The following is a 57,500-nucleotide window of genomic DNA, read 5'->3' as shown; positions in this document are numbered from 1 at the left end:
TCCACCTACCTGCAGGTTGAGGTTGGGTTTGGCAGCACCTACACACACAGACCAGGTTAGTATCTCCACCTACCTGCAGGAGGAGGTTGGGTTTGACAGCACCTACACACACAGACCAGGTTAGTATCTCCACCTACCTGCAGGTTAAGGTTGGGTTTGACAGCACCTACACACACAGACCAGGTTAGTATCTCCACCTACCTGCAGGTTGAGGTTGGGTTTGACAGCACCTACACACACAGACCAGGTTAGTATCTCCACCTACCTGCAGGTTGAGGTTGGGTTTGACAGCACCTACACACACAGACCAGGTTAGTATCTCCACCTACCTGCAGGTTGAGGTTGGGTTTGACAGCACCTACACACACAGACCAGGTTAGTATCTCCACCTACCTGCAGGTTGAGGTTGGGTTTGACAGCACCTACACACACAGACCAGGTTAGTATCTCCACCTACCTGCAGGTTGAGGTTGGGTTTGGCAGCACCTACACACACAGACCAGGTTAGTATCTCCACCTACCTGCAGGTTGAGGTTGGGTTTGACAGCACCTACACACACAGACCAGGTTAGTATCTCCACCTACCTGCAGGTTGAGGTTGGGTTTGACAGCACCTACACACACAGACCAGGTTAGTATCTCCACCTACCTGCAGGTTGAGGTTGGGTTTGACAGCACCTACACACACAGACCAGGTTAGTATCTCCACCTACCTGCAGGTTGAGGTTGGGTTTGGTGTTGGAGTCAAATATCCGTCTGATGCTCTCAGCCGCTCGGACAGGAACCGTGCTCTTCTCCGTGACGATCTTGTAACCGTTGGAAACCTCTACGATGCGGCGAGCGCAGGCCTCAATGTACTTTAGGTCGGCTGCACGCCCCTTCCCCATCCCATAGGTCTTTGTGGGGGTGTTCACCTGGGGAGGGGGGGGGGGGGGGGGTTAGACTGATGGAAGACAGGAACGCAGACACACACTACAGATAGACACTGACTGACGGACGGACAGAGAGAGACAGACAGACAGACAGACAGACAGAGAGAGAGAGACAAAAGACGTGTGACTCACTGATATGAAGACGAGGTCAGCATCTCTGATGGCGGAATCTATATCTGTAGAGAAGAAGAGATTCTTCCCTCGGCATGACTCCACTACCTCCTTCAACCCTGGCTAGAGAGAGGAGAGGGGGGGTGGGAAGAGAGAGAGAGAGAGAGAGACAGAGAGAGACAGCGAGAGAGACAGAGACAGAGAGAGAGAGGAGAGGGGGGGTGGGAAGAGAGAGCGAGAGAGAGAGCGAGAGAGACAGACAGACAGACAGACAGACAGACAGACAGAGAGAGAGAAACAGAGAGAGAGAGAGAGACAGAGAGAGAAACAGAGAGAGAGACAGAGAGAGAGAGAGAGAGACAGAGAGAGAGAGAGAGAGAGAGAGAGAGACAGAGAGAGAGAGAGAGAGAGACAGGTAAGTCTAAGAGTCATTACAACTGGGAGTCTTCTTGGGTAAGTCTCTAAGAGTCATTACAGCTGGGAGACTTCTTGGGTTAGTCTCAGAGTGATTTCAGCTGGGAGTCTTCTTGGGTAAGTCTCTTAGAGTGATTACAGCTGGGAGTCTCCTTGGGTAAGTCTCTAAGAGTCATTACAGCTGGGAGTCTTCTTGGGTAAGTCATTACGGCTGGGAGACTTCTTGGGTAAGTCTCTAAGAGTCATTACAGCTGGGAGTCTTCTTGGGTAAGTCTCTAAGAGCTTTAAACACCTGGATTGTATAACATTTCTCCATTAGTATGTTCAGAACTCTTCAAGCTCTACCACGATTGCCAGACAACAATGTTCAAGTCTTGGACGTCTATGTGTATGTTTGTGTGTCTGTGTGTGTATATTTGTGGTATGTGTGTGTGTGTTTCGGTGTGCGGCATTATGTCTGTGTGTGTACGTGTGGTGTGTGTATGTCTATGTGTGTGTGTGTGTACGTGTGGTGTGTGTCTGTGTGTACGTGTGGTGTGTGTATGTCTATGTGTGTGTGTGTGTACGTGTGGTGTGTGTCTGTGTGTACGTGTGGTGTGTGTCTGTGTTGGTGTGTCTGTGTGTACGTGTGGTGTGTGTCTGTGTGTACGTGTGGTGTGTGTCTGTGTTGGTGTGTCTGTGTGTACGTGTGGTGTGTGTCTGTGTGTACGTGTGGTGTGTGTATGTCTATGTGTGTGCGTGTGTACGTGTGGTGTGTGTCTGTGTGTACGTGTGGTGTGTGTATGTCTATGTGTGTGTGTGTGTACGTGTGGTGTGTGTTGGTGTGTCTGTGTGTACGTGCGGTGTGTGTCTGTGTGTACGTGCGGTGTGTGTGTGTGTGTGTGTGATACGGTACCTCGTATATGGGCAGTGTGGTGTGTGTCTGTGTGTACGTGCGGTGTGTGTCTGTGTGTACGTGCGGTGTGTGTGTGTGATACGGTACCTCGTATATGGGCAGTGTGGTGTGTGTCTGTGTGTACGTGCGGTGTGTGTGTGTGTGTGTGTGATACGGTACCTCGTATATGGGCAGCGTGTCGGAGTTCCAGGCGTTGATCCGTGATTCGTTGACGTCGACCACTGTCACGTGGATCTCTGGACACATGTGGGCGATGACACTGCAGGTTGGTCCTCCCACATAGCCTGCTCCTATACAGCAAATTCTGTTGATCTGAAACATCTAGAGAGACAGACAGAGAGACAGAGAGAGAGACACAGAGAGAGAGACACAGAGAGAGAGACACAGAGAGAGAGACACAGAGAGAGAGGACACACAGAGAGAGAGAGAGAGAGAGAGGACACACAGCGAGAGACACACACAGAGAGAGAGAGAGAGAGAGAGAGGACACACAGCGAGAGAGACACACACAGAGAGAGACACAGAGAGAGAGACACGCAGAGAGAGAGAGACACAGAGAGAGAGAGAGAGAGAGAGAGAGAGAGGACACACAGCGAGAGACACACACAGAGAGAGAGACACAGAGAGAGAGACACACAGAGAGAGAGAGAGAGGACACACAGCGAGAGACACACACAGAGAGAGAGAGAGAGAGAGAGAGAGAGGACACACAGCGAGAGAGACACACACAGAGAGAGACACAGAGAGAGAGACACGCAGAGAGAGAGAGAGAGACAGACAGAGAGACAGAGAGAGAGACAGAGAGACAGACAGAGAGACAGAGAGACAGAGAGAGAGACACACAGAGAGAGAGACACAGAGAGAGAGAGAGAGAGAGAGAGAGGACACACAGCGAGAGACACACACAGAGAGAGAGACACAGAGAGAGAGACACACAGAGAGAGAGAGAGAGGACACACAGCGAGAGACACACACAGAGAGAGAGAGAGAGAGAGAGAGAGAGAGAGAGGACACACAGCGAGAGAGACACACACAGAGAGAGACACAGAGAGAGAGACACGCAGAGAGAGAGAGACACAGAGAGAGAGAGAGGAGACACAGAGAGAGACAGACACACACAGAGCGAGAGAGAGAGAGAGAGAGAGAGAGAGAGAGACAAACAGAGGGAGAGAGAGAGAGGACACACAGCGAGAGACACACACAGAGAGAGAGAGAGAGAGAGAGAGAGGACACACAGCGAGAGAGACACACACAGAGAGAGACACAGAGAGAGAGACACGCAGAGAGAGAGAGAGAGACAGACAGAGAGACAGAGAGAGAGACAGAGAGACAGACAGAGAGACAGAGAGACAGAGAGAGACACGAGAGAGAGAGAGAGAGAGAGAGGACACACAGCGAGAGACACACACAGAGAGAGAGACACAGAGAGAGACAGACACACAGAGAGAGAGAGAGAGGACACACAGCGAGAGACACACACAGAGAGAGAGAGAGAGAGAGAGAGAGAGAGAGGACACACACAGCGAGAGAGACACACACAGAGAGAGACACAGAGAGAGAGACACGCAGAGAGAGAGAGACACAGAGAGAGAGAGAGGAGACACAGAGAGAGACAGACACACACAGAGCGAGAGAGAGAGAGAGAGAGAGAGAGAGAGAGAGAGAGACAAACAGAGGGAGAGAGAGAGAGACACAGACACCAGTCAAAATGTTATTTTTATTGATATCAAGTGCTTGTCAGGAACATGGCCTTCAAAACTAAACAGTATTAGTGGCATCCAGGGTTGGGTAGGTTACTGTCTAAATGTAATCCAACCAGGGTTGGTTACTGTCTAAATGTAATCCAACCAGGGTAGGTTACTGTCTAAATGTAATCCAACCAGGGTTGGTTAGGTTACTGTCTAAATGTAATCCAACCAGGGTTGGTTACTGTCTAAATGTAATCCAACCAGGGTTGGTTAGGTTACTGTCTAAATGTAATCCAACCAGGGTTGGTTACTGTCTAAATGTAATCCAACCAGGGTTGGTTACTGTCTAAATGTAATCCAACCAGGGTAGGTTACTGTCTAAATGTAATCCAACCAGGGTTGGTTACTGTCTAAATGTAATCCAACCAGGGTAGGTTACTGTCTAAATGTAATCCAACCAGTGTAGGTTACTGTCTAAATGTAATCCAACCAGGGTTGGTTACTGTCTAAATGTAATCCAACCAGGGTTGGTTACTGTCTAAATGTAATCCAACCAGGGTAGGTTACTGTCTAAATGTAATCCAACCAGGGTTGGTTACTGTCTAAATGTAATCCAACCAGGGTTGGGTAGGTTACTGTCTAAATGTAATCCAACCAGGGTTGGTTACTGTCTAAATGTAATCCAACCAGGGTAGGTTACTGTCTAAATGTAATCCAACCAGGGTTGGTTACTGTCTAAATGTAATCCAACCAGGGTAGGTTACTGTCTAAATGTAATCCAACCAGGGTAGGTTACTGTCTAAATGTAATCCAACCAGGGTAGGTTACTGTCTAAATGTAATCCAACCAGGGTTGGTTACTGTCTAAATGTAATCCAACCAGGGTTGGTTACTGTCTAAAGGTTATCCAACCAGGGTTGGTTAGGTTACTGTCTAAATGTAATCCAACCAGGGTAGGTTACTGTCTAAATGTAATCCAATCAGGGTTGGTTAGGTTACTGTCTAAATGTAAACCATCCAGGGTTGGTTACTGTCTAAATGTAATCCAACCAGGGTTGGTTACTGTCTAAATGTAATCCAACCAGGGTTGGTTACTGTCTAAATGTAATCCAACCAGGGTTGGTTACTGTCTAAATGTAATCCAACCAGGGTTGGTTACTGTCTAAATGTAATCCAACCAGGGTTGGTTACTGTCTAAATGTAATCCAACCAGGGTAGGTTACTGTCTAAATGTAATCCAACCAGGGTTGGTTACTGTCTAAATGTAATCCAACCAGGGTAGGTTACTGTCTAAATGTAATCCAACCAGGGTAGGTTACTGTCTAAATGTAATCCAACCAGGGTAGGTTACTGTCTAAATGTAATCCAACCAGGGTAGGTTACTGTCTAAATGTAATCCAACCAGGGTAGGTTACTGTCTAAATGTAATCCAACCAGGGTTGGTTACTGTCTAAATGTAATCCAACCAGGGTTGGTTAGGTTACTGTCTAAATGTAATCCAACTAGGGTTGGTTACTGTCTAAATGTAATCCAACCAAGGTTGGTTAGGTTACTGTCTAAATGTAATCCAACTAGGGTTGGTTACTGTCTAAATGTAATCCAACCAGGGTAGGTTACTGTCTAAATGTAATCCAACCAGGGTTGGTTACTGTCTAAATGTAATCCAACCAGGGTTGGTTACTGTCTAAATGTAATCCAACCAGGGTAGGTTACTGTCTAAATGTAATCCAACCAGGGTTGGTTACTGTCTAAATGTAATTCAACCAGGGTTGGTTACTGTCTAAATGTAATCCAACCAGGGTAGGTTACTGTCTAAATGTAATCCAACCAGGGTTGGGCAGGTTACTGTCTAAATGTAATCCATCCAGGGTTGGTTAGGTTACTGTCTAAATGTAATCCATCCAGGGTTGGTTAGGTTACTGTCTAAATGTAATCCAACCAGGGTTGGTTAGGTTACTGTCTAAATGTAATCCAACCAGGGTTGGTTACTGTCTAAATGTAATCCATCCAGGGTTGGTTACTGTCTAAATGTAATCCAACCAGGGTTGGTTACTGTCTAAATGTAATCCAACCAGGGTTGGTTACTGTCTAAATGTAATCCAACCAGGGTAGGTTACTGTCTAAATGTAATCCAACCAGGGTTGGTTACTGTCTAAATGTAATCCAACCAGGGTTGGTTAGGTTACTGTCTAAATGTAATCCAACCAGGGTTGGTTAGGTTACTGTCTAAATGTAATCCAACCAGGGTAGGTTACTGTCTAAATGTAATCCAACCAGGGTAGGTTACTGTCTAAATGTAATCCAACCAGGGCAGGTTACTGTCTAAATGTAATCCAACCAGGGCAGGTTGCTGTCTAAATGTAATCCATCCAGGGTTGGTTAGGTTACTGTCTAAATGTAATCCAACCAGGGTTGGTTAGGTTACTGTCTAAATGTAATCCAACCAGGGTTGGTTAGGTTACTGTCTAAATGTAATCCAATCAGGGTTGGTTAGGTTACTGTCTAAATGTAATCCAACCAGGGTAGGTTACTGTCTAAATGTAATCCAACCAGGGTTGGTTAGGTTACTGTCTAAATGTAATCCAACCAGGGTTGGTTAGGTTACTGTCTAAATGTAATCCAACCAGGGTTGGTTAGGTTACTGTCTAAATGTAATCCAACCAGGGTAGGTTACTGTCTAAATGTAATCCAACCAGGGTTGGTTACTGTCTAAATGTAATCCAACCAGGGTTGGTTAGGTTACTGTCTAAATGTAATCCAACCAGGGTTGGTTAGATTACTGTCTAAATGTAATCCAACCAGGGTTGGTTAGGTTACTGTCTAAATGTAATCCAACCAGGGTTGGTTAGGTTACTGTCTAAATGTAATCCAACCAGGGTTGGTTAGGTTACTGTCTAAATGTAATCCAACCAGGGTTGGTTACTGTCTAAATGTAATCCAACCAGGGTTGGTTAGGTTACTGTCTAAATGTAATCCAACCAGGGTTGTTTAGGTTACTGTCTAAATGTAATCCAACCAGGGTTGGTTAGGTTACTGTCTAAATGTAATCCAACCAGGGTTGGTTAGGTTACTGTCTAAATGTAATCCAACCAGGGTTGGTTAGGTTACTGTCTAAATGTAATCCAACCAGTGTTGGGCAGGTTACTGTCTAAATGTAATCCAACCAGGGTTGGTTAGGTTACTGTCTAAATGTAATCCAACCAGGGTTGGTTAGGTTACTGTCTAAATGTAATCCAACCAGGGTTGGTTAGGTTACTGTCTAAATGTAATCCAACCAGGGTAGGTTACTGTCTAAATGTAATCCAACCAGGGTAGGTTACTGTCTAAATGTAATCCAACCAGGGTTGGTTACTGTCTAAATGTAATCCAACCAGGGTTGGTTAGGTTACTGTCTAAATGTAATCCAACTAGGGTTGGTTACTGTCTAAATGTAATCCAACCAAGGTTGGTTAGGTTACTGTCTAAATGTAATCCAACTAGGGTTGGTTACTGTCTAAATGTAATCCAACCAGGGTAGGTTACTGTCTAAATGTAATCCAACCAGGGTTGGTTACTGTCTAAATGTAATCCAACCAGGGTTGGTTACTGTCTAAATGTAATCCAACCAGGGTAGGTTACTGTCTAAATGTAATCCAACCAGGGTTGGTTACTGTCTAAATGTAATTCAACCAGGGTTGGTTACTGTCTAAATGTAATCCAACCAGGGTAGGTTACTCTCTAAATGTAATCCAACCAGGGTTGGGCAGGTTACTGTCTAAATGTAATCCATCCAGGGTTGGTTAGGTTACTGTCTAAATGTAATCCATCCAGGGTTGGTTAGGTTACTGTCTAAATGTAATCCAACCAGGGTTGGTTAGGTTACTGTCTAAATGTAATCCAACCAGGGTTGGTTACTGTCTAAATGTAATCCATCCAGGGTTGGTTACTGTCTAAATGTAATCCAACCAGGGTTGGTTACTGTCTAAATGTAATCCAACCAGGGTTGGTTACTGTCTAAATGTAATCCAACCAGGGTAGGTTACTGTCTAAATGTAATCCAACCAGGGTTGGTTACTGTCTAAATGTAATCCAACCAGGGTTGGTTAGGTTACTGTCTAAATGTAATCCAACCAGGGTTGGTTAGGTTACTGTCTAAATGTAATCCAACCAGGGTAGGTTACTGTCTAAATGTAATCCAACCAGGGTAGGTTACTGTCTAAATGTAATCCAACCAGGGCAGGTTACTGTCTAAATGTAATCCAACCAGGGCAGGTTGCTGTCTAAATGTAATCCATCCAGGGTTGGTTAGGTTACTGTCTAAATGTAATCCAACCAGGGTTGGTTAGGTTACTGTCTAAATGTAATCCAACCAGGGTTGGTTAGGTTACTGTCTAAATGTAATCCAATCAGGGTTGGTTAGGTTACTGTCTAAATGTAATCCAACCAGGGTAGGTTACTGTCTAAATGTAATCCAACCAGGGTTGGTTAGGTTACTGTCTAAATGTAATCCAACCAGGGTTGGTTAGGTTACTGTCTAAATGTAATCCAACCAGGGTTGGTTAGGTTACTGTCTAAATGTAATCCAACCAGGGTAGGTTACTGTCTAAATGTAATCCAACCAGGGTTGGTTACTGTCTAAATGTAATCCAACCAGGGTTGGTTAGGTTACTGTCTAAATGTAATCCAACCAGGGTTGTTTAGATTACTGTCTAAATGTAATCCAACCAGGGTTGGTTAGGTTACTGTCTAAATGTAATCCAACCAGGGTTGGTTAGGTTACTGTCTAAATGTAATCCAACCAGGGTTGGTTAGGTTACTGTCTAAATGTAATCCAACCAGGGTTGGTTACTGTCTAAATGTAATCCAACCAGGGTTGGTTAGGTTACTGTCTAAATGTAATCCAACCAGGGTTGTTTAGGTTACTGTCTAAATGTAATCCAACCAGGGTTGGTTAGGTTACTGTCTAAATGTAATCCAACCAGGGTTGGTTAGGTTACTGTCTAAATGTAATCCAACCAGGGTTGGTTAGGTTACTGTCTAAATGTAATCCAACCAGTGTTGGGCAGGTTACTGTCTAAATGTAATCCAACCAGGGTTGGTTAGGTTACTGTCTAAATGTAATCCAACCAGGGTTGGTTAGGTTACTGTCTAAATGTAATCCAACCAGGGTTGGTTAGGTTACTGTCTAAATGTAATCCAACCAGGGTAGGTTACTGTCTAAATGTAATCCAACCAGGGTAGGTTACTGTCTAAATGTAATCCAACCAGGGTTGGTTACTGTCTAAATGTAATCCAACCAGGGTTGGTTAGGTTACTGTCTAAATGTAATCCAACCAGGGTTGGTTAGGTTACTGTCTAAATGTAATCCAACCAGGGTTGGTTAGGTTACTGTCTAAATGTAATCCAACCAGGGTTGGTTACTGTCTAAATGTAATCTATTACAGTTACTAGTTACCAGGCCAAAATAGTAATCAGTAATGTAATCTAGTTACTTTTAGATTACTTTCCCCCTTAAGAGGCATTAGAAAACGACAAAAATGTATGTTACCAATTAAACGACATCTATTGCAGGATAAATCAATGTTGAAGTTTACATAGCTGGTCATATATGGATGTTAAATGTTACTTTATGGGTTGGTTATGTAGGCTTCTTCTAAACCATCGCTTTCTGTTACATATAACAATACGATTAAATTATATCTTTGTTTTTTTTAATACAAAGTCTAATCAGAATTCCAGTCATTGTATAGCTTAATTACCTTAATCTTCAAGAATAGGACTTGGAAATATGAAAGTATAGATTAACCAAATTGTTTTACCTGAGCAGGACCCTAAAACAACTGACTTTAGTTTTGTGAAAACTAAGGACGTATTAGCCAACCCTACTCTGTTGTTTACGATGTTGTTGTCATGGAGACTGATTGGGCATTGAGCAGCTGTTGCAAGAGCTCGCTGTCCACTGGTTTCAAAAACAATGATTGGTAGGGCAGATTAAAAATGTATTTAAATTCAATCATTATTGGGTTCAAATACACGTTTAGATTTGTGAACAGCCGTCCACAACATCCACAATCCGTAAAGAGTAAATAGCTAAATGAGAGAGCAGCAGCGTGATTCACATCAATGCGCTATGTAGATATCAATAATAAGTGATATCCGTATCGTCGTAGACGACACCACTACTGTCGTCTTTACCTCCAAGCGTTTAGTCAAGTTGGATCATGTTTGGATGCCGACAGCAGTCGCACCATTGTGGAAGACAAAGCTTGGACTGTAGCCTAGAAAAACCTTCTCCTGCTCTTTTCCCACGATCCATGAAAACTCATTTGGTGTGTCATCATTAGTGGTCTCTGATTGGTGGTCATCATTTGGTGTGTCATCATTTGTGGTCTCTGATTGGTGTGTCATCATAGTGGTCTCTGATCGGTGGTAATCATTTGGTGTGTCATCATTTGTGGTCTCTGATTGGTGTGTCATCATAGTGGTCTCTGATTGGTGGTAATCATTTGGTGTGTCATCATTAGTGGTATCTGATTGGTGGTCAGACTCACTCAGGTGGAACAAATTTAAACATTGTGCCTTTTTTTTCCCAATGCTGATTTGACGGGTCATTGAGAAAACAGAGAAGTGTCCACAAACATTTTTTCCCCCACAAACCTCCTTTCTGAATTTAAAACTAATCCTTGAAAGTAATCATCTAGTTTTTCAAAGAGTATTTGTAATCTGACTACAATATGTTTTCTGGTAAAGTAGCGGATTTACACATGTAACCCGTTACTCCCCAACCCTGCTGGGCAACTGGCAAGGAAAAACTCCCTGGAGGGAAGAAACCTTAATAAAACAAACTAGAAAAGACGAGACAAATGGAACTTCAGAGAATATGACCCTCACTTGAGTAAGGAACTAGAAGCCAAATAGCTCATTTTAAAAACAGTGGTATAATGTTAGCCTATTTGGAGAAAAGTTTTGTGTCTGTGCAACGGAGCACGTTGTTGGAAAAGAAAACGAGATTATTACGTAACTGTGTGTAAAAGTACTGTAGTGAAACAGGCAGGGAGCGGGACTCGAACCCTCAACCTTCTAAACCCGAAGTCCAGCGTGATATCGACCGTGCCCCCGAAAGTATGCTCAAGTGGCAGAGTCGATATCCGCGTTTATAAACCCAGGGTCGTTACACTGCTAAACTCTGCACAACAACTTCCACGATGAAGTCAGACATCGAGGCATTAATCCAGAATGTCGGAAACCAGTTTAATACAGGATTTTTTTATTTATTCCGTTCTGATTTAGGGTGCGTTCGCAAAATTCACTCCTGCTATCTACTCCGATTTCAGGGCTTCTTGATTGTGGCAGAGCACAGAAACACTGGATGAATTTACGAACCAATCAACACCCGTTAAATATGGCCGGTGTCAGTAAACAGTCGGGCAAAAAAACGTAATTAAATCGTTTTCCAGCAGCACAATTACAGTCCAGCAACACTCTGGATAACATGAAAACATCCTAACCAGCTCTGCGTGGTTGAGTAAAAATGTGTCAGATTGGAGGTGTTCTCTCATTTGTATCTTTTGAAGTAGCTAGCAAATTAACATTAGTCAAGCACCGAAGTTAGGGTGAGAAAACTGAATTTTCGAACGCACCCTTGGTTGGATTATTCTACTCGACTAAAGTGAATCAGAGAGAGAGAGAGATAGAGATATCAATCTCAACAAATATGAGCATCCAAAGGTTTCAGTAACAGTTATAACGTTATTATAATTTATTAATAATTACATAGCTAATGAGTAGTAAAACACTTACCACTGCGGAGACAACTACCCGATCTCACGGATAAAATTCAATTCGCAAAAAAAACTCACTTCCGTTATCGGTATAATCAGATGTCTTCCTTGTTACTGACGCGATGTCAATTTTATCACTGAAATATTGTTGCTTTGAAGATCTTTGGGGTTGTGGAAGGGGTCGCTTGTCGATAGTTGCTGTACTTAAAACCGTTAGTTACAAATGAGAGCTCAGTAATGTTGCATTTTATGCTGGGTTTCCACTAGATGCCACAGTCACAAAGTCAAATTGGCTCTATTGTATAAATTCATACAAAAATGAGATGTTTGCTCATCATTTAGGGTTAGGTATAAGGTTAGCAGTGTGGTTAAGGTTTAAAATAAAATTTTAATTAAGAGAAATTTACAAAATAGGCGGCGTTTTTTAAAACTTTGTGTCTGTGGTAACTAGTGGCGACCCTTGTACAAATTGGGCGAAGTAAAGTCTTCCGGGGTTCTGCGTCGCGTACAGCCAACCAGCGAGTGAGACGTCATTAATGGTTAGATCGGCATTGGGGCAGGGTTCAGAAAGATTAACAATCCAGCGTTGTCATGGTGAGCTCAGCTGGAATGAATTTGTTTCTGTCCCAGATAGCCTCCTATATAGGGCTCTGGTCCAAACTAGTGCACTATGTAGGAATCAGGGTGCCATTTGGGATCATCACAGTATCACTGAAATGTGCTTTTAAATGACTTTGACAAATAGGACATGAATGATTAGGTTGGATTTGAGAAGAGGCCAGAGAGTTGTTAACCTTGTTCACACAATACCTTTATCTATTGACACCCTGGGAGTCAGACAGACAGACTGGGAGTCAGACAGACACACAGACAGACTGGGAGTCAGACCGACAGACTGGGAGTCAGACAGGAAGTCAGACAGACAGACTGGGAGACAGACAGACAGACAGACAGACTGGGAGTCAAACAGACAGACAGGAAGTCAGACAGACAGACTGGGAGACAGACAGACAGGAAGTCAGACAGTCAGACAGGAAATCAGACAGACAGACAGGAAGTCAGACAGACAGACAGGAAGTCAGACAGTCAGACAGGAAGTCAGACAGACAGGAAGTCAGACAGACAGACAGGAAGTCAAACAGACAGACAGGAAGTCAGACAGACAGACAGACTGGGAGACAGACAGACAGGAAGTCAGACAGACAGACTGGGAGAAAGACAGACAGGAAGTCAGACAGTCAGACAGGAAGTCAGACAGTCAGACAGGAAGTCAGACAGTCAGACAGGAAGTCAGACAGACAGACAGGAAGTCAGACAACGGACCAGGAAGCTGTGGTATTACAGTTTATTTGTTGTTTTGGAAGGTAAAGTGCATAGTTGAAGCCCTTTCTCTCTGTTAGACCTGTTCCCTATATAGTGGTACTACTATAGACCCTATTCCCTATATAGTACTACTTTAGACCAGAGCCCTATTCCCTATATAGTGGTACTACTTTAGACCAGAGCCCTATTCCCTATATAGTGGTACTACTATAGACCAGAGCCCTATTCCCTATATAGTACACTACTATAGACCAGAGCCCTATTCCCTATATAGTACACTACTATAGACCAGAGACCTGTTCCCTATATAGTACACTACTATAGACCAGAGCCCTATTCCCTATATAGTACACTACTATAGACCAGAGCCCTATTCCCTATATAGTACACTACTATAGACCAGAGCCCTATTCCCTATATAGTGGTACTACTATAGACCAGAGCCCTATTCCCTATATAGTGCACTACTAGTGACTAGAGCCCTATGTAGTGCACTAATTCTGACTAGAGCCCTATGTAGTGCACTAATTATGACTAGAGCCCTATGTAGTGCACTAATTCTGACTAGAGCCCTATGTAGTGCACTAATTCTAACTAGACTAATTCTGACTAGAGCCCTATGTAGTGCACTAATTCTGACTAGAGCCCTATGTAGTGCACTAATTCTGACTAGAGCCCTATGTAATGCACTAATTCTGACTAGAGCCCTATGTAGTGCACTAATTCTGACTAGAGCCCTATGTAGTGCACTAGAAAGGCCATCTGAGACCCAGCCGGTGATGCCCAGAGGAAAGAGGACAGTGTACAAGGCCGATCCAGTCTCTACATTCCCCTCTGAGTTAGATTAGTTACAAAGCCGATCCAGTCCCTACATTCCCCTCTGAGTTAGATTAGTAAAACACACAAAGTGGAATTTTTAAATGTGGTTCTGTACATCAGCAGTTTCTCTCTTATGTTAGCTACTTATAGACGTGGGTACACAGACCCGTGATCAACTGTGGCCCCGCCTGATGATGTCAGATCTTTGTTGTGGATCACCCCCCCCCCCCCCCCCCCCCCAACCCTGACCTATATAGTGCACTACCCCATAGGGCTCTGGTCTAAAGTAGTGCGCTACCCCATAGAGCTCTGGTCTAAAGTAGTGCACTACCCCATAGGGCTCTGGTCTAAAGTAGTGCACTACCCCATAGGGCTCTGGTCTAAAGTAGTGCGCTACCCCATAGAGCTCTGGTCTAAAGTAGTGCACTACCCCATAGGGCTCTGGTCTAAAGTAGTGCACTAAACAGGAAATGCATTGTGATGTACAGGGGTCGGAGGTCGCAGTAAGCTGTTGGGTTCCGGGGTACCAACGTAGAACGGGCAGAACGTCTGGTGGAGATGTTGGGTTGTCCAGTAGAACGTCTGGTGGAGATGTTGGGTTGTCCAGTCTGGTGGAGATGTTGGGTTGTCCAGTAGAACGTCTGGTTCTCTCCGGTTCTGTTCCGTCTGGTTCTGCTGCTAGTCCACTGGTGGAGCTGGGGGATCCTGGTCACGACTCTGTTAAACAGGAGGAACAACGGTCAATAAACAAATACATACAACAATATCAAAACCATCCCTTCATCCACCCTCTTCTCCTCCATCCACCCTTCTCTTCTCCATCCACCCTCCTCTTCTCCATCCACCCTCCTCCTCTCCATCCACCCTCTTCTCCTCCATCCACCCTTCTCTTCTCCATCCACCCTCGTCTTCTCCATCCACCCTCGTCTTCTCCATCCACCCTCTTCTTCTTCATCCACCCTCCTCCTCTCCATCCACCCTCCTCTTCTCCATCCACCATCCTCTTCTTCATCCACCCTCCTCCTCTCCATCCACCCTCCTCCTCTCCATCCACCCCCCCTTCATCCACCCTCGTCTCCTCCATCCACCCCCCCTTCATCCACCCTCGTCTCCTCCATCCACCCCCCCTTCATTCACCTTCGTCTTCTCCATCCACCCCCTCGTCTTCTCCATCCACCCTCTTCTTCTTCATCCACCCTCCTCCTCTCCATCCACCCTCCTCTTCTCCATCCACCCTCCTCTTCTTCATCCACCCTCCTCCTCTCCATCCACCCTCCTCTTCTCCATCCACCCTCCTCCTCTCCATTCACCCTCCTCTCCTCCATCCACCCTCCTCTGCTCCATCCACCCTCCTCCTCTCCATCCACCCTCCTCGTCTACATCCACCCTCCTCCTCTCCATCCACCCTCCTCTTCTCCATCCACCCTCCTCTTCTCCATCCACCCTCCTCTTCTTCATCCACCCTCCTCCTCTTCATCCACCCTCCTCCTCTCCATCCACCCTCCTCTCCTCCATCCACCCTCCTCCTCTGCATCCACCCTCCTCTTCTCCATCCACCCTCCTCCTCTCCATCCACCCTCCTCCTCTCCATCCACCCTCCTCTTCTCCATCCACCCTCCTCTCCTCCATCCCCCCTCTTCTCCATCCACCCTCCTCTTCTCCATCCACCCTCCTCTTCTCCATCCACCCTCCTCTTCTCCTCCATCCACCCTCCTCTTCTTCATCCACCCTCCTCCTCTCCATCCACCCTCCTCCTCTCCATCCACCCTCCTCTTCTCCACCCACCCACCCCCCTCTCCTCCATCCACCCCCCTCTATCCCTCCTCCTCCCTCTATACGTACGTTGTGAGGTCCAATAGGTTCCATCTATCCCTCCTCCCTCCATACCTACACTGTGAGGTCCAGTAGGTTCCCTCTATCCCTCCTCCCTCCATACCTACACTGTGAGGTCCAGTAGGTTCCCTCCATACCTACACTGTGAGGTCCAATAGGTTCCCTCTATCCCTCCTCCTCCCTCCATACCTACACTGTGAGGTCCAGTAGGTTCCCTCCATACCTACACTGTGAGGTCCAGTAGGTTCCCTCTATCCCTCCTCCCTCCATACCTACACTGTGAGGTCCAGTAGGTTCCCTCCATACCTACACTGTGAGGTCCAATAGGTTCCCTCTATCCCTCCTCCTCCCTCCATACCTACACTGTGAGGTCCAGTAGGTTCCCTCCATACCTACACTGTGAGGTCCAGTAGGTTCCCTCTATCCCTCCTCCTCCCTCCATATCTACACTGTGAGGTCCAGTAGGTTCCCTCCTCCTCCCTCCATACCTACACTGTGAGGTCCAATAGGTTCCCTCCTCCTCCCTCCATACCTACACTGTGAGGTCCAGTAGGTTCCCTCTATCCCTCCTCCTCCCTCCATACCTACACTGTGGGGTCCAATAGGTTCCCTCTATCCCTCCTCCTCCCTCCATACCTACACTGTGAGGTCCAGTAGGTTCCCTCCTCCTCCCTCCATACCTACACTGTGAGGTCCAGTAGGTTCCCTCCTACTCCCTCCATACCTACACTGTGAAGTCCAATAGGTGTGAGGTCCAGTAGGTTCCCTCCTCCCTCCATACCTACACTGTGAGGTCCAGTAGGTTCCCTCCTCCCTCCATACCTACACTGTGAGGTCCAGTAGGTTTGCCGGCAGGCGGTGCTGGGGATCCTCTGAGGCTGTTGGGTCTGAGGAGGAAGAGGAGCAGAACCAGAACCATCCAGCCCATCAGAACCACGGGGACAGTCAGGTCTCCACCTCCTACTGAGCCACTGGGTCCTGGTACTGGAGGGACACAGGGAAAGACAGTCCCGTTAATAACCACTTGGCTGGATGGTGTATCAACCAACACACACACTGAAAAACAAAGTGTGTATCTCCAATGGAAGTGTTGTTTAGATCAGCACGAGGCTTAAATGTGGGTCAGGGTGTGGTGATATGAAGAATACATACAGTCCTGAGGACACTCTGTCTCTGTACAGTAGGACTGAGACTGACGTAGCTGGTGGACACAGGAGAGAGAGAGAGGGGGGGGGGGGGGGGGGGGGGAGAGAGAGAGTTTACAGATCGTGTTGGTTCTGTCCTTATTAGACCAGACAAGCAGACAGAGACAGGCAGGCAGACAGAGAGGCAGACAGGCAGAGAGTAGGACAGACAGACAGAGAGACAGACAGGCTGACAGACAGGAAGAGAGACAGACAGAGAGAGGCAGACAGGCAGGCGGGCAGAGAGACAGACAGAGAGAGGCAGACAGGCAGAGAGACAGACAGACAGGCGGGCAGAGAGACAGACAGAGAGAGGCAGACAGGCAGAGAGACAGGCAGACAGGTGGGCAGAGAGACAGACAGGCTGACAGACAGGCAGAGAGACAGACAGAGAGAGGCAGACAGGCGGAGAGACAGACAGGCAGGCAGGCAGGCAGACAGACAGACAGGCAGAGAGACAGACAGACAGGCGGGCAGAGAGACAGGCAGAGAGACAGATCTTGTGGTTTTCAATGAATCATTCAATTCCTATGAGATAATGGAAGTCGTCTGGCAGCTCTCGCCCTCTTCAACGAACACAAAACTAGACCTCCGGGATGCTTGGCCTTCTAGACAGAGTTTCAAATAAAAAGCCATATCTCAGACTGGCCAATAAAAATAAAAGATTAAGATGGGAAAAGAACACGGACACTGGACAGAGGAACTCTGCCTAGAAGGACAGCATCCCGGAGTCGCCTCATCACTGTTGACGTTGAGACTGGACAGAGGAACTCTGCCTAGAAGGTCAGCATCCCGGAGTCTCCTCTTCACTGTTGACGTTGAGACTGGACAGAGGAACTCTGCCTAGAAGGCCAGCATCCCGGAGTCTCCTCTTCACTGTTGACGTTGAGACTGGACAGAGGAACTCTGCCTAGAAGGCCAGCATCCCGGAGTCTCCTCTTCACTGTTGACGTTGAGACTGGACAGAGGAACTCTGCCTTGAAGGCCAGCATCCGGAGTCACCTCTTCACTGTTGACGTTGAGACTGGACAGAGGAACTCTGCCTAGAAGGCCAGCATCCCGGAGTCGCCTCTTCACTGTTGACGTTTTGACTGGACAGAGGAACTCTGCCTAGAAGGCCAGCATCCCGGAGTCTCCTCTTCACTGTTGACGTTGAGACTGGACAGAGGAACTCTGCCTAGAAGGCCAGCATCCCGGAGTCGCCTCTTCACTGTTGACGTTGAGACTGGACAGAGGAACTCTGCCTAGAAGGCCAGCATCCCGGAGTCTCCTCTTCACTGTTGACGTTGAGACTGGACAGAGGAACTCTGCCTAGAAGGCCAGCATCCCGGAGTCGCCTCTTCACTGTTGACGTTGAGACTGGACAGAGGAACTCTGCCTAGAAGGCCAGCATCCCGGAGTCGCCTCTTCACTGTTGACGTTGAGACTGGACAGAGAAACTCTGCCTAGAAGGCCAGCATCCCGGAGTCGCCTCTTCACTGTTGACGTTGAGACTGGACAGAGGAACTCTGCCTAGAAGGCCAGCATCCCGGAGTCGCCTCTTCACTGTTGACGTTGAGACTGGACAGAGGACCTCTGCCTAGAAGGCCATTATACTGGAGTGGCCTCTTCACTGTTGACGTTGAGACTGGACAGAGGAACTCTGCCTAGAAGGCCAATATCCCGGAGTCGCCTCTTCACTGTTGACATTGAGACTGGATAGAGGAACTCTGCCTAGAAGGCCAGCATCCCAGAGTCACCTCTTCACTGTTGACGTTGAGAATGGACATAGGAACTCTGCCTTGAAGGCCAGCATCCCGGAATCACCTCTTCACTGTTGACGTTGAGACTGGACAGAGGCACTCTGCCTAGAAGGCCAGCATCCCGGAGTCGCCTCTTCACTGTTGACGTTGAGACTGGACAGAGGAACTCTGCCTAGAAGGCCAGCATCCCGGAGTCGCCTCTTCACTGTTGACGTTGAGACTGGACAGAGGAACTCTGCCTAGAAGGCCAGCATCCCGGAGTCGCCTCTTCACTGTTGACGTTGAGACTGGTGTTTTGTGGGTACTATTTAATGAAGCTGCCAGTTGAGGACTTGTGAGGCGTCTGTTTCTCAAACTAGACACTCTAATGTACTTGTCCTCTTGCTCAGTTGTGCACCGGGGCCTCCCACTCCTCTTTCTATTCTGGTTAGAGCCAGTTTGCGCTGTTCTCTGAAGGGAGTAGTACACAGCGTTGTACGAGATCTCCAGTTTCCTGACAAGTTCTCACGTGGTATAGCCTTAATTTCTCAGTACAAGAATAAACTGACGAGTTTCAGAAGAAAGGTCTTTGTTTCTGGCCATTTTAAGTCTGTAATCGAACCCACAAATGCTGATACTCCAGATACTCAACTGGTCTAAATAAGGCCAGTTTTATTGCTTCTTCAAATCAGTACAACAGTTTTCAGCTGTGCTAACATAATTGCAAAAGGGTTTTCTAATGATCCATTAGACTTTTAAAATGATAAATTTGGATTAGCTAACACAACGTACCATTGGAACACAGGAGTGATGGTTGCTGATAATGGGCCTCTGTACACCTATGTAGATATTCCATTAGAAATCAGCCGTTTCCAGCTACAATAGTCATTTACAACATTAACAATGTCTACACTGTATTTCAGATCAATTTGATGTCATTTAAAAATTGACAAAAAAAATGTTGCTTTTCTTTCAAAAACAAGGATATTTCTAAGTGACCCAAACACTTCTGAACGTTAGTGTACATGTTCATTTATAACTCAACATAAATCTGTATCTATATATACTTAGAAATCTCTGTATGTTCATTAAAATAAGATATTGGACAACTCCCAGGAAGTTAAGGACTAAGCTGTGGTTCAGGTCCCGCTCTGTCTGTAGGCAAATGACGAAACTCTCATGGTTGTGCTGGACCAATGACAGCTGGCCACATAGACACACCTGTACACAGGGACCAATGAGATGGCCTGGTTGACTGGAGTGCATTCTAAAACAGATTTATACTCCCACCTCCCAGCATTCCATTGTTGCAACATTCTAATCACTACCTTGAAGCACAGAAAGAGAGAGAGACACCATCTATGTGTGTGTGTGTGTGTGTGTGTGTGTGTGTGTGTGTGTGTGTGTGTGTGTGTGTGTGTCTATCTGTGCGCGTAACCGCGTGTGTGTCTGTCTGTCAGTCCTCAAGACAAACACAGAGAGACAGACAGCAGGAACCAGGATATGCTGCTGGCTCAGAGCCTCCACAGTCCCACACACTTTTCCCTTCCCTCCTTCTCTCCTTGTGTCTCTCGCCTTTCTCTCTCTCTCTCTCCCTCTGTCTCTCTCTCTCTCCCTCTGTCTCTCTGTCTCTCTCTGTCTCTCTCTCTCTCTCTCTCTCTCTCAATTCAATTCAATTCAATTCAAGGGCTTTATTGGCATGGGAAACATGTGTTAACATTGCCAAAGCAAGTGAGGTAGACAACATACAAAGTGAATATATAAAGTGAAAAACAACAAAAATTAACAGTAAACATTACACATACAGAGGTTTCAAAACAGTAAAGACATTACAAATGTCATATTATATATATATACAGTGTTTTAACAATGTACAAATGGTTAAAGGACACAAGATAAAATAAATAAGCATAAATATCTCTCTCTCTTCAATTTAAGGGCATTATTGACATGGGAAACATGTGTTCACATTGCCAAAGTAAGTGAGGTAGATAATAAACAAAAGTGAAATAAACAATAAAAATGAACAGTAAACATTACACATACAGAGGTTTCAAAACAGTAAAGACAAATGTCATATTATGTCTGTATACATTAACGATGTACAAATCTCTCTCAAATTTAAAAAAAGACTGGGTTGGTCGAGGCATGAGCAAACTATATCTAATGTACTGAGGGAAGGGAACAAGTGCCCCCCCCCCCCCCCCCCCCATCAGGGTCATGCTGCATCCTGCCGTCAGTTTTAGTCAGATTGAATGATGACGTGGATTGGGGTAAATGAAGACACAGTTTCACAGGAATCTCTCTCCATCACACACAGACACACACACACACACACACACACACACACAGACAGACACACACACACACACTCTTACCAGGTTGATGAGTCGTCTCATGGCGTGCTCCTGGGTGCAGATGCACTCACAGGGGTCAAAGCCTCCCTCCGCCATTACGATCACCTGACAAAACACACACACCTGGGATGAGACCACACACACACCTGGGATGAGACCACACACACACACACCTGGGATGAGACCACACACACACACACCTGGGATGAGACCACACACACACACCTGGGATGAGACCACACACACACAAACACCTGGGATGAGAGGAGACATCGTTGACATCCCAGATGCCCCCCCCCCCAGAGAGGAGATCATATTGACATCCCAGATGCCCCCCCTACTTTTGACCAGGCCCAGTGGCCACCAGATGCCCCCCCCCCTCCTACATTTGACCAGGCCCACTGGCTACCAGATGCCCCCCCCCCTCCTACTTTTGACCAGGCCCACTGGCTACCAGATGCCCCCCCCCTACTTTTGACCAGGCCCAGTGGCCACCAGATGCCCCCCCCTCCTACTTTTGACCAGGCCCACTGGCTACCAGATGCCCCCCCCCTCCTACTTTTGACCAGGCCCACTGGCTACCAGATGCCCCCCCCCCCTCCTACTTTTGACCAGGCCCACTGGCTACCTGTGCCATAAAATGCCCGGACCTCTTGGCAGGTGCAGTAGCTCAGAGAGGCTACAGATGGGGCGGCAGGGTAGCCTAGTGGTTAGAGCGTCGGACTAGTAACCGGAAGGTTGCAAGTTCAAACCCCCGAGCTGACAAGGAACAAATCTGTCGTTCTGCCCCTGAACAGGCAGTTAACCCCACTGTTCCTAGAATTTGTTCTTAACTGACTTGCCTAGTTAGATAAAGGTAAAAAATAAACGTTTCCTTGGCCGTTGTGTAACTTATTTACACAGTCGCTGACTGTGGTTCTCATTTCATTTAGGCCAAACAACAAGCAATGAGGAAATGGTTTCACAGGTAAAACAAAACAGATCCTGGAACCTTTTACTGGTGCTGAATGATCAGTACATAGTTACCTACCTAGCTAGTTACCACCCTAGAAACAAAACAGAGACCAATCTAATGAGTAGTGGCCATGTAGGGGAGGGGCCATGTAGGGGAGGGGCCATGTAGGGGGAGGGGCCATGTAGGGGAGGGGCGAGGTAGAAAGGTTAAATTACAGAATGTCTCTGATGGGGAAACAAAACGCAAAATGCCTGTTAGCAAAATGTTAGATGCTTAGCCTGTTAGCAAATGTTTGATGCTTAGCCTGTTAGCAAAATGTTAGACGCTTAGCCTGTTAGCAAAATGTTAGATGCTTAGCCTGTTAGCAAAATGTTAGATGCTTAGCCTGTTGGCAAAATGTTAGATGCTTAGCCTGTTAGCTAATGTTTGATGCTTAGCCTGTTAGCAAAATGTTAGACGCTTAGCCTGTTAGCAAAATGTTAGATGCTTAGCCTGTTAGCAAAATGTTAGATGCTAGGCCTGTTAGCAAATGTTTGATGCTTAGCCTGTTAGCAAAATGTTAGATGCTTAGCCTGTTAGCAAATGTTAGATGCTAGGCCTGTTAGCAAAATGTTAGATGCTTAGCCTGTTAGCAAATGTTAGATGCTTAGCCTGTTAGCAAAATGTTAGATGCTTAGCCTGTTAGCAAAATGTTAGATGCTTAGCCTGTTAGCAAAATGTTAGATGCTTAGCCTGTTAGCAAAATGTTAGACGCTTAGCCTGTTAGCAAATGTTAGATGCTTAGCCTGTTAGCAAAATGTTAGATACGTAGCCTGTTAGCAAATGTTAGATGCTTAGCCTGTTAGCAAATGTTAGATGCTTAGCAAATGTTAGATGCTAAGCCTGTTAGCAAAATGTTAGATGCTTAGCAAATGTTTGATGCTAAGCCTGTTAGCAAATGTTAGATGCTAAGCCTGTTAGCAAATGTTAGATGCTAAGCCTGTTAGCAAATGTTAGATGCTAAGCCTGTTAGCAAATGTTAGATGCTAAGCCTGTTAGCAAATGTTAGATGCTTAGCAAATGTTAGATACTTAGCAAATGGTAGATGCTTAGCCTGTTAGCAAATGTTAGATGCTTAGCAAATGTTAGATACTTAGCAAATGTTAGATACTTAGCCTGTTAGCAAATGTTAGATGCTTAGCAAATGTTAGATGCTAAGCCTGTTAGCAAATGTTAGATGCTTAGCCTGTTAGCAAAATGTTAGATGCTTAGCCTGTTAGCAAATGTTAGATGCTAGGCCTGTTAGCAAATGTTAGATGCTTAGCCTGTTAGCAAAATGTTAGATGCTTAGCCTGTTAGCAAAATGTTAGATGCTTAGCCTGTTAGCAAAATGTTAGATGCTTAGCCTGTTAGCTAACGTCACTGTAGCCCTTGATCATGATTTTCAGTTCCATTACATACGAGTCATTGGACGAAAGCATCTTCTGTGGGGGCGGGGTTTGTTAAGAGACCCGCCTCTCGGTCTGAACATTAACTGGCATCGCTTGCTCTTCGGTTTTGAAAGCATAAGGACCTTATCTTTCATATCGGCTAGAAATAATAAAAATATATATTTTAAAAGGCTACATTATAGGGTTAGAGTTCCCACACGACCGTATTTCCATGTCACAGCGCTTGTTATTAAGAGAAAACAGACGGAAGACAGAGTGGACGACCTGATGAATTATCTGAGTCTCTGAACACCTGTGGACGACCTGATGAATTATCTGAGTCTCTGAACACCTGTGTGTCAACAGAAGACAGAGTGGACGACCTGATGAATTATCTGAGTCTCTGAACACCTGTGGACGACCTGATGAATTATCTGAGTCTCTGAACACCTGTGGACGACCTGATGAATTATCTGAGTCTCTGAACACCTGTGGACGACCTGATGAATTATCTGAGTCTCTGAACACCTGTGGACGACCTGATGAATTATCTGAGTCTCTGAACACCTGTGGACGACCTGATGAATTACCTGAGTCTCTGAACACCTGTGTGTCAACTGAAGACAGAGTGGACGACCTGATGAATTATCTGAGTCTCTGAACACCTGTGGACGACCTGATGAATTATCTGAGTCTCTGAACACCTCTGAACGACCTGATGAATTATCTGAGTCTCTGAACACCTGTGTGTCAACTGAAGACAGAGTGGACGACCTGATGAATTATCTGAGTCTCTGAACACCTGTGGACGACCTGATGAATTATCTGAGTCTCTGAACACCTGTGTGTCAACAGAAGACAGAGTGGACGACCTGATGAATTATCTGAGTCTCTGAACACCTGTGGACGACCTGATGAATTATCTGAGTCTCTGAACACCTGTGGACGACCTGATGAATTATCTGAGTCTCTGAACACCTGTGGACGACCTGATGAATTATCTGAGTCTCTGAACACCTGTGGACGACCTGATGAATTATCTGAGTCTCTGAACACCTGTGTGTCAACTGAAGACAGAGTGGACGACCTGATGAATTATCTGAGTCTCTGAACACCTGTGGACGACCTGATTAATTATCTGAGTCTCTGAACACCTGTGTGTCAACAGAAGACAGAGTGGACGACCTGATGAATTATCTGAGTCTCTGAACACCTGTGTGTCAACTGAAGACAGAGTGGACGACCTGATGAATTATCTGAGTCTCTGAACACCTGTGGACGACCTGATGAATTATCTGAGTCTCTGAACACCTGTGTGTCAACAGAAGACAGAGTGGACGACCTGATGAATTATCTGAGTCTCTGAACACCTGTGTGTCAACTGAAGACAAACGGCCACAAACATTTAATTTAAAAAAATACTGTTTTTTTTTAAAATGTTGCATTTGTGAAATTATTTTGATGTGAAAGTAAAAAAAAGTTCTAGAACCGTAGAGCAATAGAGAAACGATGAATGTCTAGATGGGAGCTGGTTTAGGCTTCCAGAGCCACATCACCCTTTTAACAGAACATTGAAGCAGCCTCTTCAGTTCAATATTGTTATTTTTTTTTTAAACTTTATCTAACTAGGCAAGTCAGTTAAGAACAAATTCTTATTTTCAATGGCGGCCTAGGAACAGTGGGTTAACTGCCTTGTTCAGAACGACAGATTTGTACCTTGTCAGCTCGGGGGTTTGAACTTGCTTCTTCAGTTACTAGTCCAACTCTCTAACCACTAGGCTACCCTGCCGCCCCAGCTGTAACTAGTTAGCAGCTAGGCTGACAAAGTCCTCCTGTCTTATATTATGGAACTATAATAAAAACGAAAACAAACTTTGTCATTAACGAGTGAAAAAAACGTGGCCTAAGATAACCGCATATACCGGCAACATTATTTGATAAGTGGTTAGATGGGGCGTTATGTATTTCAAAACGTTTGTTTCCTTTAATGTAGCTGGAAGCTAAGCGACGATAGCAACTGGTTCACGCAGCACTAACAGTTAGTAAAAGGCTAACATTAGTAGGCTATAGTTGGCTAGCAAGATGGCAAACTTATTTTGTACCTATACATTCACAAAAGTAATTTGCTTTGTAAGTTGGCTGATAAATGTAATTGAAACCAGAAGTCATGACTGCGGATAATTTGAAGTGAAGTAATTTTTTTGTCGGGAGTTTTACATGACATTTACAGGGAAGAGGCTGACTTGTCGGGTCCTCCATATTAAGTCACACCGCAATTTTCCTTTTCCGGCATGACTTCGGTTCTCTGATCCGTTTTATGTAAAAACTCGAAAAATATAGGTGCAACTTCTGTTGGTGCCGTCTAGCCTGGACCCAGATCTGTTGGTGCCGTCTAGCCTGGACCCAGATCTGTTGGTGCCGTCTAGCCTGGACCCAGATATCCCAGATCTGTTGGTGCCGTCTAGCCTGGACCCAGATCTGTTGGTGCCGTCTAGCCTGGACCCAGATCTGTTGGTGCCGTCTAGCCTGGACCCAGATCTGTTGGTGCCGTCTAGCCTGGACCCAGATCTGTTGGTGCCGTCTAGCCTGGACCCAGATCTGTCGGTGCCGTCTAGCCTGGACCCAGATCTGTCGGTGCCGTCTAGCCTGGACCCAGATCTGTTGGCGCCGTCTAGCCTGGACCCAGATCTGTTGGTGCCATCTAGCCTGGACCCAGATCTGTTGGCGCCGTCTAGCCTGGACCCAGATCTGTTGGTGCCGTCTAGCCTGGACCCAGATCTGTTGGCGCCGTCTAGCCTGGACCCAGATCTGTTGGTGCCGTCTAGCCTGGACCCAGATATGTTGGTGCCGTCTAGCCTGGACCCAGATCTGTTGGTGCCGTCTAGCCTGGACCCAGATCTGTTGGTGCCGTCTAGCCTGGACCCAGATCTGTTGGCGCCGTCTAGCCTGGACCCAGATCTGTTGGTGCCGTCTAGCCTGGACCCAGATCTGTTGGCGCCGTCTAGCCTGGACCCAGATCTGTTGGTGCCGTCTAGCCTGGACCCAGATCTGTTGGCGCCGTCTAGCCTGGACCCAGATCTGTTGGTGCCGTCTAGCCTGGACCCAGATCTGTTGGTGCCGTCTAGCCTGGACCCAGATCTGTTGGTGCCGTCTAGCCAAATGGAGGTGCAACTTCGCATTGGAGCTGTTTGATGCATGTTATATTCAAAACTTCATTCGTTACGTGTGGATGCGTTTACGCTCCCTACCCTGTAGATTCAGTACTTTTACCCAGCGCTGCCAGTGCATTTGCGTTTTGCTGTGTTATTGAAGGGACAGAGAGACGACACTTACCTGAACACACTGATCCAGACGCAGCTTTTAGAGTCCAGGGAATGTATGTTTCTTGTTGTTATCGTTCCCGACTGTAGACACGTTATCAGAAAGCCACAGCTGGCCAAACTGTTTTCATCTGTACAGTAGAAGATTTCCAGGGGCTCATTCATTATGCCAATTCTGTTGCAACGCGTTCCATAAACGGAGGCAAACGAAACGGGAGGGGACCTACCCGATACTGTCCAATAGAAACGGTGGTTTTAGTTGCAAAACGGGGAACTAATGATAACACCCAAGCTTTTGATACAGTACGCGACAGCCACGTCACGGACATCACGCGAGATCTGCAAGTAGACAGGGAACTCGTGTTTTTGCTCGTCACTAGTTACCACAGCCATAAAGTCAAAAATAGCGCCTATTTCTACAATTTATTTTTTCAATTGTATTTTAAATCTTAACCACACTGGCTATATTGTAAAGATGTATGGCAATAAATTATACCAAAATGCTATTTAAGGTTATGCATAAGGTTAGCAATTACGACTTTGTGACTGTGGTAACGTGGAAACTTTCGTTTTTTTTTTCTCCAACTCAGCGTTTCAACTGTCTCAGACATCCGATTGGTTTAGATATCCAGCGGGATATCATTTCAGCCAATCAAAGTCAAGAGCGAGTTAAGATGCGATGACGTACGGAAAGTAAACAAACCATACATGGTCAATCAATCACTCCGGTGACAGATAGAGTATATTATGAAGAACAACCTAATACATGTTAGGTGTACAACTAAATCAATATCTGCTGATTAACTCAGTAACTCTTGTGTCATCTCTTTCCCCAAAATGCCCCCAGAAAAGTCTGTTCATGTGACCTTCATGTTCAAGTGAATGATTAAAAAAAATAATAACTCTGTATTTTCTCTGAATAGAGTCCGTCCGTGTTGACGGAAAATGGACAGAGATGTCTGGAAAAAATGTGTCACACAGGCCTGTCCCTGTTCAGCAGATCATAACAACAGAGAAGATGCTGGAGATGTCAACTCCACGGTGATTTTACCCTCGACCAATAGGCAATCTATTATACAGGACACTGGTAGCAAAGACACACAGACAGAGAGTGAGAATCAGTGACAATGTACTGTGTTGTGTGTCAGAGAGAGAATTTCCTAAACTGTGTGCAGCTACAATGTATCAGTTGTGGTTTGACACATATAACCTTCCTAGTCATATTAAAGTTACATATGAATAGTGGTATTTACAGTTACATATGATGAGAAAGTGATGTATTCACACCATCCCATCATATCACATGACTCTAAACAGAGGAATACAGCAGTGCTTGACAACAACAACAACAACAACAACAACAACAATGTTCCTCTTTCTAGCTATTTCCACAAAACCAACCTTTCACAGACATACACATTTTCTAGTAACGTTAGTTCTGTGGCAAAAAAAAACAAAACTGTGTTCATATTTCCAGACTCAGTTACTGACAAGACTGTGCTGCACGCATTTTCAAGAAAGGAGTGCTGTGTTTTGGAAGAGGGGAAAGAAAGAAGGAGAGTGAACGAAACTGAGGAGAGAGAGAGAGAGAGAGAGGGGTAGATAGATAGAGAAAGAGAGAGGTAGAGAGAAAGAGAGAGAGGTAGAGATAGACAGTGATAGAGAGAAAGGGAGAGATAGAGAGGTAGAGAGATAGAGAGAGAGGTAGAGATATAGAGGTAGAGAGATAGAGAGAGAGGTAGAGATATAGAGGTAGAGAGAAAGAGAGAGAGGTAGAGATAGACAGTGATAGAGAGAAAGGGAGAGATAGAGAGGTAGAGAGATAGAGAGAGAGGTAGAGATATAGAGGTAGAGAGATAGAGAGAGAGGTAGAGATTATAGAGGTAGAGAGAAAGAGAGAGAGATAGACAGTGATAGAGAGAAAGGGAGGGATAGAGAGGTAGAGAGAAAGAGAGAGAGATAGACAGTGATAGAGAGAAAGATATTGAGGTATAGAGAAAGAGAGAGGAGGAGGATTGGAGAGTCTAACAGAAGATATCCACACAGCAACGGGAGTGGACCGAGGCCCGACCAGGTGAAACATCCCGCTACTGGACGGAGGGCGACGGCAGAGCCATGGCGAATATAGCGGTCCAGAGGATCAAACGGGAGTTCAAAGAAGTTCTCAAAAGCGAAGAGGTTTGATAAAAAAAATATCCTTATGACTATTTACGGTTACTTATGGCAAATCGTTTTAAAAAAAATTATAAACCAGGATAAATTAAAACTGTAGTTGTTTATTTTTTGCAAGTTGTCATGCAAAGGAAAATGTCAGCTTGCGTGTTATCCAATCTGCGTTTCTGCTGCAGCGGAAAACAAGCGAGGCCCTATCGAGGGCAACTTTATCGGTGATTGTGCGACAACATGCCCGGTGCGAAGTGAAAGGGTGTCGGCGACACAGATCAGGAAATATCGCGGATGTTAGCCCAAGGGGACAGGCCTGGGACAGATAACAAGACAAAACCCCATACAAACAAAAAACAAAAGCCTCTAACGCCAAAATGTCGAGTGTCAGCCCAAATAGTTGTCAAGATGCTAAAAAATAGTTTGTTTTTTTCCTCCCTGTGTTGACGTTTTTGTAGCTGACATTAGCTAACTACCTGAAGGGAGAAACTTGTGTTGCTAGGTAGCTAATACAGGGTAGCTAGCTTGTTAGCTAGCCTGCTAGTTTGACAGCTGCCTTGGTGCACCCCTCTCACTATGTAATAAGCCAGTGGCTTTGCTATGAAAACATTATTTATTTAGGAAGTTTTGGACCCTGTAGCTAGATAGCTAGACTGTTGTCAGTTCTTCAATATAGCACATCATGAGAGACTGTTTAGTTGTTTAGCTTGCTAAATGAAAATGTGGATCTCCCATGTCCTATTTCAATAAGAACAAGGGAAGTATTGGGGCAGACAGTGGGCTACTGCTATAACTGTGTTGATGGGGTCTGATGGACAGACTGTCAATGGAGAAGGGTCCTACGAAACCACAATCTCTCTAAATCCCTCTTCATCCCTCTCCCTCACTCTCCCCCCTCTACCTTTCTCTTCACCCCTCTCCCTTTCTCTTCACCCCTCTACCTTTCTCTTCACCCCTCTCCCTTTCTCTTCACCCCTCTACCTTTCTCTTCACCCCTCTACCTTTCTCTTCACCCCTCTTCCTTTCTCTTCACCCCTCTCCCTTTCTCTTCACCCCTCTCCCTTTCTCTTCACCCCTCTCCCTTTCTCTTCACCCCTCTCCCTTTCTCTTCATCCCTCTCCCTCACTCTCCCCCCTCTTCATTTCCTTTCATCCCTCTCCCTTTCTCTTCATCCCTGCCCTCCTCCCTTCATCCCTCCCCTCCTCGCTTCATCCCTCTTCATCCCTCTCCCTTTCTCTTCATCCCTCCCCTCCTCCCTTCATCCCTCTCCCTTTCTCTTCATCCCTCTCCCTTTCTCTTCTCCCTCTTCATTTCTCTCCATCCCTCTCTCTTCATCCCTCCCCTCCTCGCTTCATCCCTCCCTCTTCATCCCTCTCTCTTCATCCCTCCCCTCCTCCCTTCCTCCCTCTCCCTCCCTCTCTCCTCATCTTTCCCTCTCTCCTCATCCCTCTCTCTCCCTCATCCCTCTTCCCTCCCTCTCTCTCTCTCCATCCCTCTTCCCTCCCTCTCTCTCCATCCCTCTTCCCTCCCTCTCTCTCCCTCCATCCCTCTCTCCATCCCTCTTCCCTCCCTCTCTCTCTCCATCCCTCTTCCCTCCCTCTCTCTCCATCCCTCTCTCCTCATCCCTCTCCCTCCATCTCTCTCTCTCTGACAGACGAGTAAAAACCAGATCAAGGTGGATCTGGTAGATGAAAACTTCACAGAGTTGCGAGGAGAGATCGCAGGACCACCAGACACGCCGTACGAAGGTGACACACACACACACACACACCTGCTCACTCACACACACACACACCTGCTCACTCACACACACACACACATCTGCTCACACAAACATCTGCTCACACACACACACACACACACACCTGCTCACTCACACACACCTGGTCACACACACACCTGCTCACACACACACCTGCTCACTCACACACCTGCTCACTCACACACATACCAATACAGATCATATATGCACTGTTTTTTCTCCTTTCTAAGGTGGCAGATTTCAACTGGAAATCAAAATCCCAGAAACGTATCCCTTTAACCCTCCCAAGGTAGGAAACACATCCCTTTAATAACCCTCCCAAGGTAAGAAACACATCCCTTTAATAACCCTCCCAAGGTAAGAACACATCCCTTTAACCCTCCCAAGGTAAGAAACACATCCCTTTAATAACCCTCCCAAGGTAAGAAACACATCCCTTTAATCCTCCCGAGGTAGGAAACACATCCCTTTAATAACCCTCCCAAGATAAGAAACACATCCCTTTAATAAGAGTCCCAAGGTAGGAAACACATCCCTTTAATAATCCTCCCAAGGTAAGAAACACATCCCTTTAATAACCCTCCCAAGGTAAGAAACACATCCCTTTAATAACCCTCCCAAGGTAAGAAACACATCCCTTTAATCCTCCCAAGATAAGAAACACATCCCTTTAATAACCCTCCCAAGGTAAGAAACACATCCCTTTAATAACCCTCCCAAGGTAAGAAACACATCCCTTTAATCCTCCCAAGATAAGAAACACATCCCTTTAATAACCCTCCCAAGGTAAGAAACACATCCCTTTAATAACCCTCCCAAGGTAAGAAACACATCCCTTTAACCCTCCCGAGGTAGGAAACACATCCCTTTAATAACCCTCCCAAGGTAAGAAACACATCCCTTTAATAACCCTCCCAAGGTAAGAACACATCCCTTTAACCCTCCCAAGGTAAGAAACACATCCCTTTAATAACCCTCCCAAGGTAAGAAACACATCCCTTTAATCCTCCCGAGGTAGGAAACACATCCCTTTAATAACCCTCCCAAGGTAAGAAACACATCCCTTTAACCCTCCCAAGGTAAGAAACACATCCCTTTAATAACCCTCCCAAGGTAAGAAACACATCCCTTTAATAACCCTCCCAAGGTAAGAAACACATCCCTTTAATAATCCTCCCAAGGTAAGAAACACATCCCTTTAATAACCCTCCCAAGGTAAGAAACACATCCCTTTAATAAGAGTCCCAAGGTAGGAAACACATCCCTTTAATAACCCTCCCAAGGTAAGAAACACATCCCTTTAATAATCCTCCCAAGGTAAGAAACACATCCCTTTAATAAGAGTCCCAAGGTAAGAAACACATCCCTTTAATAATCCTCCCAAGGTAAGAAACACATCCCTTTAATAACCCTCCCAAGGTAAGAAACACATCCCTTTAATAAGAGTCCCAAGGTAGGAAACACATCCCTTTAATAATCCTCCCAAGGTAAGAAACACATCCCTTTAACCCTCCCAAGGTAAGAAACACATCCCTTTAATAACCCTCCCAAGGTAAGAAACACATCCCTTTAATCCTCCCAAGATAAGAAACACATCCCTTTAATAACCCTCCCAAGGTAAGAAACACATCCCTTTAATAACCCTCCCAAGATAAGAAACACATCCCTTTAATAACCCTCCCAAGGTAAGAAACACACCCCTTTAATAACCCTCCCAAGGTAAGAAACACATCCCTTTAATAACCCTCCCAAGGTAAGAAACACATCCCTTTAATAACCCTCCCAAGGTAAGAAACACATCCCTTTAATAACCCTCCCAAGGTAAGAAACACATCCCTTTAATAACCCTCCCAAGGTAAGAAACACATCCCTTTAAGAGTCCCAAGGTAAGAAACACATCCCTTTAATAACCCTCCCAAGGTAAGAACACATCCCTTTAATAACCCTCCCAAGGTAAGAAACACATCCCTTTAATAACCCTCCCAAGGTAAGAAACACATCCCTTTAAGAGTCCCAAGGTAGGAAACACATCCCTTTAATAACCCTCCCAAGGTAAGAAACACATCCCTTTAATAACCCTCCCAAGGTAAGAAACACATCCCTTTAAGAGTCACTATGATGGTACACTACTATCTCGTGTTTAACACCTCTCTCTCTCCCCAGGTGAGGTTCATCACTAAGATCTGGCACCCCAACATCAGCTCAGTAACAGGAGCCATCTGTCTGGACATCCTCAAAGACCAGTGGTGAGTCACACATAGTTACGCCCCTCCCCTCTCCCTATAACCCCTCCTCTCTCCCTACAACCCCTCCTCTCTCCCTATAACCCCTCCTCTCTCCCTACAACTCCTCCTCTCTCCCAACATCAGCTCAGTAACAGGAGCCATCTGTCTGGACATCCTCAAAGACCAGTGGTGAGTCACACATAGTTACGCCCCTCCCCTCTCCCTATAACCCCTCCCCTCTCCCTACAACTCCTCCTCTCTCCCAACATCAGCTCAGTAACAGGAGCCATCTGTCTGGACATCCTCAAAGACCAGTGGTGAGTCACACATAGTTATGTTCCTCCCCTCTCCCTATAACCCCTCCCCTCTCCCTACAACCCCTCCCCTCTCCCTATAACCCCTCCCCTCTCCCTATAACCCCTCCTCTCTCCCTACAACCCCTCCCCTCTCCCTATAACCCCTCCTCTCTCCCTACAAACCCTCCTCTCTCCCTACAACCCCTCCCCTCTCCCTATAACCCCTCCCCTCTCCCTATAACCCCTCCTCTCTCCCTACAACCCCTCCTCTCTCCCTACAACCCCTCCTCTCTCCCTACAACTCCTCCTCTCTCCCTATAACCCCTCCCCTCTCCCTATAACCCCTCCCCTCTCCCTATAACCCCTCCCCTCTCCCTATAACCCCTCCTCTCTCCCTACAACCCCTCCCCTCTCCCTATAACCCCTCCTCTCTCCCTACAACCCCTCCTCTCTCCCTACAACCCCTCCCCTCTCCCTATAACCCCTCCCCTCTCCCTATAACCCCTCCTCTCTCCCTATAACCCCTCCTCTCTCCCTACAACCCCTCCTCTCTCCCTACAACTCCTCCTCTCTCCCTATAACTCCTCCTCTCTCCCTATAACCCCTCCTCTCTCCCTATAACCCCTCCTCTCTCCCTATAACCCCTCCTCTCTCCCTATAACCCCTCCTCTCTCCCTACAACCCCTCCTCTCTCCCTACAACCCCTCCCCTCTCCCTACAACCCCTCCCCTCTCCCTACAACCCCTCCCCTCTCCCTACAACCTCTCCTCTCTCCCTATAACCCCTCCCCTCTCCCTATAACCCCTCCTCTCTCCCTATAACCCCTCCTCTCTCCCTACAACCCCTCCTCTCTCCCTACAACCCCTCCTCTCTCCCTACAACCCCTCCCCTCTCCCTACAACCCCTCCTCTCTCCCTACAACCCCTCCTCTCTCCCTATAACCCCTCCTCTCTCCCTACAACCCCTCCTCTCTCCCTACAACCCCTCCCCTCTCCCTATAACCCCTCCTCTCTCCCTATAACCCCTCCTCTCTCCCTACAACCCCTCCTCTCTCCCTACAACCCCTCCTCTCTCCCTACAACTCCTCCTCTCTCCCTACAACTCCTCCTCTCTCCCTACAACCCCTCCTCTCTCCCTACAACCCCTCCTCTCTCCCTACAACTCCTCCTCTCTCCCTACAACCCCTCCTCTCTCCCTACAACCCCTCCTCTCTCCCTACAACTCCTCCTCTCTCCCAACATCAGCTCAGTAACAGGAGCCATCTGTCTGGACATCCTCAAAGACCCGTGGTGAGTCACACATAGTTATGTTCCTCCCCTCTCCCTATAACCCCTCCTCTCTCCCTACAACTCCTCCTCTCTATAACCCCTCCTCTCTCCCTACTGCCGTCCCCCAGGGCAGCACCTCCTCTCTCTAACCCCTCCTCTCTCCGTCCCCCAGGGCAGCACCTCCTCTCTCTAACCCCTCCTCTCTCTAACCCCTCCTCTCTCCCTACAACTCCTCTCTCTAACACCTCCTCTCTCTAACCCCTCCTCTCTCTAACCCCTCCTATCTCCGTCCCCCAGGGCAGCACCTCCTCTCTCTAACCCCTCCTCTCTCTAACCCCTCCTCTCTCTAACCCCTCCTCTCTCCATCCCCCAGGGCAGCACCTCCTCTCTCTAACCCCTCCTCTCTCTAACCCCTCCTCTCTCTAACCCCTCCTCTCTCCGTCTCCCAGGGCAGCACCTCCTCTCTCTAACCCCTCCTCTTCCTGTCTCCCAGGGCAGCAGCGATGACTCTGAGGACAGTACTGTTGTCCCTCCAGGCTCTTCTGGCTGCAGCTGAACCAGACGACCCCCAGGATGCAGTAGTGGCCAATCAGGTACCGGTGTGAATCTGTCTGTCAGTGTTCCTCCTCTCCAACCAGGTACCGGTGTGAATCTGTCTGTCAGTGTTCCTCCTCTCCAATCAGGTACCGGTATGAGTCTGTCAGTGTTCCTCCTCTCCAATCAGGTACCGGTGTGAATCTGTCAGTCAGTGTTCCTCCTCTCCAACCAGGTACCGGTGTGAATCTGTCTGTCAGTGTTCCTCCTCTCCAACCAGGTACCGGTGTGAATCTGTCAGTGTTCCTCCTCTCCAATCAGGTACCGGTGTGAATCTGTCAGTGTTCCTCCTCTCCAATCAGGTACCGGTATGAATCTGTCAGTGTTCCTCCTCTCCAACCAGGTACCGGTATGAATCTGTCAGTGTTCCTCCTCTCCAATCAGGTACCGGTATGAATCTGTCTGTCAGTGTTCCTCCTCTCCAATCAGGTACCGGTGTGAATCTGTCAGTGTTCCTCCTCTCCAATCAGGTACCGGTGTGAATCTGTCTGTCAGTGTTCCTCCTCTCCAATCAGGTACCGGTGTGAATCTGTCAGTGTTCCTCCTCTCCAACCAGGTACCGGTGTGAATCTGTCTGTCAGTGTTCCTCCTCTCCAACCAGGTACCGGTGTGAATCTGTCTGTCAGTGTTCCTCCTCTCCAATCAGGTACCGGTATGAGTCTGTCAGTGTTCCTCCTCTCCAATCAGGTACCGGTGTGAATCTGTCAGTCAGTGTTCCTCCTCTCCAACCAGGTACCGGTGTGAATCTGTCTGTCAGTGTTCCTCCTCTCCAACCAGGTACCGGTGTGAATCTGTCAGTGTTCCTCCTCTCCAATCAGGTACCGGTGTGAATCTGTCAGTGTTCCTCCTCTCCAATCAGGTACCGGTATGAATCTGTCAGTGTTCCTCCTCTCCAACCAGGTACCGGTATGAATCTGTCAGTGTTCCTCCTCTCCAATCAGGTACCGGTATGAATCTGTCTGTCAGTGTTCCTCCTCTCCAATCAGGTACCGGTGTGAATCTGTCAGTGTTCCTCCTCTCCAATCAGGTACCGGTGTGAATCTGTCTGTCAGTGTTCCTCCTCTCCAATCAGGTACCGGTGTGAATCTGTCAGTGTTCCTCCTCTCCAACCAGGTACCGGTGTGAATCTGTCTGTCAGTGTTCCTCCTCTCCAATCAGGTACCGGTATGAATCTGTCTGTCAGTGTTCCTCCTCTCCAATCAGGTACCGGTGTGAATCTGTCAGTCAGTGTTCCTCCTCTCCAATCAGGTACCGGTGTGAATCTGTCAGTGTTCCTCCTCTCCAATCAGATACCGGTGTGAATCTGTCTGTCAGTGTTCCTCCTCTCCAATCAGGCACCGGTGTGAATCTGTCAGTCAGTGTTCCTCCTCTCCAATCAGGTACCGGTGTGAATCTGTCAGTGTTCCTCCTCTCCAATCAGGTACCGGTGTGAATCTGTCTGTCAGTGTTCCTCCTCTCCAACCAGGTACCGGTATGAATCTGTCTGTCAGTGTTCCTCCTCTCCAATCAGGTACCGGTGTGAATCTGTCAGTGTTCCTCCTCTCCAATCAGGTACCGGTATGAATCTGTCTGTCAGTGTTCCTCCTCTCCAATCAGGTACCGGTGTGAATCTGTCAGTGTTCCTCCTCTCCAATCAGGTACCGGTGTGAATCTGTCAGTGTTCCTCCTCTCCAATCAGGTACCGGTGTGAATCTGTCTGTCAGTGTTCCTTCTCTCCAACCAGGTACCGGTGTGAATCTGTCTGTCAGTGTTCCTCCTCTCCAATCAGGTACCGGTATGAATCTGTCTGTCAGTGTTCCTCCTCTCCAATCAGGTACCGGTGTGAATCTGTCAGTCAGTGTTCCTCCTCTCCAATCAGGTACCGGTGTGAATCTGTCTGTCAGTGTTCCTCCTCTCCAATCAGGTACCGGTATGAATCTGTCTGTCAGTGTTCCTCCTCTCCAACCAGGTACCGGTGTGAATCTGTCAGTGTTCCTCCTCTCCAATCAGGTACCGGTATGAATCTGTCAGTGTTCCTCCTCTCCAATCAGATACCGGTGTGAATCTGTCAGTCAGTGTTCCTCCTCTCCAATCAGGTACCGGTGTGAATCTGTCAGTGTTCCTCCTCTCCAATCAGATACCGGTGTGAATCTGTCAGTCAGTGTTCCTCCTCTCCAATCAGGTACCGGTGTGAATCTGTCAGTGTTCCTCCTCTCCAATCAGATACCGGTGTGAATCTGTCAGTCAGTGTTCCTCCTCTCCAATCAGGTACCGGTGTGAATCTGTCAGTGTTCCTCCTCTCCAATCAGATACCGGTGTGAATCTGTCTGTCAGTGTTCCTCCTCTCCAATCAGGTACCGGTGTGAATCTGTCAGTGTTCCTCCTCTCCAATCAGGTACCGGTATGAATCTGTCAGTGTTCCTCCTCTCTCTCTGACGTCGTTCTGTAAATGGGTTTCTCCTCCCTGACGTCGTTCTGTAAATGGGTTTCTCCTCCCTGACGTCGTTCTGTAAATGGGTTTCTCCTCCCTGACGTCGTTCTGTAAATGGGTTTCTCTTCCTCCACGTCGTTCTGTAAATGGGTTTCTCCTCCTCCACGTCGTTCTGTAAATGGGTTTCTCCTCCTCCACGTCGTTCTGTAAATGGGTTTCTCCTCCTCCACGTCGTTCTGTAAATGGGTTTCTCCTCCTCCACGTCGTTCTGTAAACGGGTTCCTCCCTGACGTCGTTCTGTAAATGGGTTTCTCCTCCTCCACGTCGTTCTGTAAATGGGTTTCTCCTCCCTGACGTCGTTCTGTAAATGGGTTTCTCCTCCCTGACGTCGTTCTGTAAATGGGTTTCTCCTCCTCCACGTCGTTCTGTAAATGGGTTTCTCCTCCTCCACGTCGTTCTGTAAATGGGTTTCTCCTCCCTGACGTCGTTCTGTAAATGGGTTTCTCCTCCCTGACGTCGTTCTGTAAATGGGTTTCTCCTCCCTGACGTCGTTCTGTAAATGGGTTTCTCCTCCCTGACGTCGTTCTGTAAATGGGTTTCTCCTCCTCCACGTCGTTCTGTAAATGGGTTTCTCCTCCTCCACGTCGTTCTGTAAATGGGTTCCTCCCTGACGTCGTTCTGTAAATGGGTTTCTCCTCCTCCACGTCGTTCTGTAAATGGGTTTCTCCTCCTCCACGTCGTTCTGTAAATGGGTTTCTCCTCCTCCACGTCGTTCTGTAAATGGGTTTCTCCTCCTCCACGTCGTTCTGTAAATGGGTTTCTCCTCCTCCACGTCGTTCTGTAAATGGGTTTCTCCTCCTCCACGTCGTTCTGTAAATGGGTTTCTCCTCCTCCACGTCGTTCTGTAAATGGGTTTCTCCTCCTCCACGTCGTTCTGTAAATGGGTTTCTCCTCCTCCACGTCGTTCTGTAAATGGGTTTCTCCTCTTCCACGTCGTTCTGTAAATGGGTTTCTCCTCCTCCACGTCGTTCTGTAAATGGGTTTCTCCTCCTCCACGTCGTTCTGTAAATGGGTTTCTCCTCCTCCACGTCGTTCTGTAAACGGGTTTCTCTTCCCTGACGTCGTTCTGTAAATGGGTTTCTTCTCTCCCAGTATAAGCAGAACCCAGAGATGTTTACGCAGACAGCCAGGTTATGGGCCCATTACTACGGTGGAGCCCCTGTTCCCGGTCCAGAATACACACGGAAGATAGACAAACTCACTGCCATGGGCTTCGAAAAGGTAGGCAGACAGCTGTGTGGTCTCTCTCTCCTGACAGAATGCTGTGTGGTGTCTCTCTCTCTCTCTCCTGACAGAATGCTGTGTGATGTCTCTCTCTCTCTCTCTCTCCTGACAGAATGCTGTGTGATGTCTCTCTCTCTCTCTCTCTCCTGACAGAACGCTGTGTGATGTCTCTCTCTCTCCTGACAGAATGCTGTGTGATGTCTCTCTCTCTCTCTCTCTCCTGACAGAACGCTGTGTGGTGTCTCTCTCTCTCTCCTGACAGAATGCTGTGTGATGTCTCTCTCTCTCTCTCTCTCTCTCCTGACAGAACGCTGTGTGGTCTCTCTCTCTCCTGACAGAATGCTGTGTGGTCTCTCTCTCTCCTGACAGAATGCTGTGTGGTGTCTCTCTCTCTCTCTCTCCTGACAGAATGCTGTGTGGTGTCTCTCTCTCTCTGTCTCCTGACAGAACGCTGTGTGATGTCTCTCTCTCTCTCCTGACAGAATGCTGTGTGGTCTCTCTCTCTCCTGACAGAATGCTGTGTGGTGTCTCTCTCTCTCTCTCTCCTGACAGAATGCTGTGTGGTGTCTCTCTGTCTCCTGACATAATGCTGTGTGGTGTCTCTCTCTCTCCTGACAGAATGCTGTGTGGTGTCTCTCTCTCTCTCCTGACAGAATGCTGTGTGATGTCTCTCTCTCTCCCTCCTGACAGAATGCTGTGTGGTGTCTCTCTCTCTCTCTCTGTCTCCTGACAGAATGCTGTGTGGTGTCTCTCTCTCTCTGTCTCCTGACAGAATGCTGTGATGTGTGTCTCTCTCTCTCTGTCTCCTGACAGAATGCTGTGATGTGTGTCTCTCTCTCTCTCTGTCTCCTGACAGAACGCTGTGTGGTGTCTCTCTCTCTCTGTCTCCTGACAGAATGCTGTGATGTGTGTCTCTCTCTCTCTGTCTCCTGACAGAATGCTGTGATGTGTGTCTCTCTCTCTCTCTGTCTCCTGACAGAACGCTGTGTGATGTCTCTCTCTCTCTCTCTCCTGACAGAATGCTGTGTGATGTCTCTCTCTGTCTCCTGACAGAATGCTGTGTGGTGTGTCTCTCTCTCTCTCTCTCTCCTGACAGAATTCTGTGATGTGTCTCTCTCTCCTGACAGACAGCTGTGTGATGTCTCTCTCTCTCTCTCTCTCTCTCTCTCTCTCTCTCTCTCCTGACATAATGCTGTGTGGTGTGTCTCTCTCTCTCTGTCTCCTGACAGAATGCTGTGTGATGTCTCTCTCTCTCTGTCTCCTGACAGAATGCTGTGTGATGTCTCTCTCTCTCTCTCTCTGTCTCCTGACATAATGCTGTGTGGTGTCTCTCTCTCTCTCCTGACAGAATGCTGTGTGGTGTGTCTCTCTCTCTCTCTCTCTCTCCTGACAGAATGCTGTGTGATGTCTCTCTCTCTCCTGACAGAATGCTGTGTGATGTCTCTCTCTCTGTCTCCTGACAGAATGCTGTGTGATGTCTCTCTCTCTGTCTCCTGACAGAACGCTGTAATCGCTGCCTTGTCTTCTAAATCCTGGGAGGTGGAGACGGCAACAGAACTACTCCTTAACAACTGAGACCCGGCAAGAAACCCCCTCTGACCTCATCTCCCATCTCCTTATGGTGCCCTCCGATGCCTTGACTGGGGTTGATGTCCTAGAGTTTCCAGCCCTGCCCTCCCCGTCCAAGTCACTTCCTGGTATCCTTTCAGCCCAAACATCACCCCCCCCCCCCCCCCCCCACCACCACCACCAATCCCTTTCTTTTTGGTTCTTCGCTTGATGAACTCTTACTTTCCGTCTTTTAAGAAGCCCGACATTGAACCACTGTCACCTGGTGGAGCCAACTGGCGGAGAGAGACGGGAGGACGAGGATTTATCTGTAAATAAACCTCACCTGGTGGAGCCAACTGGCGGAGAGAGACGGGAGGACGAGGATTTATCTGTAAATAAACCTCACCTGGTGGAGCCAACTGGCGGAGAGAGACGGGAGGACGAGGATTTATCTGTAAATAAATATTAGTTCTTAACAAATACACAGCGGAATACTTCCTGGATATTGTTTAAAATTTTTTTTAAAAACTGTGCTTCAGTTTTACTCACGACTAGAAGGAAAGAAATTGCCTAGCTTACTATTTTGGTCGGCCCGACCAGGGAGTTCGTCCGAATGTCCCGGTGAAGTGACGCCTGCGTCGTCGTCGTCGCCCCCCCCCCCCAAATCCCTCTCACGCTCCTCTTTCCCAGACGAATCCTGTGCACAGTCTCTTTCTCGACGAAGAAGATACCTCTTCATCAGCAGAGAAAACCACCGACCTACCGGCTGGATCTATATTTTATAAAGGAAAAAAAAAAAGGACTCTTCCCTCTTTTCGCTGTCTTCCTGTTCCACTTCAGCACGATGACGACGGAGAAGATAAAGAACTGCACGGCAGAGTAGAGACCCCCCACCCCCCCCCATAAGTAGGAGATAGGCTGCCATTTTGTTTGTTTTAAACTCCGTCGGGAGTTATCAGTTTGGATTTGTTTTCTGAAGGAAACAGCAGCCGTCACACCTGGGTCCAGATGCTATTTGAAATCTTTCAGCTTTAGTCTGCCAGATGGGAGGGGTGTGGAGTATTTTATTGGCCCGTGAAGCAAACTCAGTCTAGTACAGAAAAAGGGGTTTGAAATGATATTTGAACCGGGGTGTGGCCGGCATACAATCGCATGATTATTTATTGTGAGACTGTCAACGTTTACTTTTATTAAAAAAACAACCTGGAAAATCTACGTTTTTATGTGTTTTAATACATTTACACATCCCTTTAAGGACCAGTCTTCATGTGTTTAATACATTTACACATCCCTTTAAGGACCAGTCTTCATGTGTTTAATACATTTACACATCCCTTTAAGGATCATTCTTCGTGTGTTTAATACATTTACACATCCCTTTAAGGACCAGTCTTCATGTGTTTAATACATCCCTTTAAGGATCAGTCTTCATGTGTTTAATACATCCCCTTTAAGGACCAGTCTTCATGTGTTTAATACATCCCTTTAAGGATTAGTCTTCATGTGTTTAATACATTTACACATCCCTTTAAGGACCAGTCTTCATGTGTTTAATACATTTACACATCCCTTTAAGGACCAGTCTTCATGTGTTTAATACATTTACACATCCCTTTAAGGATCAGTCTTCATGTGTTTAATACATCCCTTTAAGGATCAGTCTTCATGTGTTTAATACATCCCTTTAAGGATCATTCTTCATGTGTTTAATACATTTACACATCCCTTTAAGGACCAGTCTTCATGTGTTTAATACATCCCTTTAAGGATCAGTCTTCATGTGTTTAATACATCCCCTTTAAGGACCAGTCTTCATGTGTTTAATACATTTACACATCCCTTTAAGGATCAGTCTTCATGTGTTTAATACATTTACACATCCCTTTAAGGATCAGTCTTCATGTGTTTAATACATCCCTTTAAGGACCAGTCTTCATGTGTTTAATACATCCCTTTAAGGATCAGTCTTCATGTGTTTAATACATCCCCTTTAAGGACCAGTCTTCATGTGTTTAATACATTTACACGTCCCTTTAAGGACCAGTCTTCATGTGTTTAATACATCCCTTTAAGGACCAGTCTTCATGTGTTTAATACATCCCCTTTAAGGATCAGTCTTCATGTGTTTTAATACATTTACACTTCCCTTTAAGGACCAGTCTTCATGTGTTTAATACATTTACACATCCCTTTAAGGATCAGTCTTCATGTGTTTAATACATCCCTTTAAGGATCAGTCTTCATGTGTTTAATACATTTACACATCCCTTTAAGGACCAGTCTTCATGTGTTTAATACATTTACACATCCCTTTAAGGAACAGTCTTCATGTGTTTAATACATCCCTTTAAGGATCAGTCTTCATGTGTTTAATACATTTACACATCCCTTTAAGGATCATTCTTCATGTGTTTAATACATCCCTTTAAGGACCAGTCTTCATGTGTTTAATACATCCCTTTAAGGATCAGTCTTCATGTGTTTAATACATCCCTTTAAGGATCAGTCTTCATGTGTTTAATACATTTACACATCCCTTTAAGGATCAGTCTTCATGTGTTTAATACATTTACACATCCCTTTAAGGATCAGTCTTCATGTGTTTAATACATCCCTTTAAGGACCAGTCTTCATGTGTTTAATACATCCCTTTAAGGATCAGTCTTCATGTGTTTAATACATCCCCTTTAAGGACCAGTCTTCATGTGTTTAATACATTTACACGTCCCTTTAAGGACCAGTCTTCATGTGTTTAATACATCCCTTTAAGGACCAGTCTTCATGTGTTTAATACATTTACACATCCCTTTAAGGATCAGTCTTCATGTGTTTAATACATTTACACATCCCTTTAAGGACCAGTCTTCATGTGTTTAATACATTTACACATCCCTTTAAGGACCAGTCTTCATGTGTTTAATACATCCCTTTAAGGATCAGTCTTCATGTGTTTAATACATTTACACATCCCTTTAAGGATCATTCTTCATGTGTTTAATACATTTACACATCCCTTTAAGGACCAGTCTTCATGTGTTTAATACATCCCTTTAAGGATCAGTCTTCATGTGTTTAATACATCCCCTTTAAGGACCAGTCTTCATGTGTTTAATACATCCCCTTTAAGGATCAGTCTTCATGTGTTTAATACATTTACACATCCCTTTAAGGACCAGTCTTCATGTGTTTAATACATTTACACATCCCTTTAAGGACCAGTCTTCATGTGTTTAATACATTTACACATCCCTTTAAGGATCATTCTTCATGTGTTTAATACATCCCTTTAAGGACCAGTCTTCATGTGTTTAATACATTTACACATCCCTTTAAGGACCAGTCTTCATGTGTTTAATACATCCCTTTAAGGATCAGTCTTCATGTGTTTAATACATCCCCTTTAAGGACCAGTCTTCATGTGTTTAATACATTTACACATCCCTTTAAGGATCAGTCTTCATGTGTTTAATACATCCCTTTAAGGACCAGTCTTCATGTGTTTAATACATCCCTTTAAGGATCAGTCTTCATGTGTTTAATACATCCCTTTAAGGACCAGTCTTCATGTGTTTAATACATCCCTTTTAAGGATCCCTTTAAGGACCAGTCTTCATGTGTTTAATACACATCGTCTTCCTTTAAGGACCAGTCTTCATGTGTTTAATACATTTACACGTCCCTTTAAGGACCAGTCTTCATGTGTTTAATACATCCCTTTAAGGACCAGTCTTCATGTGTTTAATACATTTACACATCCCTTTAAGGACCAGTCTTCATGTGTTTAATACATTTACACATCCCTTTAAGGACCAGTCTTCATGTGTTTAATACATCCCTTTAAGGATCAGTCTTCATGTGTTTAATACATTTACACATCCCTTTAAGGACCAGTCTTCATGTGTTTAATACATTTACACATCCCTTTAAGGACCAGTCTTCATGTGTTTAATACATCCCTTTAAGGATCAGTCTTCATGTGTTTAATACATTTACACATCCCTTTAAGGATCATTCTTCATGTGTTTAATACATTTACACATCCCTTTAAGGACCAGTCTTCATGTGTTTAATACATCCCTTTAAGGATCAGTCTTCATGTGTTTAATACATCCCATTTAAGGACCAGTCTTCATGTGTTTAATACATCCCTTTAAGGACCAGTCTTCATGTGTTTAATACATTTACACATCCCTTTAAGGATCAGTCTTCATGTGTTTAATACATCCCTTTAAGGATCAGTCTTCATGTGTTTAATACATTTACACATCCCTTTAAGGATCATTCTTCATGTGTTTAATACATCCCTTTAAGGACCAGTCTTCATGTGTTTAATACATCCCTTTAAGGATCAGTCTTCATGTGTTTAATACATTTACACATCCCTTTAAGGATCAGTCTTCATGTGTTTAATACATTTACACATCCCTTTAAGGATCAGTCTTCATGTGTTTAATACATCCCTTTAAGGACCAGTCTTCATGTGTTTAATACATCCCTTTAAGGATCAGTCTTCATGTGTTTAATACATCCCCTTTAAGGACCAGTCTTCATGTGTTTAATACATTTACACGTCCCTTTAAGGACCAGTCTTCATGTGTTTAATACATCCCTTTAAGGACCAGTCTTCATGTGTTTAATACATTTACACATCCCTTTAAGGATCAGTCTTCATGTGTTTAATACATCCCTTTAAGGATCAGTCTTCATGTGTTTAATACATTTACACATCCCTTTAAGGACCAGTCTTCATGTGTTTAATACATTTACACATCCCTTTAAGGACCAGTCTTCATGTGTTTAATACATCCCTTTAAGGATCAGTCTTCATGTGTTTAATACATTTACACATCCCTTTAAGGATCATTCTTCATGTGTTTAATACATTTACACATCCCTTTAAGGACCAGTCTTCATGTGTTTAATACATCCCTTTAAGGATCAGTCTTCATGTGTTTAATACATTTACACATCCCTTTAAGGATCATTCTTCATGTGTTTAATACATTTACACATCCCTTTAAGGACCAGTCTTCATGTGTTTAATACATCCCTTTAAGGATCAGTCTTCATGTGTTTAATACATCCCATTTAAGGACCAGTCTTCATGTGTTTAATACATCCCTTTAAGGACCAGTCTTCATGTGTTTAATACATTTACACATCCCTTTAAGGATCAGTCTTCATGTGTTTAATACATCCCTTTAAGGATCAGTCTTCATGTGTTTAATACATTTACACATCCCTTTAAGGATCATTCTTCATGTGTTTAATACATCCCTTTAAGGACCAGTCTTCATGTGTTTAATACATCCCTTTAAGGATCAGTCTTCATGTGTTTAATACATTTACACATCCCTTTAAGGATCAGTCTTCATGTGTTTAATACATTTACACATCCCTTTAAGGATCAGTCTTCATGTGTTTAATACATCCCTTTAAGGACCAGTCTTCATGTGTTTAATACATCCCTTTAAGGATCAGTCTTCATGTGTTTAATACATCCCCTTTAAGGACCAGTCTTCATGTGTTTAATACATTTACACGTCCCTTTAAGGACCAGTCTTCATGTGTTTAATACATCCCTTTAAGGACCAGTCTTCATGTGTTTAATACATTTACACATCCCTTTAAGGATCAGTCTTCATGTGTTTAATACATCCCTTTAAGGATCAGTCTTCATGTGTTTAATACATTTACACATCCCTTTAAGGACCAGTCTTCATGTGTTTAATACATTTACACATCCCTTTAAGGACCAGTCTTCATGTGTTTAATACATCCCTTTAAGGATCAGTCTTCATGTGTTTAATACATTTACACATCCCTTTAAGGATCATTCTTCATGTGTTTAATACATTTACACATCCCTTTAAGGACCAGTCTTCATGTGTTTAATACATCCCTTTAAGGATCAGTCTTCATGTGTTTAATACATCCCCTTTAAGGACCAGTCTTCATGTGTTTAATACATCCCCTTTAAGGATCAGTCTTCATGTGTTTAATACATTTACACATCCCTTTAAGGACCAGTCTTCATGTGTTTAATACATCCCTTTAAGGATCAGTCTTCATGTGTTTAATACATTTACACATCCCTTTAAGGATCATTCTTCATGTGTTTAATACATTTACACATCCCTTTAAGGACCAGTCTTCATGTGTTTAATACATCCCTTTAAGGATCAGTCTTCATGTGTTTAATACATCCCCTTTAAGGACCAGTCTTCATGTGTTTAATACATCCCCTTTAAGGATCAGTCTTCATGTGTTTAATACATTTACACATCCCTTTAAGGACCAGTCTTCATGTGTTTAATACATTTACACATCCCTTTAAGGACCAGTCTTCATGTGTTTAATACATCCCTTTAAGGATCAGTCTTCATGTGTTTAATACATTTACACATCCCTTTAAGGATCATTCTTCATGTGTTTAATACATTTACACATCCCTTTAAGGACCAGTCTTCATGTGTTTAATACATCCCTTTAAGGATCAGTCTTCATGTGTTTAATACATTTACACATCCCTTTAAGGATCATTCTTCATGTGTTTAATACATTTACACATCCCTTTAAGGACCAGTCTTCATGTGTTTAATACATCCCTTTAAGGATCAGTCTTCATGTGTTTAATATCCCATTTAAGGACCAGTCTTCATGTGTTTAATACATCCCTTTAAGGACCAGTCTTCATGTGTTTAATACATTTACACATCCCTTTAAGGATCAGTCTTCATGTGTTTAATACATCCCTTTAAGGATCAGTCTTCATGTGTTTAATACATTTACACATCCCTTTAAGGATCATTCTTCATGTGTTTAATACATCCCTTTAAGGACCAGTCTTCATGTGTTTAATACATCCCTTTAAGGATCAGTCTTCATGTGTTTAATACATTTACACATCCCTTTAAGGATCAGTCTTCATGTGTTTAATACATTTACACATCCCTTTAAGGACCAGTCTTCATGTGTTTAATACATCCCTTTAAGGATCAGTCTTCATGTGTTTAATACATTTACACATCCCTTTAAGGATCAGTCTTCATGTGTTTAATACATTTACACATCCCTTTAAGGAGTCTTCATGTGTTTAATACATCCCTTTAAGGACCAGTCTTCATGTGTTTAATACATCCCTTTAAGGATCAGTCTTCATGTGTTTAATACATTTACACATCCCTTTAAGGATCAGTCTTCATGTGTTTAATACATTTACACATCCCTTTAAGGATCATTCTTCATGTGTTTAATACATTTACACATCCCTTTAAGGACCAGTCTTCATGTGTTTAATACATCCCTTTAAGGATCAGTCTTCATGTGTTTAATACATCCCCTTTAAGGACCAGTCTTCATGTGTTTAATACATCCCCTTTAAGGATCAGTCTTCATGTGTTTAATACATTTACACATCCCTTTAAGGACCAGTCTTCATGTGTTTAATACATTTACACATCCCTTTAAGGATCATTCTTCATGTGTTTAATACATCCCTTTAAGGACCAGTCTTCATGTGTTTAATACATTTACACATCCCTTTAAGGACCAGTCTCCATGTGTTTAATACATCCCTTTAAGGATCAGTCTTCATGTGTTTAATACATCCCCTTTAAGGACCAGTCTTCATGTGTTTAATACATTTACACATCCCTTTAAGGATCAGTCTTCATGTGTTTAATACATTTACACATCCCTTTAAGAATCAGTCTTCATGTGTTTAATACATCCCTTTAAGGACCAGTCTTCATGTGTTTAATACATCCCTTTAAGGATCAGTCTTCATGTGTTTAATACATCCCCTTTAAGGACCAGTCTTCATGTGTTTAATACATTTACACGTCCCTTTAAGGACCAGTCTTCATGTGTTTAATACATCCCTTTAAGGACCAGTCTTCATGTGTTTAATACATTTACACATCCCTTTAAGGATCAGTCTTCATGTGTTTAATACATCCCTTTAAGGATCAGTCTTCATGTGTTTAATACATTTACACATCCCTTTAAGGACCAGTCTTCATGTGTTTAATACATTTACACATCCCTTTAAGGACCAGTCTTCATGTGTTTAATACATCCCTTTAAGGATCAGTCTTCATGTGTTTAATACATTTACACATCCCTTTAAGGACCAGTCTTCATGTGTTTAATACATTTACACATCCCTTTAAGGACCAGTCTTCATGTGTTTAATACATCCCTTTAAGGATCAGTCTTCATGTGTTTAATACATTTACACATCCCTTTAAGGATCATTCTTCATGTGTTTAATACATTTACACATCCCTTTAAGGACCAGTCTTCATGTGTTTAATACATCCCTTTAAGGACCAGTCTTCATGTGTTTAATACATTTACACATCCCTTTAAGGATCAGTCTTCATGTGTTTAATACATCCCTTTAAGGATCAGTCTTCATGTGTTTAATACATTTACACATCCCTTTAAGGACCAGTCTTCATGTGTTTAATACATTTACACATCCCTTTAAGGACCAGTCTTCATGTGTTTAATACATCCCTTTAAGGATCAGTCTTCATGTGTTTAATACATTTACACATCCCTTTAAGGATCATTCTTCATGTGTTTAATACATTTACACATCCCTTTAAGGACCAGTATTCATGTGTTTAATACATCCCTTTAAGGATCAGTCTTCATGTGTTTAATACATCCCCTTTAAGGACCAGTCTTCATGTGTTTAATACATCCCCTTTAAGGATCAGTCTTCATGTGTTTAATACATTTACACATCCCTTTAAGGACCAGTCTTCATGTGTTTAATACATTTACACATCCCTTTAAGGACCAGTCTTCATGTGTTTAATACATTTACACATCCCTTTAAGGATCATTCTTCATGTGTTTAATACATCCCTTTAAGGACCAGTCTTCATGTGTTTATTACATTTACACATCCCTTTAAGGACCAGTCTTCATGTGTTTAATACATCCCTTTAAGGATCAGTCTTCATGTGTTTAATACATCCCCTTTAAGGACCAGTCTTCATGTGTTTAATACATTTACACATCCCTTTAAGGATCAGTCTTCATGTGTTTAATACATTTACACATCCCTTTAAGGATCAGTCTTCATGTGTTTAATACATCCCTTTAAGGACCAGTCTTCATGTGTTTAATACATCCCTTTAAGGATCAGTCTTCATGTGTTTAATACATCCCCTTTAAGGACCAGTCTTCATGTGTTTAATACATTTACACGTCCCTTTAAGGACCAGTCTTCATGTGTTTAATACATCCCTTTAAGGACCAGTCTTCATGTGTTTAATACATTTACACATCCCTTTAAGGATCAGTCTTCATGTGTTTAATACATCCCTTTAAGGATCAGTCTTCATGTGTTTAATACATTTACACATCCCTTTAAGCACCAGTCTTCATGTGTTTAATAGATTTACACATCCCTTTAAGGACCAGTCTTCATGTGTTTAATACATCCCTTTAAGGATCAGTCTTCATGTGTTTAATACATTTACACATCCCTTTAAGGACCAGTCTTCATGTGTTTAATACATTTACACATCCCTTTAAGGACCAGTCTTCATGTGTTTAATACATCCCTTTAAGGATCAGTCTTCATGTGTTTAATACATTTACACATCCCTTTAAGGACCAGTCTTCATGTGTTTAATACATCCCTTTAAGGACCAGTCTTCATGTGTTTTAATACATTTACACATCCCTTTAAGGACCAGTCTTCATGTGTTTAATACATTTACACATCCATTTAAGGATCAGTCTTCATGTGTTTAATACATTTACACATCCCTTTAAGGACCAGTCTTCATGTGTTTAATACATCCCTTTAAGGATCAGTCTTCATGTGTTTAATACATCCCCTTTAAGGACCAGTCTTCATGTGTTTAATACATTTACACGTCCCTTTAAGGACCAGTCTTCATGTGTTTTAATACATTTACACATCCCTTTAAGGACCAGTCTTCATGTGTTTAATACATTTACACATCCCTTTAAGGATCAGTCTTCATGTGTTTAATACATGCCTTTAAGGATCAGTCTTCATGTGTTTAATACATTTACACATCCCTTTAAGGACCAGTCTTCATGTGTTTAATACATCCCTTTAAGGACCAGTCTTCATGTGTTTAATACATTTACACATCCCTTTAAGGACCCGTCTTCATGTGTTTAATACATTTACACATCCCTTTAAGGACCAGTCTTCATGTGTTTAATACATTTACACATCCCTTTAAGGATCAGTCTTCATGTGTTTAATACATCCCCTTTAAGGACCAGTCTTCGTGTTTAATACATTTACACATCCCTTTAAGGACCAGTCTTCATGTGTTTAATACATTTACACATCCCTTTAAGGACCAGTCTTCATGTGTTTAATACATTTACACATCCCTTTAAGGATCAGTCTTCATGTGTTTAATACATCCCCTTTAAGGACCAGTCTTCGTGTTTAATACATTTACACATCCCTTTAAGGACCAGTCTTCATGTGTTTAATACATTTACACATCCCTTTAAGGACCAGTCTTCATGTGTTTAATACATCCCTTTAAGGACCAGTCTTCATGTGTTTTAATACATTTACACATCCCTTTAAGGACCAGTCTTCATGTGTTTAATACATCCCTTTAAGGACCAGTCTTCATGTGTTTAATACATTTACACATCCATTTAAGGATCAGTCTTCATGTGTTTAATACATTTACACATCCCTTTAAGGATCAGTCTTCATGTGTTTAATACATTTACACATCCCTTTAAGGATCAGTCTTCATGTGTTTAATACATCCCCTTTAAGGACCAGTCTTCGTGTTTAATACATTTACACATCCCTTTAAGGACCAGTCTTCATGTGTTTAATACATCCCTTTAAGGATCAGTCTTCATGTGTTTAATACATCCCCTTTAAGGACCAGTCTTCATGTGTTTAATACATTTACACATCCCTTTAAGGATCAGTCTTCATGTGTTTAATACATTTACACATCCCTTTAAGAATCAGTCTTCATGTGTTTAATACATCCCTTTAAGGACCAGTCTTCATGTGTTTAATACATCCCTTTAAGGATCAGTCTTCATGTGTTTAATACATCCCCTTTAAGGACCAGTCTTCATGTGTTTAATACATTTACACGTCCCTTTAAGGACCAGTCTTCATGTGTTTAATACATCCCTTTAAGGACCAGTCTTCATGTGTTTAATACATTTACACATCCCTTTAAGGATCAGTCTTCATGTGTTTAATACATCCCTTTAAGGATCAGTCTTCATGTGTTTAATACATTTACACATCCCTTTAAGGACCAGTCTTCATGTGTTTAATACATTTACACATCCCTTTAAGGACCAGTCTTCATGTGTTTAATACATCCCTTTAAGGATCAGTCTTCATGTGTTTAATACATTTACACATCCCTTTAAGGACCAGTCGTCATGTGTTTAATACATTTACACATCCCTTTAAGGACCAGTCTTCATGTGTTTAATACATCCCTTTAAGGATCAGTCTTCATGTGTTTAATACATTTACACATCCCTTTAAGGATCATTCTTCATGTGTTTAATACATTTACACATCCCTTTAAGGACCAGTCTTCATGTGTTTAATACATCCCTTTAAGGACCAGTCTTCATGTGTTTAATACATTTACACATCCCTTTAAGGATCAGTCTTCATGTGTTTAATACATCCCTTTAAGGATCAGTCTTCATGTGTTTAATACATTTACACATCCCTTTAAGGACCAGTCTTCATGTGTTTAATACATTTACACATCCCTTTAAGGACCAGTCTTCATGTGTTTAATACATCCCTTTAAGGATCAGTCTTCATGTGTTTAATACATTTACACATCCCTTTAAGGATCATTCTTCATGTGTTTAATACATTTACACATCCCTTTAAGGACCAGTATTCATGTGTTTAATACATCCCTTTAAGGATCAGTCTTCATGTGTTTAATACATCCCCTTTAAGGACCAGTCTTCATGTGTTTAATACATCCCCTTTAAGGATCAGTCTTCATGTGTTTAATACATTTACACATCCCCTTAAGGACCAGTCTTCATGTGTTTAATACATTTACACATCCCTTTAAGGACCAGTCTTCATGTGTTTAATACATTTACACATCCCTTTAAGGATCATTCTTCATGTGTTTAATACATCCCTTTAAGGACCAGTCTTCATGTGTTTAATACATTTACACATCCCTTTAAGGACCAGTCTTCATGTGTTTAATACATCCCTTTAAGGATCAGTCTTCATGTGTTTAATACATCCCCTTTAAGGACCAGTCTTCATGTGTTTAATACATTTACACATCCCTTTAAGGATCAGTCTTCATGTGTTTAATACATTTACACATCCCTTTAAGGATCAGTCTTCATGTGTTTAATACATCCCTTTAAGGACCAGTCTTCATGTACATCCCTTTAAGGATCAGTCTTCATGTGTTTAATACATCCCCTTTAAGGACCAGTCTTCATGTGTTTAATACATTTACACGTCCCTTTAAGGACCAGTCTTCATGTGTTTAATACATCCCTTTAAGGACCAGTCTTCATGTGTTTAATACATTTACACATCCCTTTAAGGATCAGTCTTCATGTGTTTAATACATTTACACATCCCTTTAAGCACCAGTCTTCATGTGTTTAATAGATTTACACATCCCTTTAACGACCAGTCTTCATGTGTTTAATACATCCCTTTAAGGATCAGTCTTCATGTGTTTAATACATTTACACATCCCTTTAAGGACCAGTCTTCATGTGTTTAATACATCCCTTTAAGGACCAGTCTTCATGTGTTTAATACATTTACACGTCCCTTTAAGGACCAGTCTTTATGTGTTTAATACATCCCTTTAAGGACCAGTCTTCATGTGTTTAATACATTTACACATCCCTTTAAGGATCAGTCTTCATGTGTTTAATACATTTACACATCCCTTTAAGGACCAGTCTTCATGTGTTTAATACATTTACACATCCCTTTAAGGACCAGTCTTCATGTGTTTAATACATCCCTTTAAGGATCAGTCTTCATGTGTTTAATACATTTACACATCCCTTTAAGGACCAGTCTTCATGTGTTTAATACATCCCTTTAAGGACCAGTCTTCATGTGTTTTAATACATTTACACATCCCTTTAAGGACCAGTCTTCATGTGTTTAATACATTTACACATCCATTTAAGGATCAGTCTTCATGTGTTTAATACATTTACACATCCCTTTAAGGATCAGTCTTCATGTGTTTAATACATCCCTTTAAGGACCAGTCTTCATGTGTTTAATACATCCCTTTAAGGATCAGTCTTCATGTGTTTAATACATCCCCTTTAAGGACCAGTCTTCATGTGTTTAATACATTTACACGTCCCTTTAAGGACCAGTCTTCATGTGTTTTAATACATTTACACATCCCTTTAAGGACCAGTCTTCATGTGTTTAATACATTTACACATCCCTTTAAGGATCAGTCTTCATGTGTTTAATACATCCCTTTAAGGACCAGTCTTCATGTGTTTAATACATTTACACATCCCTTTAAGGACCAGTCTTCATGTGTTTAATACATTTACACATCCCTTTAAGGATCAGTCTTCATGTGTTCAATACATCCCCTTTAAGGACCAGTCTTCGTGTTTAATACATTTACACATCCCTTTAAGGACCAGTCTTCATGTGTTTAATACATTTACACATCCCTTTAAGGACCAGTCTTCATGTGTTTAATACATCCCTTTAAGGACCAGTCTTCATGTGTTTAATACATTTACACATCCCTTTAAGGACCCGTCTTCATGTGTTTAATACATTTACACATCCCTTTAAGGACCAGTCTTCATGTGTTTAATACATTTACACATCCATTTAAGGATCAGTCTTCATGTGTTTAATACATTTACACATCCCTTTAAGGATCAGTCTTCATGTGTTTAATACATCCCTTTAAGGACCAGTCTTCATGTGTTTAATACATCCCTTTAAGGATCAGTCTTCATGTGTTTAATACATCCCCTTTAAGGACCAGTCTTCATGTGTTTAATACATTTACACGTCCCTTTAAGGACCAGTCTTCATGTGTTTTAATACATTTACACATCCCTTTAAGGACCAGTCTTCATGTGTTTAATACATTTACACATCCCTTTAAGGATCAGTCTTCATGTGTTTAATACATCCCTTTAAGGACCAGTCTTCATGTGTTTAATACATTTACACATCCCTTTAAGGACCCGTCTTCATGTGTTTAATACATTTACACATCCCTTTAAGGACCAGTCTTCATGTGTTTAATACATTTACACATCCCTTTAAGGATCAGTCTTCATGTGTTTAATACATCCCCTTTAAGGACCAGTCTTCGTGTTTAATACATTTACACATCCCTTTAAGGACCAGTCTTCATGTGTTTAATACATTTACACATCCCTTTAAGGACCAGTCTTCATGTGTTTAATACATTTACACATCCCTTTAAGGATCAGTCTTCATGTGTTCAATACATCCCCTTTAAGGACCAGTCTTCGTGTTTAATACATTTACACATCCCTTTAAGGACCAGTCTTCATGTGTTTAATACATTTACACATCCCTTTAAGGACCAGTCTTCATGTGTTTAATACATCCCTTTAAGGACCAGTCTTCATGTGTTTTAATACATTTACACATCCCTTTAAGGACCAGTCTTCATGTGTTTAATACATTTACACATCCATTTAAGGATCAGTCTTCATGTGTTTAATACATTTACACATCCCTTTAAGGATCAGTCTTCATGTGTTTAATACATTTACACATCCCTTTAAGGATCAGTCTTCATGTGTTTAATACATCCCCTTTAAGGACCAGTCTTCGTGTTTAATACATTTACACATCCCTTTAAGGACCAGTCTTCATGTGTTTAATACATTTACACATCCCTTTAAGGACCAGTCTTCATGTGTTTTAATACATTTACACATCCCTTTAAGGACCAGTCTTCATGTGTTTAATACATCCCTTTAAGGACCAGTCTTCATGTGTTTAATACATTTACACATCCCTTTAAGGACCCGTCTTCATGTGTTTTAATACATTTACACATCCCTTTAAGGACCAGTCTTCATGTGTTTAATACATTTACACATCCATTTAAGGATCAGTCTTCATGTGTTTAATACATTTACACATCCCTTTAAGGATCAGTCTTCATGTGTTTAATACATCCCTTTAAGGACCAGTCTTCATGTGTTTAATACATTTACACATCCCTTTAAGGATCAGTCTTCATGTGTTCAATACATCCCCTTTAAGGATCAGTCTTCATGTGTTTAATACATTTACACATCCCTTTAAGGATCAGTCTTCATGTGTTTAATACATTTACACATCCCTTTAAGGATCAGTCTTCATGTGTTTAATACATCCCCTTTAAGGACCAGTCTTCGTGTTTAATACATTTACACATCCCTTTAAGGACCAGTCTTCATGTGTTTAATACATTTACACATCCCTTTAAGGACCAGTCTTCATGTGTTTAATACATCCCTTTAAGGACCAGTCTTCATGTGTTTAATACATCCCTTTAAGGATCAGTCTTCATGTGTTTAATACATCCCCTTTAAGGACCAGTCTTCATGTGTTTAATACATTTACACGTCCCTTTAAGGACCAGTCTTCATGTGTTTAATACATTTACACATCCCTTTAAGGACCAGTCTTCATGTGTTTAATACATTTACACATCCCTTTAAGGATCAGTCTTCATGTGTTTAATACATTTACACATCCCTTTAAGGATCAGTCTTCATGTGTTTAATACATCCCTTTAAGGATCAGTCTTCATGTGTTTAATACATTTACACATCCCTTTAAAGATCAGTCTGTGGTTTTGTAAAAAAGGAACATTCATCAATTTCAAAGATATTTTGTCTCAAACCAGCGATCTTTAAATGACTGATCCAACGCTCGAACCGCTGTCCACCTCCTGTAGTAACCTACTGGAGGTCTAGTCTACCTGCTGTCCACCTCCTGTAGTAACATACTGGAGGTCTAGTCTACCTCCTGTAGTAACCTCCTGGGGGTCTAGTCTACCTGCTGTCCACCTCCTGTAGTAACCTACTGGGTGTCTAGTCTACCTGCTGTAGTAACCTACTGGAGGTCTAGTCTACCTCCTGTAGTAACATACTGGGGGTCTAGTCTACCTCCTGTAGTAACCCACTGGAGGTCTAGTCTACCTTTTGTAGTAACCCACTGGGGGTCTAGTCTACCTCCTGTCGTAACCTACTGGGGGGGTCTAGTCTACCTGCTGTATTAACCTAATGGGTGTCTAGTCTACCTCCTTTAGTAACCTACTGGGGGTCTAGTCCACCTCCTGTAGTAACCTACTGGGGGTCTAGTTTACCTGCTGTAGTAACGTACTGAAGGTCTAGTCTACCTCCTGTAGTAACCTACTGGGGGTCTAGTCTACCTGCTGTAGTAACCTACTGGGGGTCTAGTCTACCTCCTGTAGTAACCTACTGGGGGTCTAGTTCACCTCCTGTAGTAACCTACTGGGGGTCTAGTCCACCTCCTGTAGTAACTTACTGGAGGTCTGGGTTACCTGCTTTCCACCTCCTGTAGTAACCTCCTGGAGGTCTGGGTTACCTGCTGTCCACCTCCTGTAGGTCTGGGTTACCTGCTGTCCACCTCCTGTAGTAACCTCCTGGAGGTCTGGGTTACCTGCTGTAGTAACCTCCTGGAGGTCTGGGTTACCTCCTGTAGTAACCTCCTGGAGGTCTGGGTTAGCTGCTGTAGTAACCTCCTGGAGGTCTGGGTTAGCTGCTGTAGTAACCTCCTGGAGGTCTGGGTTACCTGCTGTCCACCTCCTGTAGTAACCTCCTGGAGGTCTGGGTTACCTGCAGTAGTAACCTCCTGGAGGTCTGGGTTACCTGCTGTAGTAACCTCCTGGAGGTCTGGGTTACCTCCTGTAGTAACCTCCTGGAGGTCTGGGTTACCTGCTGTCCACCTCCTGTAGTAACCTCCTGGAGGTCTGGGTTACCTCCTGTAGTAACCTCCTGGAGGTCTGGGTTACCTGCTGTCCACCTTTCCATCTCCTACTTCCAACCAAGATGCATGAATTGATGAGCAAACGGAAGTATTGGAGAATCGACTCTTGGTCTGAAGTATAACACAGTAACGCATTACATCTACAAAGGATTTTATTTTCTGCTTAAAAATGAAATGTGA

At 44.0% G+C, this 57,500-nt stretch overlaps 3 protein-coding genes and 1 long non-coding RNA gene across 10 annotated transcripts in view; 1 reads left to right on the top strand and 3 right to left on the bottom strand.

The window, feature by feature from the left end:
• LOC139419751 (UDP-glucose 6-dehydrogenase-like) overlaps positions 1-12,079 on the bottom strand; it is a 29,105-nt gene extending 17,026 nt beyond the window's left edge. Inside the window, exons 1-4 of the mRNA XM_071169749.1 lie at positions 11,819-12,079; positions 2,512-2,673; positions 1,065-1,166; positions 714-914 (exon numbers count right to left, since the gene is read on the bottom strand). Of these exons, the coding sequence (XP_071025850.1) occupies positions 714-914; positions 1,065-1,166; positions 2,512-2,673 (465 nt within the window). The 5' untranslated portion in view covers positions 11,819-12,079. The remainder of the gene's footprint in view (positions 1-713; positions 915-1,064; positions 1,167-2,511; positions 2,674-11,818) is intronic.
• Positions 12,080-14,196: 2,117 nt separating this feature from the next.
• LOC139419750 (small integral membrane protein 14-like) lies at positions 14,197-27,014 on the bottom strand. 4 transcript variants are annotated; one of them, XR_011635436.1, is made up of 6 exons: positions 26,734-27,014; positions 21,058-21,141; positions 16,927-16,975; positions 16,597-16,758; positions 14,588-14,658; positions 14,197-14,528 (listed from the first exon to the last, which is right to left on the bottom strand). XR_011635436.1 is itself a non-coding variant. In XM_071169747.1 (6 exons), the coding sequence occupies exons 2-5, from the start codon at positions 21,130-21,132 to the stop codon at positions 14,620-14,622; spliced, it is 321 nt and encodes a 106-aa protein (XP_071025848.1). In that variant the 5' UTR covers positions 21,133-21,141; positions 26,734-27,014; the 3' UTR covers positions 14,199-14,528; positions 14,588-14,619. The 4 variants fall into 4 exon arrangements, 3 of the variants coding, with proteins under 3 accessions (XP_071025848.1, XP_071025849.1, XP_071025847.1); XM_071169747.1 differs by having other exon boundaries at positions 14,199-14,528; positions 16,601-16,758; XM_071169748.1 differs by lacking the exon at positions 14,197-14,528 and having other exon boundaries at positions 14,548-14,658.
• Positions 27,015-28,343: 1,329 nt separating this feature from the next.
• LOC139419749 (ubiquitin-conjugating enzyme E2 K-like) lies at positions 28,344-40,354 on the top strand. 4 transcript variants are annotated; one of them, XM_071169741.1, is made up of 9 exons: positions 28,346-28,492; positions 28,731-28,898; positions 30,538-30,631; positions 30,876-30,934; positions 32,809-32,891; positions 34,411-34,455; positions 34,928-35,027; positions 38,591-38,719; positions 40,223-40,354. In XM_071169741.1, the coding sequence occupies exons 2-9, from the start codon at positions 28,836-28,838 to the stop codon at positions 40,295-40,297; spliced, it is 648 nt and encodes a 215-aa protein (XP_071025842.1). In that variant the 5' UTR covers positions 28,346-28,492; positions 28,731-28,835; the 3' UTR covers positions 40,298-40,354. The 4 variants fall into 4 exon arrangements, with proteins under 4 accessions (XP_071025844.1, XP_071025842.1, XP_071025846.1 ...); XM_071169743.1 differs by lacking the exon at positions 38,591-38,719 and having other exon boundaries at positions 28,344-28,492; XM_071169742.1 differs by lacking the exon at positions 34,411-34,455 and having other exon boundaries at positions 28,357-28,492.
• Positions 40,355-40,493: 139 nt separating this feature from the next.
• LOC139419748 (uncharacterized) lies at positions 40,494-40,778 on the bottom strand. Its single transcript, XR_011635435.1, has 2 exons — positions 40,680-40,778; positions 40,494-40,553 (listed from the first exon to the last, which is right to left on the bottom strand). It is a non-coding gene; the product is annotated as an uncharacterized lncRNA (long non-coding RNA).
• Positions 40,779-57,500: the final 16,722 nt, after the last annotated feature.

Source organism: Oncorhynchus clarkii, chromosome 10 (assembly GCF_045791955.1).
Source record: "Oncorhynchus clarkii lewisi isolate Uvic-CL-2024 chromosome 10, UVic_Ocla_1.0, whole genome shotgun sequence".
Lineage (NCBI taxonomy): Eukaryota > Metazoa > Chordata > Actinopteri > Salmoniformes > Salmonidae > Oncorhynchus > Oncorhynchus clarkii.
The sequence above is the reverse complement of the archived record's forward strand: the minus strand, read 5'-3'. Positions and strand labels throughout refer to the sequence as shown.

Coding starts and splice junctions, on each gene's coding strand:
- LOC139419750 (XM_071169747.1), bottom strand. CDS start 21,132: ATGGCGGAGGGAGGCTTTGACCCCTGTGAGTGCATCTGCACCCAGGAG. Junction 16,759..16,926: donor GACAGAGTGTCCTCAGGACT/GTATGTATTCTT, acceptor GTGTCCCTCCAG/TACCAGGACCCAGTGGCTCA. Junction 14,659..16,600: donor AACCTACTGGACCTCACAGT/GTAGGTATGGAG, acceptor CCTGTTTAACAG/AGTCGTGACCAGGATCCCCC.
- LOC139419749 (XM_071169741.1), top strand. CDS start 28,836: ATGGCGAATATAGCGGTCCAGAGGATCAAACGGGAGTTCAAAGAAGTT. Junction 28,899..30,537: donor AAGTTCTCAAAAGCGAAGAG/GTTTGATAAAAA, acceptor TCTCTCTGACAG/ACGAGTAAAAACCAGATCAA. Junction 35,028..38,590: donor ATGCAGTAGTGGCCAATCAG/GTACCGGTGTGA, acceptor CTTCTCTCCCAG/TATAAGCAGAACCCAGAGAT.